The sequence below is a fragment of the Nansenia antarctica genome (assembly GCF_963989245.1).
Source record: "Nansenia antarctica genome assembly, chromosome: 6".
Classification (NCBI taxonomy): Eukaryota; Metazoa; Chordata; class Actinopteri; order Argentiniformes; family Microstomatidae; genus Nansenia; species Nansenia antarctica.
In genome coordinates, this window is record NC_137676.1 from 40347861 (window position 1) to 40419949 (window position 72089).

A 72089-nucleotide genomic window follows, 5' to 3' on the forward strand; every position below is an offset into this window, starting at 1 on the left:
GGGAGGGAGGAAGGAAGGAAGCAATATGCTTTATTGTGCATCCCTTGTCACGTATTGTGTCTCTTCAGTATACAGTAACCAAAATTCATTCTATGAATCCAGTTGCTAGCATGATTTATTTGCCAGGTTGTTCCATAAAACTTGAAAAACAACTCGGCTATTGTGGAACTAAAAGAGCAAATTGGCTGTGACTGTTCAGTGTGGAAATGAGCTGACAACGCAGGCAGATATTATGCTAATCCTCCTTTAGTTGTGAATTGGCTAAAGAATGGCTCCTGTCAAACAGCGAACAAAGCATAGAGTGAGTGTATAGATTTATGGGAGGGAGATTGCAATGGCTCAATTGAATGTTTCTGAAGCCTTTCCCTTGGCAAGGATCATGCCTCAGTTAACCCAGAACTGACAAGTCACATATTTTCCACTGAATAATTTAATGCTCCTCAAGTTTATTGCCACTCTGCACCTCACTATTGCATCATTGTAGTTCATATGTAAGTCTATACATCACCACAACTAAAAGGATAATGTTGTCAGGTTGTTGTTTTTCTCTGTCAAAATCCCTTCACTCCATTTCAAATGTCTTTCTCTAAGCCTTGTTAAAATGAATGAATGAATGAATGAATGAATGGTCTTTATTGTCATTGATATAGTACAGGTACCATACAACGAAATTTGGGAGGTGGGGCTCCCCTGGTGCTAGGAAAAAAATACTAAAAACAAGAAGGGAAAAAGAGCTGGTTTACATAAATAAAGGCTATGTACACTATCCACTATACTATACTACGTATACAAATAAAACACTGTGCTGTACTCTATGCTATGCTATGCTATAAATATCCTAACATTTCCTATCTCTGAACTTTATGTACCCGAGGGTTGTCATAACAAAACAGTAATATAGTGTAAAATGGAATGGAATAAAACAAGAATACTGTACAAATCTCTGTGTGAAACATAATGAACACCGATAGTACACCCCTCCAATAATACAGAATGACATACTGCCATCTGCTGGCAAAGAGGCGTTGTACACTTGTCTGATGTGTCTTGACTTTTATTTTGAAATTAGAGGAAAAAAACCGGAAGTATGTTTTACTTACTGTAACTAAGGAAGGAAGCCTACATTTATGTGGAGGGTAAGTGCCCCATTACCCCCATATAATCAATTATGTATCACAAATAAGTAGACAATTAATCCGTTAGTTAGCTGGTTGCGTGTACATAGCAGCTACCAATGCCATAAGAGCCTTTACAATGCTAGAGGGACTTTTATGCTAGCTAGGCTAATTTTTGCAGCTAAGCACCACAACACTACCCTGAATCTACCAAACGTTTCCATGTTTGGTAAACTGTTTCTAAAGCCAACTGCATGGTATCATACTTTTAAACAGGTTGTCATTTGATGTACTAGCAATAATATTTGGAATGGTCACTCATAACTGTCGAAGGTCACCTAAAGTTAACCTCCAAAATTGGACTAAATATCCAAACAGAAGTTGTCAAGCCTATTTTGTTATGGTGTACTTATGAGCCTCACATGTGACTCGAATGATATTCATAGTATGCGCATATGATACAACATCCAACAGATGTCTGTCTAAATTAGGAATTTGAATAACAAGAGTTAATAGGCAATACGTTAGTTTATCCACTATTAATCTACTACTGTCAGTTGTGTGACATCCAGGTGGGACCAACACACCTGCTCCTCTTTACGATGTGTGCTGTTTTCTATTTTATCATGTCAGATCAAAACCAAACAAAAGATTACAGGATGGATCCCAGTGGGAAACCCTCCACAGCCCAGGTCCTGTTGTTAGCCAGCAGCTCAGCACTGACTGCTCTCTTCTACTCTGTGTACAAAGGGAGGGCGACAACAGTTGCCAGGTTAAAGGTAACATAACATCACAGACTCATCACATCTGTCCCATGGTGTTGATGTACAGTACAGTACAGTATGTATTTAGAGTTTCCATTAACAACAACCGTGTCATTTTCCAATAGTTCATTTCAAATTTCTTTATAGGAAGCCAAAAAAGTGACTATTGATCAGCATCTGAAAAACATCCTGTCAGAAGCTCCAGGAAAATGTGTCCCATATGCTGTGATTGAAGGTGTGGAATGTGTTGGAATTATATATTCCAAGATTCATTTAGCCTAGTCTAATGAATACCATAGCTGAACTGTTCTGTGTATTCCATAAGTATTGGAAAGAGGAAACATGTTCTTTTAGCTCTATGTTGCAACAGTTTGGATTTGAAATCAAAACATACAGGTGAAGCGACATCCAATGAATTTGTAGTTTGTCTGGTTACGTATGCTGCAAATGATAGTCTCTGATACATTCATGCCCACTTCTTTGAGTATGTTCTTGATCTGTGGGAAAGTTGTTTTGTATCTATTCTTAATTATGGTGAGCATTTTTCGGTCATTCACTGTTGAAGTCTTCCATGGCCTACTACCAATCAACCAAAAGAAAACATTGAATTTAAGCTGAGAATCTCTAGAATTACCTCATAGTAATTATTTGATTTCAAATCCAAACTGAGTATGAAGCGAAAAGTAGACAAAACGCTTCCTATTTCCAATACTTATGATGGGTACTGTAGGTTAAACATTTACTACAGTGTGGACATAGCCCAGGGTTAAGTGATGGAAAAGTGAAAAGTGATTGTGAGCGATGAATTTATCATAACATTTATCATAACTGTTATCAATGTTTTTACCATGAAAGGTTTAATTGCTTGACAAAGCATCTATTTTGATCCATAGGTGTTGTGACATCTGTTAAGGAAACACTGAACAGCCAGTTTGTTGACAATTGTAAAGGGGTCATCGAGAGGTTGATTCTGAAGGAGAAGAAGATGGTGTGGAATCGTACAACCCATCTTTGGTAAGTGCTACAATGAAGTCATGCCCTCAGTTCAGGCAGCTGTGAGATATTCAATCTGTGACTTTCATTTTCTCAGTGGCCACTGGAGGTACTACAAATAGGTACCTACAGTTAGGTCCATATATATTTGGACACCGACATAATATGTGTTATTTTAACTGTTTACCAAAACATCTTCAAGTTACAGTTATATAATGAATATGGGCTTAAAGTGCAGACTCTCAGCTTTAGGGTAAGGGTATTCACATCCAAATTGAAGGAAGGGTTTAGGAATTACAGCTCTTTAATATGTAGCTCCCTCTTTTTCAAGGGACCAAAAGTAATTGGACAATTGACTCAAAAGCTGTTTCATGGGCCAGTGTGGGCTCTTCCTTCATTATTTCTTTATCAATTAAGCAGGTAAAAGGTCTGAGTTGATTCCAAGTGTGGCATTTGCATTTGGAAGCTGTTGCTGTATACGCACAACATGCAGTCAACGGAGCTCTCAATGCAAGTGAAAAAGGCCATCCTTAGGCTGCAAAAACAAAAACAAAATCCATCAGAGAGATAGCAGTAACATTAATAGTGGCCAAATTAACTGTTTGGTAAATTCTGAGAAAGAAAGAACGCAATGGTGAGCTCGGCACCACAAAAAGGTCTGGATGTCCATGGAAGACAAGAGTGGTGGATGATCACAGGATCCTTTACATGGTAAAGAAAAACCCCTTCACAACATCCAGCCAAGTGAAGAACAGTCTCCAGGAGGTAGGCATATCATTATCCAAGTGTACCATAAAAGAAAGACTTCACACAAGCAAATACAGAGGGTTCACCACAAGGTGCAAGCCATTCATAAGCCTCAAGAATAGAAAGGCCAGATTAGACTTTGACAAAAAACAAATAAAAAAGGCAGCCCTGTTCTGGAACAGCATTCTTTGGACCTGTACCAGACTGATGGGAAGAAAAAAGTATGGAGAAGGCTTGGAACGGCTCATGATCCGACGCATACCGCATCATCTGTAAAAAAAAACGTGGAGGCCATGTGATGACATGGGCAGGCACTGGGTCACTAGTGTTTATTGATGATGTGACAGAAGACAGAAGAAGACAGATGAATTCTGAAGTGTTTAGGGATATTCTGTCTGCTCAGATTCAGACAAATTCAGCAAAGTTGATTGGATGGTGCTTCAAATACAGCTGGACAATGACCCAAAACATACTGCTTAAGCAACCCAGGAGTTTTTTTAAGGCAAATAAGTGGAATATTCTGCAATGGCCAAAGGCAATCACCTGATCTCAACCCGATCAAGCATGCATTTCACTTGCTGAAAACAAAACTAAAGCCACAAAGACCCACAAAAACAACAACTGAAGACTGCTGCAGTAAAGGCCTGGCAAAGCATCACAAAGGAGGAAACCCAGCATTTGGTGATGTCCATGTGTTCCAGACTTCAGGCAGTCATTGCCTGCAAAGGATTCTCGACAAAGTATTAAAAATGAACATTTTATTTATGATTATGTTAATTTGTCCAATTACTTTTGAGCTCTTGAAAATAGGGGACTGTGTATAAAAATGGTTGCAATTCCTAAACGTTTCATACAATATTTTTGTTCAACCCCTTGAATTAAAGCTGAAAGTCTGCACTTCAATTACGTACATCTCAATTGTTTCATTTCAAATCCATTGTGGTGGCATACAGAGCCAAAATTATGGTGTTATTGTGTCACTGTCCAAATACTTCCGGACCTAACTGTACATTAAATGCCAAAAGTCATGACAAAAAACTATGATTTAACAGTTTTCTAACTCAGCCAGCACTTTTTCCCCAGATATAAAAATTCACAAAAAGTGAAATGAAAAAGCATCAAAAGAATGTGCATGGACATAGGCATCTTCTACACATCTCTCTTTCTATATCTAATATAACATTGGGTGATTTGTTCACGACAGGAATGAAAGTGAAAAGATCATCCACCAGCGCACCAACACTGTGCCGTTCGACCTGGCGTCCCACGATGAGGCTGTGGCAGCGACCATACGGGTTGTACGTCCACTGGACTCGTATGAGCTGGACCTGGAGACCACCTACGAGAAATTCCACCCTACAGTCCAGTCCCTGACCAACGTCATCGGCCATTTCATCAGCGGGGAGCGTCCCAAGGGCATCCACGAAATGGAGGAGATGCTGCGTCTGGGAGAGAACCTCACCGGGGTGGGAGAGCTGGTCCTGGACAATAACCTGGTCAAGCTCCAGCCACCCAAACAGGGCTTCCGTTACTTCCTAAGTCGGCTGGACTACGATGCCCTGCTGGGGAAGCAGGAGAGCAACGTCAGGGTGTGGAGGGTCCTGACCGTGGTGTTCGGAGTGACTGCATGCACCACACTCCTCTTCATCCTGTGGAAGCAGTATGTTTACCAGAAGCAGCGACGGAAGAAGAGGAGTGTCCTGGAGGAGTTCAAGGATCGTCAGCAGAGACGAATGCGTGACTTGAACGTGGACGAAGGTGCTGTGTCACCTACCGCCTGCACCGTGTGTCTGACCCAGGAGCGCTCCTGTGTGTTCCTGGAGTGTGGTCATGTCTGTGCCTGTAGCCAGTGCTACCTAGCCCTACCAGAGCCAAAGAAATGCCCTATCTGCAGGGGGACTATAGAGAGGGTTGTGCCACTCTACAACAGCTAATGGACAACATTGCAAACATGGAATTTGATCATTTTGATCATTTTGTTTAGCTGCCTTATATTAATTCTGTTCACTTTGTTTGTTTGTCTGTGCTATTTAGGGGACGTTTTTCTGTGGTCAAATTTAGAATTGTGTGTTAAGGTACAGTCTGTTCAACCACAGTTGTTTCAGTACTGTAATGCCATACTATAGCTATCTGACGGTTTGTTTGAAAAACCAAACTTGTACATTTGTCTCATTATCTGAATATGTATTTTTTATTATTTCCTTTGAGAAAATAATGTGAATAATTCATGTTTTTTTCCAATGATAATTGTATATCATCAGAGAAATGGAATGTCTTATTTTATCAAAATACATCAAAGACATTTTGAATAAATAAAGAGGTAAAAAGCATACTCGGTCATGTAAAGAGGTTATTCAGAAAGACTTCAAAGATAGAATTCAACAATATCAGTGATTACATTGTTGGGTCGTCATACAGTTGTTCACAGTTGCCAGGAGAGGGCGGTGTCTGCCTTCAGCCAGATGAGGCAGTGTAGTTTTCAGAATTTAGACATATTGCATGATATGAGGAGCATAAAAGCATATGATCACAATTGTACATGATCTTTTTTTTTTTACTAACTACAAATGCTGGGTTCGCAAAGTAGGATACCTGCAGTATAGGTTATGTCCCATAATGAAATTAAGGCATTTTATTTAATACCTAATAATTAAGTATATAAACAGTAACTGCATAGGGTTCACAATTAGTGGATACCCATTGAACCAGGAAATAAATTTGGCAACAAAAAAGCATCGAGTGAGTCAGGGCTGTTGTACAAGGAAAAATCTACCTCCGTGACGTACCTTTTCTGTAAGGGCTCGCAGGGAATAGGGACAGTGTTTTGCATTGCTCTCTGTATTTGCATTTCTCTCTTCTTCACCGTGTTATTTTTTTTATTAATGTACTGTTTTCCATCGCTAAATTCCGTTTATCCGTTAAGAAACATGGACAATATAGAATACTGTTGGCTGGGAAATCATAGGCAATAGGAAGGTATAGCAGTGTATTTGGATCTATTTTGTTTACCAGCTCGGTAATGGTTCACTTATCCTCCTATTATTGCCGACTCATATAACATGTCGGAGGTGTTGCCTTTCAATGAGGAGAACAGATCTCATCATGGAGGGGACGGGGACGAGGGGCAGATCTCCTTCACCTGTCGCCTGCAGGAAACGGACAACTTCATTGGTACTGCTCAGAACAAGAGAGCACCGAAACTCGGGCAGATTGGGAGGAGTAAAAGAGGTGAGAGACTACTGCGTGTAACTATTAGGAAAAAGGGGAACAATATATGTAACACTATAGTGGTTAGTTAATCCTGCAATGTAGAAACATTAGAATAGGTACACTAAAGAGACAGAGACAGAGAGAGTGCGTGTGCGTGTGCGTCTGTGACATATAGAGCTTCATCTTCAAGAAGTTTCCATGAATAGACTTTTTACTAATCTATATACAGAGAATATACATCTTATATGTCTTTATATATTATATATATAATGTTTATATATATATATATATATATATATATATATATATATATATATATTATAGATCACCTGAACATATACTATATAAACTTTTCCTTTAAAAGATTATAGTGATTAGTCTTACTAAATCAGACACAAAAGATTCTGTGTTCCGTGATTATATACATTTTCTATACATAATTTGAACATGTGTATTCTCACTGTTTTGTATTGGTTTTCTTCTCCGCAGTTGTTGTTGAAGATGACAAAATAGATGAAGTGCTGAAAAGCCCAACAGAAAAAGACCCTGCATGAACGTAAACATGGTTGGATGATCCTTGCTAAGAGATGATTGGATGATCCCTGCTAAGAGACGATTGGATAATCACTGCTTAGACAGGCTACCCTCACTCAACAAATAATCATGTTGACATCATAATGGGTTGTACTTACAGAAGTATAATCATTTTAATATGATATTTGTGGCATTATTAAGAATGTTATTATAAACTCTGATATCTCTGTAGTCAATGATTCCCACTAAACGTTAAGGATTTCATTCATTTATCTAATCCAATTGATTGATTATTGATCAGAAATAATCCCTAATGCATAGGCTACTGTATGGAAATACAGATCCCAAAACGTTCTCCTCTTTTTACTGTATTGTGGCTCAGCCTTGGTAATATTCTGTCTTGCAATGTTTACTGTAAATAATTTTGCACACAATTGATGGTTAAAGTTGTATTCATTATTTGTTATCACTTGTTGTACAAATTCCTGTATTCAAAAAATATACATTTTACGGTTTTGCAGTGATGAAAGTTTGAACAAGCTGTTTTTATAAAATGACAAATTGAAGGACTACCTTTTTTTAAATAATGAACTTTTTGGTGTAATTCATGTTGTACTGATGTTGTTGATACAATATGCCTGCTCAATCTAATGTAAAAGTAATAACACTCTAGTACAATACTGTCCTGAGGAATATGATCACATTTGTGCCAAATATTTGCGAGATGCCAGTACAACTATTTACATGTAGGCCCACATTCAATCTATTATGCTGTACCTATGGACAGTTGTGCTTTTGCGTCAATAGCCATTGAAAATGTCATTGAGAAGAAATGCTTACAATATGTAATCCTCAATATGGCTGTCTTAATACGGCTTTAAAAAATCTGCATAAACGTACAATGTTTTTTGCAATACTCTCAGTAATTCCCAATGTGCAATTCTGAATGTCTTATTGGTTTCAGGGCTATTTTGTGAACATCTGCATGGATCAGGGAGATGTGCCTCTTTAACAAACAACTAATTGATATACAGTAGTCAAAATAGTTTGGATCTTTTAATGACGTGTGAAAATATGTCTTCATTTTGTACAATATATGTAATTAAAAAGGGCTTCATTTCAAGCATCAAATGTGAAAATGTGTTGTTTTCCTTTTCTATGACTGGTTTCATGTATGAACATGAAAGATAGTGATTGATTCACATTGTGAGACAGTAACAGGATACCCTTTTAGAGGACCTTGAGTGCAGTAAGAGCTGGAGAGAGTGGGAAATGGGCTATTAGATCTCAGAGGGATCGCACCTTGGTATCCACTGTCAGTCACTGAGCAGTCCACACACACACACACACACACACACACACACACACACACACACACACACACACAGTGTCCACACACTGGGAATCTCAGATGAACTGGTAATAAAGCTAGAGGGACCTCATGGCTTACTGTAATCTTGTTATGACCTTAGAAAGCCACATCATACACTAGCCATATGGACAACTTCCTTTGATTCTCCAAGCTCCTCTAATTATTATACAGTATATGATATACAGAACAGAACTGTTATGTTTTGGCTTTTACAAATCCAGAGAGCTGAGTTATAGATTAACAGTACGTATATGGCAAACAAAGAGACATCTCCTGTGGGGCCAACATGAATGAGCTTGAGAGTGGATTTATAACCAGGCTAACTAAAGACTCCCACATATGAACAGTCTGGTTTGCCACCATGGAAACCTTTATGCGCCCAATGACTTGACTGAGAGTCTTTTACTGAAGACAGATCATCAGATAGATGTCCTATTCATTATTCACCACTTTGGATTATTGAAATGGAATAGACCACAAGGACTATGTGGGCGGAATGTTTAGCCTTGTCAGGTCATATAGCCTGTTCATCACATGAAGGTCTTTTGCTCTATTACCGTAGTGCATGCATTTCTTGTTTTAACTTTATCTCTTTCCTACAGTATACTGTATATGCGTAGGTAGTATCCTCTCACTATAAAATAGCTAATTGGACTGCAACATCAGAGGGTATGCAATCTATGTTTGTTCCTCAGATTTCTAGCATAAACATGGCACAGCACAATATCCCAATTGCTTTATTAGGTTGTGAGGAGGCTTTTTCCCCCTTATTTGTTTTGGTCAAAATGTTTTTAATTCTAATTACTGTGTAGTTATTCAAGTGTTATTCACATTACATAGGGATGGTAGGAACAATCTGGATTACTATAAAAGCATTGTTAAAGCATTGGTCAACACATAATAACAATATCTGTACATCGATGGTCCACTGGTGAGCACTAGTGTGATTCTGTCCGTCAGCTATTAGGCTGTCAGTCAAATGTGACAGGAGGATGCACTTTTGCATTTCCCCCAGAAAACACATTATGTCCCTCTGGTGCAGCTGACAACCGTAAACTGGAAACCATAACACACAAACTGCCACGACTGTTTCCTTGGCAACTGCTCATGAGCCTCCCTCTCCCAACGCAGTTGCTGCAAAGTTGAGACAGGATTTATTTTTATAGTTGCACCATGAGACCTCTGTATCTGGACGCTGTATGAAATAGAGCCACCTACAGACTATCATTATTTGTTTTCGTTGTCTTTGTGGTGGCGGACATTATTTAGCTTGCTATACTGTATAATATATTGGGCTAGATTATGTTAGATCTGAAACCACCAGCATACAGTATTGAAGGAAGGAGCTATTATTAAACACACAGAACAACAAACTGTCAACAGATATGTGGCGTGTGCCCACACGGTTTTGAGAACTGGGTTGATACTGCACGATATGTATGGTGGAGGCGGAATAACCTTTCTTGCTAATCATTTTAAAAATGGCTAGAAAGCTTGATCCCCCTTTTAACTACTGTGTGTGTCTTCAATAAAGACAGCACGACAAACAAAGTATTGATTGAGTCTCTTTCAAATAAAACTGAACCACATGGCACATGCTGTAGGAAACCACGAACAGTACCGTGCCAGACCACAAACTGCCACCTAGCATCCTGGATACCTGACCCTGCATTCAGCCGTGGAGCCAAATTAAATCATTCATGATTAATTGAGAGCTGCTCCGTGTCGCATTTGACACTTGGGTCTTACCCCTCAAATCCACTTTATTCTGGGTTTGCATCTGAGGTATTGCAGTACCGTGGATATTCATGTTGGTCCTACTTTACGGAACTAAAGACCAAAGATGGTTGCTCAACCTGTTGTTGAGTTTTGGCCCTGACACGCAGCTCCCTGTATATAAAGACAGCTCTAGGTAGGCTAGTGCTCAAGTGAGAGGTGGACACCACCCCTAGGACGAGCCCCAGCCATAGCCTGGCCAGCACCCCTGGGTGGGGGGGAAATGAGCCACTGAGAGGTAGTGCAAACTGCTCAGGAATACCTGTTGTCACCAAACAAGAGGAGTCAATGGGTATCCTGCTCCCCCAACCAGTAGTAGAGGAGAGACTGACATCCTATCATGTTCATTTCCTCTCATTTGCAGCACAGTTGAACTGATTGCAACTCTCTTCTCTACAAACAGTCACAAACATCATGACGCAGAACCTGGAGACATCTGATTATCACGTGTGTGTGTGTGTGTGTGTGTGTGTGTGTGTGTGTGTGTGTGCGTGCCTTGCGTGCGTGCGTGCATGTGCGCGTGCATGTGTCCAGACGCATGTGTCCAGACCTGTGACCATCTCACGTCTATTACTGAACTGCAGAAAATTAAACTGAAACAGCTTTCCTGATTTCCTGCCTCCTACCTGGGTTGATGGTCTTCAAGATCCATGCAAGAGCATTATATACTATCTGGTGACACTACCACCTGCTGTCACTCAAATAGGTGGCTTCACCTCTCTGCTCTGTTTGTCACTCTCCTTTGAGCTGAAGTGATAATGAGCCTCAGTGTGGTAGATTGTATTGTGAACAACTGAGGAACTCACAGGCAATGAATGCCAATTCAACAGTTTTAAACCGAGAAAAGAAAGGTCTCCACATTTGGTCATGGTTCCATTTGAATTACAATCAAAGTACATTGTGCTGTCATTTTCTATAGTGCTACCATGGCAACCTCAATTCAGAGCTATCCCAGTAGGTATTCAATTCAAACTCAGATTTGAAACTGCTCCAGTGGGAGGCAGAGGGGGCGATGGACAGTCCAGTGAGATTTTCCCTGCATGTGCTGTCAGTGTCTGGTGGGAGGGAAAAACTCAAACTAAACCCAGAACAATGTCTAACTTCATCACTCCTTCACTATGGTAACCCATAGATGCTAAATGCACATCCACAGAGCATGGCAGAGTGACTTAATTGCTGTTAATTGCAGTGGAAAACAACTTCAGGCTTAGGAACGAAAAATAAGAGTTACCTATTAATGTTAGTATTCATACATTCCATTTCCCTTTTTTATCTATGCATTCCCTTACCTGAGGAGGGAGTGGCTGTCCGATCTCTTTGGGATCTTGTTCAGTATAGCAATAGTTAATGAACATTGTTCTCCTTGGCTACATAAATTACAACAATATACTAGTTTCAAGACTCAGAGTTTCCATGCTCACATATTCCGTGGTAGACCCATAGATCAGTATGTTCTTGGGACCAATGGATCAAGTTCATGTTATTTTCATTGGTCCAGGCACCCTATTTTATTCTTCATTGTCTTTTACAGAAATCCTTCTCACAACCAGGTACTCTACCATCTCTATAACAATAACAATTTTCTCTGAATATAGAAGCAGTAGCTATAGCAACAATTAAAACTCCTCATGAGATCCTAAAAACAGTGGGAGAATAAGTAGGGGGCCTACCTTCGTATTAAATGTAATGAAAACCATAGTGTCATTCAAAGTTTTGCCAGACTGTGTAACTTACTGTGTCTAGGAACTTCAGAGCATAAACTCTAATTTCAGGACAATCCCTGGAGCTATACTGTCACTGTGGCTTGGTGACAGTATAGTGGAATATGGTGGAACATAGTGGTTACACTTGATGACAGCATAGTGTGGGTTCTAGGGTCGCTGAGGTTGAGAATCAATCCTCTCTACTTAGGAGATTTGCTCTTCAAAGCTTCTTGTATCAACAGGTAGCTGTGTTTAATCTATGAAGCATGGGGCAAGATGGACTGTTGCTTTACCAGCCACTACCTAATGAGCTAATCCTCTTTTTTCCATCTCTCTCTCTCTCTCTGTTTCTCTCTCTCATTCTCATCTGTCTTCCTCTGTGTTAAAGATATGTGCTTCATCAGGTCTTGGTGTTGGTAGCATAAACCATTACCACAGCCTTATTATCCTAATTAGCTCTGTGATTTTCAAGGGGGCCATACTGCTCTTAGTCTCTTAGTCTTGCTGCTAATGAGCTAGAGTAGCCTCAGGTCTGGTCTGACTTAGTTGACATAGCTCACGTCATCTCAACGTCACAGGACTCACTTGACTAACAATCACTACTAATGGTGCTGTTAGGATATACTGTATGCCTTTTCATCTCAATGAGAAACTGGACTGTCGGGACAAATATTCTATCCAGTTCTAGATAGACTTCTAGACGACTTGGTCCTACAGTACATGATTTTTAAAGTGCGGTGCAACATCTGCTGGCTGTGAAAAGTATTGCCATTGAGTACAGCCATTTAGTTTAAAGCCTGAAAAACTGGAGAATATGGGATAATCTTGAAAACTGACTCTCCGGAGTGGAAATATTTTTATTACATGCAGTTTCACAGCTGGTCATAGCATTGACATTTGTAAACTGACAGTCAACAATCTTTTCAAAAATACACAGTCACTTTAAAATACAATTGACTTCATAACATGAGAAATACAACTTCTCACAAGTAAAGCCAGCCTCCACAATGACTATAAGCTTACAGTTCACAACTCTAATAATGGCATCTCTCAAGCTCATATCTGAGAGCCAAATGCAGCAGAATATGTTCCAAATGTGGGGGAATTGCTTTTTCCCCACATTGAATTATTACCACAAACACCTTTGTTCATGCAGGAGGATGGATACAAACCAGCCTGAGTGAAATAATAATACCTGAGTAAAACAACAATGTTAAAGAGTGAATAAGAAAGCAATAGGAGAGGAAAAAGGATGAAAGAAGAAAAAAACTATAATTCTACAGTCAAAACATTCAAAACTATTTTCTATTGAAACATCCATGATCAAACCATCTACTGGACATAACCACCTGTGCATGTTTGCTGCAAGGACATGCAATAGAAACATCACATCAAATAGTATTTTGTGGAAAAAAACATGACAGCACTGTCAGAAACATTATACTGTATAATTCCTCTTCAGATGAACTAATCTTTGTTTGTGTTTAACCACCGTTAGGCACTTATGGCTGATAAGTACAAACAGCAATACAAGAACAATCAATTCAACATGCGATCATGAAATGGTTCTGAAGAGCACTACAACAGAATTAAATTAAGAAATCATAAATGTTTGCAATTGTTACATGTCTGCCAGATTCCCTCATTATGTGACATCAATATGATGAAAATAATCTCTCTCTATATATATATATTAGTATTTTTATTTTATTTTATTTTTTACAGATATAGATTTTCAGATCAGTTTGACTTATTTCCCAGCATGCTGATACCTCTAACTCTACTAATTGCCTCGCCATGCGGCTAAAATAATTTTTGTGATTATCCTTCTTATCAGACCCAAATCAGTGGCTCTCAGAAGCTTGTGACATAGTTAGAAGTCATCACACAACAGAATAAAGCCAATTACACAATGCTCACAGGTAAACTGCACCAACAAAGCGACTCCAAACAGCAAAATGACAAAGAACATCAGTGCGTCAGTTAGTTAGCATAGTAGTATTGTTGGGTCCTGTCCTTTGACTGTCCTGTCCATGCGAAGCCATGTCAGACTGTGCTTGGGTTGTAGCAGAGCTTGTTGAGCTGCAGGTTCTCATCCCAGTGTCTGAGGATGATAAAGAGCTGGTTGGCAGCAGCCTTGATGGAGGCTAAGTCCCGGCCCTCAGGGATGCTCTGAGAGCTTAGCCACATGCTAGCCTTTGCTGCCACCAGCTCCCACTCTATGAAGTAGCTGGCTGAGCTGTGCTCCAGCCAGGCCAGGGCTACGGCTGTGGCCCACACCATACTCTCAGTATCCATCAGCCTCCTGTGCTGGAAGCCACCAGGGAGCACTGCCGGGGGGGTTTCCAGGCCCTCAGACTCAGAGCCCCGCCCGCTGTCAGTCTGGGAGTATGGGGAGACTGGGGGCTCCAAGGGGATGGAGGTGGACGGGCTGGCCAGGAAGGAAGGCCTAGCCTCAGTCCGAGGACTGCTGGCCAATTGGGAGGGGCTGTGGCTGCTGACTGACAGGTGGGAGGGGCTGTGGCTGCTGACTGACAGGTCTCCAGGCTGCTGGGCCGTCTCTGCCTCTCTAGGAGAGGACTCAAACGGAAAGGTGGACCTGCGCTGGCTTTCGTCTGTGCTGGTTGTGTCGCCTGCGCTGGTGCTATCTATGCGACGGCCGCCTGCGTGGGACAAGTGGCCCAGGCTGACTCTGTGACTGGTGAAGGGGGACGTCCACTTCAGCTTGTCCATGGGGACACTGATGGTCTCACACAGGGCACTATCCAGAAGAAACGCCCCACATGCCAACTGTAAAGACACCTGTGTGGGGGACAGGAGACAGAAAAAATACAAAGATATTAAAACAACAAAAAACATGATTTCCAAAAACATGCTATAGTTTCACTGCTAAATCAGTCTGACCACAATTATACACAACTATACAGCAATGGGTTGTTGTGACATACAGTGAACAGTCATCTAGAAGGGAACATTTTTGCACCATACAGTTCAAAACAAACTTAGCTTAAAATATTACAGCCGATTATGAGTTCATTACAGCCGTTCTGAGTTCTGAGCAGATACATTTGAATGGATTTTATAACTAGAGGGAGCACAGCAGTTGCCTGCATGTGGAGCGATAGTACCCACCAAAGGAATGTAGTCTTTGTTTTCGCTCTCTCCCACTGCGTCGTTTGTCTTGCTGTGCGAGCGACACATGAAGCCCCGGGCAGCTCGAGTCAGGAGTTTGGTCCTGCTGAGTGTCAGTCTTAAAGGAGAGAGACGCTGGGTACATGAGTCATTTAGCAGACGCTCTTATTAGAATTAGTATTTAATTGTACTGTCTTACCCCCATCTATCCCAGCACACAAAAACGTGTTGTTGTGACAAATCACAACAAGTGCAACCATCTAAACAAATAGGTGAAACAATCATTGCCAACATAAAAATAGGTCTTAGTAACAGCCACATATAGATAAACGGTCTCTGAAAAGGCAGTCTACTGCTACTATCCTGCCATTCCTCAGTCAGCTTACAGCCTTATGGATAAACATGATCAGAACTGAATAAACACCAACTGTCTCCATCACAGTTATTTTATGAAGAGAGAAAAATGTAGAGTTCAAGCCTTTCAGCACACTCAAGGATTGTGACGCATCTCAAAATCGGCTATCAATGGAGACCATACAAATGGAGGCCCTCAAGAGAAAGTGTTTTTTTTACTTCCATTTATCCATTCATCCAAGAGTGAGCAATGCACCATGGATGCCCAGACAAAAGCAACTTGAAGATTATGTATGAGACGAGATATCAAGGAGTCTATCCAGCTATATTATTAACTTCAAGCTGCGCTGACATAAGGGTCATCATATTCGCTGGGTCATGAAACCCACTTCAGGTGACTGAAAGGATGAAAACAAATAAGTATGAAGTACAGTTACAATCCAGTCTCCAGATCATGAAGTAGAGAGAATATTTGTCTCAAGCAAGTATTGAAAGTCTAGAGGTTATTTGATTATGAATTACAATAAATAAGAGAGTATATGAATCATACTACCTGCGATTGTGTGCATTATAATGTGAATTATTACAAAACCCTTTTGATTTGCCCTGGTTTGCTAGCTAGTGACACATAATATTGACACTAGTAGTAGAGTTGCTGTTCAAGCCTCCAGTGTGTCCCTGCCCCTCTCAATCACCCACCTGGCAGAAAAGAGGCTCTCCACCAATTTCTGTGACTGGTCAGAGGTTACAGACGGGCTCCTTTGAGAGGCTGGAAAAAAAAGATAAAGAGAGAGGGAGACAGCAGTGGCACGTAAGGTTTCTATTTAGCTCTCCCCAGAACCAATGAATGCACTCTGCTTGACACCTTAACGCATTACAGAGATAAAAGGCACCCACAGAGAGCTAGCAGCAGCAACAGGACAAGTTTCTAGTAGTCATCCACAAAGCGGACTTCACATAGCTTTTTTCCAACTGTGTGTGTGCGTGCGTGCGTGCATGTGTGTTGTTGAGATTATCAATACAGACGAAAACATTATTTTCCTCTCTTTTCCTCGCGGTTGCTAGGGCTTCAAATATCAATATCATCACCGGCTCATATGGGGGATTTTCCATTCCTTGACAACCAAATGGTCTAATTCGAACTCAAGCATCATACAGAGCATAATGGAGAGGAATTCATGGGATGTTTATGGGATATACTGTATGTTTATGGGTTGGATGCCATCTAAAACTCACGCTCTGTAAAGCTACATCTCTCCCAGCCAGCAGATGAAGGGGTGCTGCATGGAGAGGCACCATCTTCAGCATCTGAAAATACACCAACAAGATTTGTCAATCTTATTTGAAAGGTGTACAGTACCTTTGTCTTGTAGAACATGCAGGCTGCCAACACACATGCACCTCAGTGGAGGATGGTGGAGGTAGAATTGTAATGCATGGGATGCAATGAGGAATGGTGTCAAACACGTGTGTTTTATACTGTAGAGGGGTTTTGGGTGTCAGGCTCGATTTCATGTGTAGAACTATTTGCAGTTGAATGAGCCTGGTGGACATCCTGAAGAAGTCACATGCTCATCATCTGTCAATTCCTTTGCAATTGTAATGTGCCTGAGGAAATCACAGCCTGGCCATTTCTTTGCGATTGTAATTTGTGTCTCACACCTCGTCCTTTATTGGGAGAGGGACTGCAAGATATTCTTGGAGTTTTGTGGGCTGTTTTAAAATTGCTGCACTGGCTACCTGTTAGTCTTAGAATTGATTTTAAGATTATTTTATTGGTTTACAAGGCACTACATGGTCTCGCTCCCGACTACATGTCGGGCATGGTTTTAAAATAGGCTACGCACCCACTAGATCTCTCAGGTCCCCTGGTACTGGTCTCTTGATTGTTCCAGGGGTCCTGACAAAGACCCATGGCGAGGCCGCCTTTAGCTACTATGGCCTTAGACTTTGGAACGGCTGGCTTGCTGAAGGACTTGAGGATGGCAGAGAGTGTACTCGCTGTATCTCTTACCTCTTGTTTTATTGTATTGTGGTTTATTTACTATTGTTCAGCACTTGGAGTTGCATTCCATGCATGATTTATGCTATATAAATAAAGTTTGTTTGATTGATTGATTGATTGATTGATTGATTGATTGGGCACCATTTTCCGTGTTGCCCTTGATGCATGTTAACGTATGGTTAAAACTTACAGTCATATGTTGCTTTGGAACTGTTGCATTGGTTATTTTGTTGATACTCTATTCTCATTTTCTGTTAAAACAGTAAGACATAATCGTGATCAGGATATCACAGAGTTTACCATCAATGTCTAATGTTCACATGCATCGTTAGTGAGACGTAGAGAGAGTCATCAACTACAGCGTAAACTCCTCGCAAGTCGAGTTATCTTAACTTGAGGGCATGGTGAAATGGCATTTTGGGTATTCTTAATGGAATCTAGGATCCAATATGATCGATTGTCTGTCACACAGGGATGAGCAAAGCATTGTCAATCATTATTAACCAATGTCTTTTGGAATCAGATATAACGTAATATTAAGTTGTGTAAGTTGGTCATGTGACCACTTGTATGACTTTGTTCGATCATGTCCATGACTGTTAGAAATAATCATTGGGAATAAATGTCTTACATCTATTCTTCAGTGTTTTATTTTTATATGTTATACCATTCCTGATTCCATTCCATGCATTACAATGAGCCTGTCCTCTGATTTCTACCTCCACCAGCCTCCACTGAAGCAGAATATGGTCTACTGTAGTAATGGTCAAGGAGTAAATAACAACCCTTTTCCACTTACAGTATACTGTATTCTGTACTACTTTTGACCAGAGCTTGACTACAGTATATATGGGGAAGAGAGAGTGATTTGAGTCTAGAACAAGGTCTCACTGGGAGGAAGTACATCCTCAGCCTCCTCTGACATGCAGCAGGACTGGGAGCGCCCCAGGCCGATGGAGTAGCCACGGTTCTTCCTGCTGCCGGAACGGGAGTTGGAGTGAGAGCCTCGTTTCAGACCGTCACCTGGAACATGAAAAAGCTTTTAAACAGAAGCGTGTTGTACAGAGGGCTTCGATCTGAACCCTCTGTGCCAAACAGCAAAAAAGGGCATGTTATTAGAATACAAGCGTAATCTTAACTCCAAACTATAACAAACTCCATGTGAATTATACTATGACAAAGAATGACTCACCTGGATTGATGTACTCAATAGAGGTCTGTAGATATTCATTAGTGTCCAGATCAATAGGAACTAATGCAGTATATTTGCTGAGGATGTTGCAGGCCTTGCTCGTTTGAATAGCATACAACTGGTACCTCCTGCCTGACCCTGTGAAATAAAAACATGATTTCATGATGTCAACTTTGACACATCGTCTCTGATTTTGTCTGTTTATCGTCCAGTCTTTATTACTAAATGCCTTGTGTACCATCTCATTAAAAAACAGAAAAACATTAAAATGACATTGCCTTTCCTAAAAGAAAGTGAGATATCCATGGTTTGGCTCACCATGCTCAATCTCACACTCCTTCTCTGCCATGTGCTCGAAGTCTTGAATGATGGAATGACCAGCCAGGTGGTGGAAGGTTTCGTTCCACAGCTCCTCGTGTACCTTCTCCTCCCGCTCTCGACCCTTCAGGTAGGGCTCGATGTCAAAGACCACTTCCCACTTCACTGGCTTCCCGCACAGCAGCCCAGACACCACGGCTTTACAATCTCCCTTCGTCTTACTGGCTTCATTCAGGTCTGGGGTGTGAGCCTCCTGGGGTGTTTCTAGTTCACACAGCTGGTGGGAGTAGCCTTCTGATATCACAGCAACAGGGTCAAGTTAGAATGTTATAATAAGGGATTTGACTGATTATGAATGCGAGTATAGTTTGATTTGCACTGCTGTTAAGTTATTATTCCATGATTAACTATTACACCCACGCGCCAACACGCATATTCTTAAAAAACATGAAAGACGTTTCACTCATCAGTAACTAGGCCACAGAGGTTTCTCGTTTCCAGATTTCATACCACAAAACGATAAACCATACTCCCTATTTAGCACACCTGCATCTATGCTGCTGAGAGAGGGGCTGTCTGTGGAGGACCTGGAGCCTTCCTCCCCCGCAGTACCCCTGGTGGCAGCCTGCAGGCTTGCACTGGGCTGGGCCTGGGCAGACTCTGACTCAGCCTCCTGGGTGTGAGTCCCCTCCTGCTGAGGACAGGCCTTGTGACAGCTGGCAGGGCGCCCCCTGGAGGACGTGGCACACAGGGTCACCAGCTGTGGCTGAAAAGGATTGAGAGGATGAGATTAAAGGCAAGGCAAGGCAAGGGAAGTTTATTTGTATAGCACATTTCATACAACAGGGGCAATTCAAAGTGCTTTACATACATTATTTAAAAATACAGCAAGAGGAGCATAGTAAGAAAATAAAGTTACAATGAATAAAAGCGAATATAAGAAGTAAATAGATAAAACATTTAATAAGACAATTAGGAGGATTTTGAATTAAATTCTCTGAGAGACTGTGCAGGGATCTCAGGATTGGTGTAATATGTAAAGCTCCTTTAGATAGGCCTGTTAATAGACCATTACAATAATCAAGTCTACTCAAAACAAATGCATGGAAGAGTTTTTCAAGGTCTTGCTTGGACATGAAACCTCTCATTCTTGTTATGTTTTTTTAGGTGATAGTAGGCTGATTTAGTTATTGAGTTTATGTGGCTGTTGAAGTTTAGATCGGAGTCTAGAATTACACCAAGATTTCTGACCAGTTTTTTTGTTTGAAGAGAGAGAGAATCAAGTTTTGCACTTTCGATCTTTTGTCAAGTGCACCGAATACAATTATCTCTGTTTTGTCCTTGTTTAGTTGGAGGAAGTTGTGTGTCATCCAGGCGTTTATTTGCTCAATGCAATTACAGAGATTGTCAATGGGACTATAGTTGTTTGGTGAGAGGGCTATGTAGATTTGAGTGTCATCCGCATAGTTATGGTAGGCAATTTTTGTCTTTTTTGTGTGTCCCAATGGAAGCATGTACAGATTGAATAGAAGGGGGCCAAGGATTTTTCTGGAGTCTGTGTTTACGCAAATGTCATTAAGGACCTTAATAAGGGATGTTTCAGTGCTATGTAGGGGGCGAAAGCCTGATTTAAAGTAATCAAAGAGATAATTTAGGGTCAAGTAATTGAGTTGTTCGTGAGCAACCATTTCAATTATTTTTTCCTGTACAGGGAAGGTTTGATATGGGTCTGTAGTTGTTTAGTACAAATGGGTCTAGGCCGTTATTTTGTAGAGGCTTAATAACTGCAGTTTTTAGGGCTTCAGGGAAGATTCCTGATGAAAGGGAAGTGGTGATTATTTGTATTAGTTCACCTGCCATGCAGCTAAATATGTTTTTTAAAAAGCTTGTTGGCAGGATATCAAGGGCACAGCTGGATGGTTTAAGTCTAGACGTGACATGATTTTATCTAGGGTCTTGTAATCGATGGTGTTAAATTGTGACATGGTTGTTATGTCCGCCCTATTTGGGGTTGTTAATGGGGACATGTTTTTTATGCCTGACACAGAAGAGCTAATGCCTGGTCTAATGGTTTCTATTTTATTGTTAAAAAAGGATGCAAGCTCATTGCATTTACTAGTCGAGTGAAATTCCTGAGCAATGGGCGTTGGGGGATTTGTTAGTCTGTCAACAGTTCTGAAAAGGATGCGGGCATTATTGATGTTATTGTTTATGATCTTAGAGAAAAATGATTGTCTGGCGCTTCTTATTTCTAAGTTATAGTTTTGAAGATTCTCTTTAAAGATGCGCTCTGTTTACGACATTCTCTTTTTGGGGTCTTTACGGATGGGGCAGTTCTCCAGGGAGCTTTTTGCTTACCAGGGATACATTTGGATCTAATGGGTGCAATATCATCAATGGTTTTTGTGATATTTAAGTTTAAATCGTGTAGGAGGTCATTTACTGAGGTTGAAATATACGTTTTGGGGAAGGCTAGGGAAAATGCCTGTGTGAACAGTGCATTGGTGTTTTCATTGATATATCGTTTGGAAATAGTTTTAGACATAGTTTGAATAACCGGGAAGATAGATACGGCAATGAATATGCAACAGTGGTCAGATAGGGCAATGTCAGTTACAATAACATTTAAAATATCTAGGCCTTTGGTGATGATCCAGAGTGTGACCTTGATTATGAGTAGGGAGGTTCACATGTTGTTGAAGTTCAAAAACATCTAACAGAACAGAGAGTTCTTTGGCTTTGTTGTCCTCTGAGTTATCTACATGAATATTGAAATCACCAGCAATGATCAGACCATTAAATTCAGTAGTAATGATGGAGAGAAGCTCTGTATGTTCATTAAAGAAGATAGTAGAGTATTGGGGTGGTCTGTATACAATTATAACAAGAATTCGAGTGGAACATTTAAAAAACGCAAGATACAAGTTGAGCTAAATACCAGCAACAAACGTTAATTGTTGTATTGTTCATATATGCTCACAAAAAACATCAAACATGCTTGGACTCCCTTCTGTTGACAACTGTTAACTTGCACTAATTGCAGTCGTTGCCATCCAGCCACATTGCTTGCTCAAACTAATGACCATTCAAGTGATAGTAGTGTGCAAGCATAGCTATCATACTGTAGCAGAGTAATCATAGACTGAGTATTCACTACACACACACACACACACACACACACACACACACACACACACACACACACACACACACACACACACACACACACACACACACACACACACACACATGCACACCCACAGTGTGATAAGATATTTGATGATGATGATGTTTAAATTCATATGAAGTATCACAATTGAAATCATGCAATTTACGAGTTCCAACACTTGGAGGTTGTGATGTGTGACACACACATGTCTGTCCTGTGTGGTGTGGGTCTGAGTGTGGTAACTATAAAAATTACTTTCTTTAATTCAAACAAGGACTTTGTCCATCAGTTTCCATAATAACGTATCATTGACATGCATTGTGACAACGAGCCCAGAGGACATTTAGTCAATGTTAACGTTATATGGGGGCTCGTCCGGGAATTTAAATGGCTCATTATTTGTTATTTCAGAACACCACATATAATAGGAAAAATGTATGTATTTTATTCCAGTAGCTGCTGGAGGGGGTGTGGGGAGCAGGTTGGGAATTGTTGTCATACATGTTGGTCATGCCCAAAGTTGGGAGTGTATTGAGATGAAGTGTACAAAGGACTAGAGGAGGTGTTCAATGTAGGGGTCCCTCGGAACCCCCTGCTTGCACTGCTGGGTGAAACCAGAGAGACTAGAAGGAAGGACTCTCTCAGAATAACCTCTTGCAGACTTCACTGGTTGAAACCTAACCCACCAACATATGATACTTGTTTGCATAAAGTTGGGGAACTATACGGAATGGAGGAGATTACACACGCTTTACATAAATACATTTATTGTGCCCGGCGGTGAGAATATGAATGGCATGACTGACATTATAGGTGTATAACCCTTTCACAGTGCTGCACTACTGGATGTATTTATTTAAATGTAAATGTTATTTAGGGTTATTTATGTTTTATTTTATTCTGTGTCCCTTATGTGTTGTTGTCATTATTTTCTTATCTAGTTTTGTGGAGGGATTTGTGTCAACGTTAAGATGTAAATGATTGTGCGAAAATGGCAAAGAAACGTTTTTGACCACTTTGCTGGCTGTCGATAAGGGCTAAAACCCCCAATTAACATCTACTCACAATATTAATGAACAGCTTTAGGACATAAATCTATCATCTTTAGCCTGATGTGTCCGACTGTATAATCTAATCAGATCAATGTCAAATTGAAAGTATATCATTCTCACAAGGACAGGTTGATTACGCCAGTGGCAGTCTCTGTGCAATATTCTCCATTGTCATTCATGAAATGATTATGCCGCTCATTACTGACAAGTGCATTTTCCTCTTTTGTATTCTTGATTACACTCCAGCCCAGACGAAGGTCACATGGCTTCTTCTCACCATTATTTCTCTGCAGCCACTGCGATTTGGGCACTGATATTGTTATTTTGTGTGAGAAAAGTCAATGTCAGTTTCCCTGCCTGCATAACTGAAAAGGATTGCAGGTTATCGTGTGTGCGTGTGTGTATGCATAGAAAAATGAATTAGTGGTTGTGACAAAAAATAAATTGAACTGCTATTCTCGGAAGCCATTTGAGAATTGAGATTAATGTGCAGGTGGGTGTGGATCATCTTAAGACATGTGTAATGACTTCTGTAAAAATAAATTCTACTGTGGAATAATTCTACCTGGTAGTCATTCTTCCACTGGGCTCCGTAATCAGGACTGGTCTGACTGATTAGCTCCTGGACTTTAGCCCTCCTCAGTGGATTTTTCCCCACCATGGAGCTTGGGTCACTGGGGGTGTAGACCTTCTTCATGGGGTTGTAATCTACTATCTGGTTGGTGCTGTAGGCACGTCTTCTGTGTGAGCTGTTAGTATCGAATCCTATGGGTTTGTTTGTACACAATTAAAAACATTTGCATGGACAAATAACATGCTCTCATTACGCTGTGTAAATGTTTGACTGTGCTATGTTATCCTTAAATTTGCCATGTGAATACACATAACAGACATTTGAATCAGTGTCAATCGACACACTTCTCAAAACTCTGGGTTCTTACCCATGGCGTCTTGATCTGTGACACCAGGGCTGCTCTCTGACATGGTGTCCTGGTAGGAGTCAAACAGAGGGCTAGAGTGTGTGTCCCTCTGGGTCCCCTGGCTGTCTGGACCAGCCCTCCCAGTGTCATCCTCTTGAGAATGGAAGAACACTGAGCTGGTTGACTCATTGGAACGCATCATACTGTAACGCCGTCTCTTATCCTGTTGAGAGGTGAATAGGGAAATCTTCAAGCCCTGCACCTGCAGACCTTGAGTGCACTCTCATACACATCACTTGAAAGATAGTCATTCATATTTCTCATAGTGATATTCATCTGAACATATTTCCTTTTAACAACTATAGTAAGTATAGCCTTATAAAAACTATCTGCATCTTTGCCTGAACCCAGGAAACCAAGGGATTAGAGTAGAATGGATATAATAAGGCTCATTTATGAACTGAATATGTTAAACAGACTTCATCAAATGAAGATATATTACATAAGGTCAAGGTGTACTTACGGATTTGGGGTTGGGATGGTAGCGTGTGGTGTCACAGACCACGCTGTAGCCAATCAGACGATCACCAGGAAACAGGAAGGTGTTTCCTACTGGAGTGAGCAATACTTCCTTGGTCTCAGGGAACAGCCAATCGATGGCAATGTCACTCAACATGGGGGACATGGTCCTCTTCAGGGACTTGATCATCTGGGAGAATACAGGCAGAGATCCAGTTGAAACAGAAAAATATTGTCTGTTGAATTGATGGCATAGCCTACTCAGTGACAACAATAATACTCTGTCTTTGTGTCACATAGTGTCCTTTTAATGCCTTGGTTTTCTATCTTTTTTAATTGCATAACAAACAATCTTCAAGATTGGAACAAAGGTTGCCTTGAAACAACAGAGCATGCTATAGAGCAGACTGATTTGTAATAATTTGTATTTTGCTTGACAAAACTTAATTGTTAATTGAATTGTGGAGAGAGCTCAACCATTTGTATCCACCCCGTAATGGCTTTCCTATCACATTCATAATAGCAGGTTGTCACAGAGAAGCATAAACATGTCACTGCAGACAACCTTGGGCTGCAGTCTCTCTCCCTCTGCCAAGAACTCTGCAGTTCCTTTGGAAACGGCAGCGAGTCCCACTACCAGCCTCCTGCAAGCACTCTGGCCAATGCCAAAAGTGTAGCATCTGCCAACACAAGAAACACATCACCTGGCACATCAGAAGAATCTCAGAGAGGAGCTGAGATCTGTTAGATACTTCTGCCTAATAACCTTATCTCCCGGAGATATGTATTCCCTCACAAGTAAATCTTTTAGTGACCATATTCAATATATGTTTGTTACTCATTAAAGTACTGATGTTTATAGACTGCTCACAACCTGTCGCAGTCAGTAGACAATTGTGGGCCTGACCTGGTCTGAATGTGTGTGGGGGGGGGGGGGGCAGCCCTGGGTGAGAGTTGGCAATTTGCTGTGGGCCAGCTCTCGTATGAGGGCTACATTCCTATAGCTACTGTGCCATATTTGGTCTGAGTGTGGTTGGGAACTGGACCACATGCACATGCTGGCCAAGGTATGGCCTTTTCATGGCAAAGATAAGGCAGCCAGAGCCAGCCCACTTGTGGCCCGGGGAACAATGTTATATCTGGGCCACATCTGGATGCTGGTAGAAAACAGACACGGGCCAGGTCTGGGCCATCATTACTCTGCTGACAGGGGTTATTTGTATGTGCAAGGTTCTCATTTCTCCAAAATACAAAATAAAAGAGAATCAGAGCACATTGTTGACCATCACCAGTTTTTCAGTTGAGAGGAGTCACATGGGCAGTGCAGGCCAGTACAGTGCACTGACCACGTGTCTCGTGCCATATCCTTAACTCAAAGAAACTGGAGACTAATAGTGCTCAGATTCTCTTTTGGAGATATTGATACTGTTGCACTTATGAAGAACCTACTGTGAGAAGTCTACCATCATCAGTACTTTGGTGAGTAACAGACGTAATAGAAGATAGTCACTAAAGAATTGACCGATAGAAAAGAAGCTAACAATGTTTTGTATTGAATTAGCATGCCATACTGATACTACACCCTGGACCAGAGCTAGGTGTTGAGATGCTCTGGTGCATGGCTCTGTAATACAACACTGCCTCACACAGTATCAGCTATAACAGTAATACAATTTGTCACTGAGGCTAGCAGCGTAAAACCCAAAAGCCAAACAGGAAATTATCTTTCATTCCTGAAGATATGCCTGAAGCTTCTCAGAGTACCCAGGAGAGCCAATCTGATTGAGATGCAGCTCCCCTATCAGTTATCTCATTAGATTTGTCAATTACACTTTCTCAGAGAGGAATTAGATGGCTATCTCAATAACACCATCTGATGCACCAGCAATGGTTGCATATTTGATAAGGGCAAACAGTGGGGATTAAAAAGGAAAGACGACCTTTAGCATGGCTACATGTCTGACGTGGACCTCTGGAGAAGAGATTCATTTGTCTTTGCTTTGCAAATACCGGGCATGCTGATTGGTGATGGTTGGTGTGATAATCATTCAGGATGTGTGGGCCAATTTTGCCAGACTCTGTGTAGGCTACCTACAGTAATGCAATCATCTGGGGGTATTCATCCATTAAAAGAGAGAAGACTACAATTATATTATTCCCAGACTGGCTGTGGTATGAGACTACAGATGCAACCGCCTAAATGAAATGATATCCCCCTATGTCGTGCTATTGTGATATTTCTACTCAATGTCAATTAACAGCTTGTGTTTTAATCGTGCAGGGGCATTTTCAATATCTCCTCTGTTGCTGTGCCATAATCAGGCCTTGATCAGACATTGATTTGTAGAATACTGAATATTATCAATATAAGTAGTCTTACTGTAGACTGATGGGCATATTCACAAGCTTCATTGTAAAAAATAATACTGAACAAAATTGTTTTTCACTTAAACCCTTGCCAATCCTCGCCAACCCTGTAGCTGAGTCCAATGCCACTAACTCGAAAGGGCAGAGCTACTTCCACTGGCACCAATCCATATTCATTAGGGAGTCTATTGCAGTGCCTGCCTGAGGACATGATTCATATGGGGTATCAATTAAGGCTTTTAGAAATGGGTTGGAAGCCTTGGCAAGTGCATACCATTGTCAGTGTTGTTTAGATTAGATTAGATTAAACTTTATAGCACAGAGTACAACGAAATGTATTTTTTTGCTCTAGGCACAGGGTCAGTCATAGTCAGCGGCCCTGGAGCAAATAGGGGTTAAGTGCCTTGCTCGAGGGCACAATGGCAGTGGTAGGCACCTTAGATATGATGCCAGCAACCTTCAAGTCACCAGCTCACATCCAGTTCCCTCCTGAGGCGGGGATGGAACCAGCGACCTTCCGATTGCTGGCTGGCCTCACTAACCTCTAGGCTTCCTGCCGCTCCCGTTGTTACAATACCCATCACAAAATAAACCATATCACACCACTGTGAGGATGTTTAGCTTGCATACAGTAAGAATAGCAAGTCAGACAGGTAGGATAGTGACAGGTAGGTGTCAAGTCAGAGAGGGACAGTAGGAAAGGAAGGATAGGTAGGTTGATGGTATGTTTACCTGGTGAAACGGGCGTGGCTGCGCACAAGGTCTATAACCTTCCCTGTGTTGCTGACAGCCCCGTCAGTAAGTAGGAAGAGCAGCCGCGGATGCCCCTGGTGGATAGGCTGCCTCAGGATCCAGTTGAGCGGAGCTAGGAGGTTGGTGCCACCCATGTCGGCTCTGATCTTCTTGAGGTACTCACAAGCCATGGCTAGAGTTTCCTGAGCCCAAATTTAAAAGAGATATAACACTGGCATGTACCGGTACTGTATATTGCAGAAATGGTTTACTAAACGATATACTATATAGTATAGAACATGTACAACAGCAGAACTTAGTTTGGCTCATGATGAAATTTCACTAATGTAGACTCTAAAATGTGCTGCTGTCATAAAGGTTGTTGTCCTCCGAGAGACATTATCTCTATGGTTATCATTAAGAAGCAGTTGGACACTATTGAATCGCCTACCCCATCATAGATCTGGCTGGAGGTAAATAATGTTTTGAACGTGGAGCCGAAGCCGATGATATTGAAAAGGCAGGCAGGCACAAGGCTTTTCAGAATTACCACCATAGCATCCTGTGAAAAGACACACACAGTACAGTAATAATCTCATGGTCAACATGTGAAAGGGCAAGAAGAGGGAAGGAATATAACAGACAAGACAAGTCCAATCTTGTTATAACCAAACCAGCCAACAGCCAGCCTCTTCAACTGCACCTGTTATTTGACCTTTAACAGGGAATCTTTAAAACATCTTTTAGCTCTGCTATTACCAGTTGTACAGCCCTAACAGTACCTTCGCCTTCGGTGGAAATCACACACAAAAGAGACCATCTCTCTCTACAATATATTGCAGATTCCAGTCTATCATTCTAAAGAGTGGCTCCATAAATATCATTCATTTCTATGATGTTATTTTACTTATTTCCATGTTATGTGATTGTATTACAGTACATTTTGTTTTCCAAAGCTTCATACCCTTTGATGTTCATACTCAATATTTCATTTGAAAAGATCCTAGCAATTTAGCAATTTACAGAAACAGAATATCTCTCATGACATCTAATGCAGTATTATTTCCCCAATCTCATCATCACCCAAGATAGAGTTAAAAAATATTTTTCTCTCAAAAAGAAATGAAGTATTCATCATTCTGCGGCTTTTCTCCATATGTGCGATGGAATTTCATAAGCTGCAGTAATACAGCGGAACATGGGGCAATCTCCTTCCATGGATTATACTGATTATAGAGACAGCACATGTGCCAGACTGTGGAGCGTCAGCGGAGGCACCTTCCCAATCTAAAGCTGGCTGAGTCACTGCAGAGGGAGCCGATGTGCTGCGTCACAAAGGTCAGGGTGAGCAAAGAGACAGAGCCAGACCCCAATCAGTTACAGCTCCAATCAGGACAGAGCCAGTCTGAGCTACCTATGGTTCCTTAGTTCAAGGTGTGACAGCTTATGAGCTAGCTAGCACCTCAAATGCTTAATCAGTAGAATGATTCATAATTGTTATGTTTATTAAAGTGTCTTACATCTTTTCTGGTGTACAACCCATTAATACACATATAGTACAGATAAATGCATCATGGTTATGCCTCATTCCATATTTTCACTCATGTCCGTACTGCTGTAGACTGATTTGCTGTAGACTGATTTGGTGGCGCATTAAATGTAAATGTAGATTTTGGTTGATACAAAGACAGTGATCGTTTGATCTTCCATTGGGAATGGTGATCAATGCCCCCCTCTCTCAGCCCTGAACACCTATTTACAGTTGAATGAGCATACTTGGTGGACGTCTTGAGGATATTGCGCCTATTATCAATTCCTTTCCTATTGTAATGTATATATAGTATAGACCAACAAGCCTCTCCCATCGATGTCTTTGATGTCCTATTGTTGGGATGGTATTTAAGGACGAGGACAGCAAGATTTGATTATCCACAGTTTGTTTAAAACTATTAAATCAGTTAATTTGTTCATACTCTATTCTCATTCTTATTATGTGCATTAATGTTGGGTCCTAGATAAAGGTTCTGTTAAAACAGCACAGTACATACTGTAATCGTGACCAGGTTATCACATAGAATTCACTATTAATGTCTAACGTTCACATGCATAGTTAACAACACGTAGAGCCGAGTCATCAACTTCAGGTATTTGACGAAGCGTAAACTCCTCACAATTGATTCTAACTTAAGAGCATGGTAATAGCATATTGGGTACTCATAATAGAATGTAGGATCCGATATGTTCGAGTGTATGTCACACAGGGATGAGCAAATCATTTTCAATCATTATTAATCATAAAATATATTTTAGAGTCAGATAATAATGTAATGTTAACTTGTGTTATTTGGTCATGTTACCACTTGTGTGTAGAGTCCGCTTCATCATGTCCATAACCGTCTGAAGTTGTACTGGGGAATAAATGTATGTCTTTATTTTTAAACCGTCCAGTCCTTTCTCTATCCTTCAACGTTTTATCCCAACTCTTCATTGCCTTTTTTACTGTCTATATCCTTGAGTCTCGAGTAACAGTTGATTAGTGCAATCCAAAGTAATATCTTAAGCAACAAGCCAAGTGCCTTTTCAACAGAGGCCTCTTGACAGTAGCACTCTACCAACCTTCACACGGTTGATGTTGACTCCACTCATGCTGCCACTACGGTCGATTAGGAAGATGAACTCGCCATGCACCTTCCTCAAGTCTGAGGCCATTGACTTGAGGTCAGGACAGAAGTTGAGCATGACCACAGGGTTGTGGAGGATATCCTTGTGGAGACGTTTGTGAATGACATCCACCTACACACGGTCAGCGGTTAAGAATGGGTAAAGAAGAGGTAGATTGAGCAAGAAGTCAGAATCACATCATCCAGGCTTCGAATGAAAACAATATTCAAACCAGGGGCCCATGTACAACATTACTGAATGTTCAGATAGATATCTGCTGTGTACAACAGGTTTGATAGATTCACCTCACTGAATACACCACATGAAAAACATGGATTAGATAGGTCTACAGTGTCACAGTTAAACGTTTTTCATGTGTAATATAGCGTAGTACCATGATTTCCTTTTTTTAAATTCACATTTGCATTTCATATTTCTAGACATCTAATGGGGAGACAAAACATCAAAAGGAGCCCTGAGTGATTTGAGAGAGGGCACTCAACCCCTGAATGGGCAGGTACAGATTGAAGGCAGAATGCAGAGAACCTTTAGTGGTTTCCATAGAAACCCCTTTTTATCACACATCATTTTAGGGCTAAGTGTTCTCCCTCTCTCCCTCCTGGTGAGGTCCACTGCACACCGAAGGATCTAATTGTGCATGCCACTGTGCCCCTACGAAACGTGGAGAATGACATACAATCTGTACTAACAATTGAATTTCATTGAACATGTATTTATTGAACATTCTTCTTCTTTTTAAATTTATTTTAAATTTAAAAAACTATGCTGTTTAGCTAGTATATCTGGTAACACTTTCCATCACATTGTTCTGTATCTGTGCAGTAATTACTCTTGCCACAACACTGTACAAACATAAATCATAATAACAATCATTATCACATTATATTGTATCAATATCCCACACCACCAACCACGCTAAACCGGCATAAGGTGTGGATATTTACAAAAGGTTTGTGTTGCCACATATGATTGAAAATGACTTGAATGATAATGTAATCTAGTCAGCACCATCTTGCCATTCTACAAAGCCTCTTTAATTAACACGAGTGTCTTAAACATTCCACAGCTGGAGACTTGTCAAGGATGCAGCTGCTCCTCTGTCACTGTGTAACACACAGATGCACTCACTTTCTTCTCATTGCTGGAGTCCTTCTTGGTTGCCTTGATGAAATCACTCCTCCCTTGGAGGTGTTCATCATACTCCTCCTGTGTCATGTCTCCGTCCTCAATGAGCACATGTGGCTGATGAGGCTCTATAGAGACAGATGATAATGGCGGTGAGAATGATTGGATATCACCTTGACAACATATGTTGGCATTACATTATTTTGGTAAAGGAGCCATTGCTAAAAGTGTGCACTGAATTGCCTGAAGACAAAAAAGTATTACTTATGCTAGGGTGAAAGAATATATATTTTCAGACTCAAAATGTGCCCTTGTATTGAGGCCCATCCAGAAATCTTATTTGAGAGCTACGTACAGTAAGTGTCAAAATTACTTCCAAGAAGAAACACAAATGACCTGTGTTGCTCACAAGTGCAATTGAAAATATGTTGTTGTCTCCCGCTCCTTCTGATCTCCAGAACCATCATCTCTCTATAATGAGCTTCATGGTCCAAGCTCAGCTCATTTTATGGTGCATTACTTAAATCAGACTTTGGTTGAAAACTGCCAACCACTTTTCAAAAACATTTAAGTCAATCTCGCCACAAATACTGAGGAAAAACAGATACAAGCCGGCACTCCATCTCTCTATTTCCCTGCCCCTCTGATTGAGTTGAGTGTCCTTGATGAGATTGAAACCACAGCCCGACAGTGGGATGAATTGAATTGCACAGCATTCGCCCCGGGTCTGTTTGTAGGCAAAGCAGCCATCTTATGCCCTATTGGAGAAGCAATCTGGGGACTCATTCCTGCCTCTGGGAGACGTGACCCATGCAGAGGTCAGAGAGAGGGAGAGAGAGAGAGAGAGAATTAAGAGATAGTTAGGGGTGTGGAGAGAGAGAGAGAGAGAGAGAGAGAGAGAGAGAGAGAGAGAGAGAGAGAGAGAGAGAGAGAGAGAGAGAGAGAGAGAGAGAGAGAGAGAGTGAGAGACACTGGCACCTTGGCAACACCAGGAGATACAGTGGGGGCGAACACACCCACACAGGCCAAGCCGTGCTTACGGACTTGTCATACATTAACATGAGGCAGAGGGACTGAGGCTAAAAAGACATGCACACTGAGTGGGTGATGATTCACCTTTTCACTGATTTGATTAACTGTCCACATAATAACAGCCCCTTACTAAATGAGGCCTTTGCAGCACTGGCTGATGATCCGTGAGAGGAGAGGTAAACACTGTTGTCTTCTAGTCTCGATATATGATATTGGATTATGGAGAGGAAGAGCGAGGAGTGAGGAGGGAGAGAGTTCTTGCAGTGCCAAGCATGCACGAGACTATACCCACCACTGGGGTAGATGAGGATTTCCACAGGGCAGTCGTAAGTGTACTTGTCAGCCAGCGTGACGACGATGCTGCTTGCAGAGCGGGCCAGAGGGTCAGCGTCTGCACGGATGGCATGAGAGGGGCTCTCCACTCCTGCACAAAGACACCACTAAAGCATCTAGAATAAGCAGTGCCAACACCTGTGAATACATTGTCCAAATAGTACTCAAGAAAATATTATACAGTATGCCACGAAACGAAGACTGTCTGTTGCAAGTGAGGAGATAAGAAGATAAACGGAGCAGATACAGATACTGTGGAACGATGATGATGTGCAGAGAGGTTGTGTCTCTGACCTGCTAGGAGATAAGGTGCCCTGATCTCCAGCTGGAAGTTAAACTCGTAGTCTATGGAGTTGATGGTCTCCTCCTCCAGCAGCAGGGCCATACACAACTGCGTGGGCATTTGGTCATGTGGACCCGGGACACAGTCCTGCCTGTCCCTCCTGGGCCAGAGCAAACCACCAACCACAAATCAAAGATCATGGTCAATGGCTTATCATTGGTTCATGTGCATTCAGTCTTACCATCTGACTTTCATCACAGTAGATCAACTTGGCTGCTCATGATTGCAAATATTCCTGAACTTTCGATCTGAATACAGTACTTGATGGCACACAGTAATCAGCTTAACTACCAGGTTGACCTGCCTTTTAAGACCAGAATGGTAGTTCAGTGGTGGCACATTGATTGGAATGACACACTGCCAAAACACTCTTACACTCTGGGGAAGTTTGGCGAGAGGCCTTGCTCCTCGTTGATGGTCCTCTGTACCCTTGGGGTGCAGACTGGCGGTGATGTGACCCTGATGCCCCCGTTGGGCAGGGTGGGCAGCTCAGAGGAGGTGCTGACCAGCACATTGACCGTCTCCAAGGGAGGGATGAGCCCGAGGTTCACCACCAACACTGTCCTCTCCAAGTCCTCATCCAATAGAATGTGTCCTGCAACATCACAGCAGGGCAACCAGGGCATTTTTGTACAAAGAGAATTTGTTCTCAATGACTTACCTGGCTAAATCAAGGTTAAATAAATAAACACCAGACCTACTGATTTGAAGCAACTGTGTAAACTGTGATTACCATAGCAATACCATTCATCATGCACCCAAATTGTGGAATGCACTGCCAGTTTACATTAGGGATGCAACCTGAAATTATTGCAAGTCAAGACTAAAAACTCTTTTTAATATTGCATTTAAATGACTGCAGTATTTTCTAAATGTATTTTCTTTATGTTAGTTGATTAATCTATATATTTGTATATTGTATATATTTATATGTATTTACTTGTTCTTTTATCTTTGTTCTATGCCCCTTGGATTGTTTGGTTTATTCTTGTTATATTATGTAGTTTATATTATTGCTATTGTATGTTTTATTTTGTTTATATTGATTACTATTGTTCTATTATTGTTTTTATGCTGTGTGGATATGTTAAAGCACTTTGAGCTGCAACGTTTGCAGGAAAAGTGCTGTACAAATAAAGGTTGTTATTATTATTATTATTATCATTATTGAATAGGATTCTAGATCTGGATAATTGGATCCAGAACCACCCACCACTTGATAACAACAATTCCTGTTGCCTTATTATGTTATAGGTTATATGAGACACCTCCTTACCACTGCCACTCTGTAGAGCCCCATTAGCTCCACTGCAGCAGTCAAAATAACAGTCATCGATTTTGGCCTTGTCCTTTATTTGCACTGTTATTATTTGGCTGGATATCATAGCTTCAAATCCAACAACGGTAGTGTATTCTTCCAGTGGGTAAATGAATATACCTGTATGATAGAAAGAGAGAGATAACAGTAGCCAACGGCAGACAAGCAAGCAAAACAAACACCATTTTTTTTATCACATCTCCCCTGGACAGCGGTTCAAAAGATTACTGAGATAGTGACTATAGAAGCTCTGGTGGCTTAGGGACTGGAAAAGAAAATGAATGATTTGAGTCTTACACAGTTCAGCGGTGCTCCTGCAAACATGACCTTTGTTCAATACTTTGCGTATCATGAATTGGAAAATGAGACCTGAGTAGAACTCACCCTCAATAGGATGGTCCTCAAAATTGTTGTAGGTCATAGAGGCTGTCATGGCCAGGGTGTAACCCCTCACACAGGAAGTGATGTCAGAGACACTGAGTGGCAGCGCATTCCGTCTCCCCTTGTTGATCAGGCCGGGCATGGTGCTGGTTTTATTCTTGTTCTTCTTTATCCCCAATCATAGACAGGGCAGAGAACAAACTGTTCAGGGACTTTAAACGTAGAAAATAGATCACCACCAACAACAACAACAGCCTTATATGTTCCAAGCCTCTGATATCACCTCCCTTACATTGTTATCCAGCAATAACATCAAAGACAAAGGAAGAGGCCTCATCACTGCCTTTGAAGCATTAACACTGCAGCTGTCCAGCTGTCTATTCAATGCATCAACATCTTATAGCCATAGCAAGACCACAGGAATATTCAAACAATTTATCATATTGTTAAGCGATTGAAGATGAAAACCTACAATATTAAACATTAAATTACAACATACTATCTCCAATACACATAGAATAAGGCAAAAGCAATATCACAAATCTGTGCAGAGTCATATTTACAACACACCTTTCCTACATACTGTATTGAACTGTACATTTTGTTCATCCACTTTAAACAAACAGTGCCATCAAAGGCGAGAGATAAAATCCACTGATGTAATATTGCATGGGTCATTGTGTGAGCTTGGTTAATAGGGTTTGGTAATGGTTTATGGTCTGCATTTTCATGTAAATGTCATCTCATACGACAGGCTTTATTGTGTGGTGTCCTGAAAGTCTCTCTATGTCACAAGAGCAATTGCCTCTAATGCTGGCTTTATGAGATGTCTTGTGACGGAAGCAATTTCCATAGAGACAGACCTTCTTGCCTGCGGATCCAGTGATGTATCTCCGAAAAGGTATAAAGTATACCCAGAGTCTGTGTGAGTGAGATTTAAAGACCCAGGCAGAAAAATAAGTCTTCTGTGCAACCGTAAGCTCTTAATTATGTGCATAATCGAAGATCGCTGCTCTCCCCAGACAAGATAGAAAGAACACACTGAACATAACAACTGCTAACAATATGCTGCTACACTTTAGAAGATCCTTAATTAATTGTCAAATGTGAGCAGCCTTTTATTAATCAAAGAGAGGTTGGGCTGCTGCATTGTCATTTATGAAAAGAAAAAGGTCAGACAGATGCACCCACGGTGTTCATGCTCTGCTCTGCAGCCGACAGTGTCAACAGTGCCACCAAGTGTCCTCATGCGAGGTACTAACTGGTTATAAGAAACATAGACACAGACGCAGCTCCACCATATTACACATGTCTGATCTCTGAAAGCACAATGAAGCATGGGCTACTATTACTGTATGAGAGTGTTCGATCAAGATCCAAAAGAAGAACAGAATAAAAACTGCATATGAATTGGACTCAAAGCTATTTGGGCATTTTGACAGAGATGGGTTATGATATCAGATATCCTCTGCAATTGACAGTTATATAGAAGACAGTTTTTAGCCACTATGTTCAATCCACTTAACATGCCATTAAAGATTGATGCACAAAATCATATCATAAAATGTTCCCAACTAAGTTGACTTCATGCACAGAACTGTCTTTTCAATCATTCCAAATCCACAAATTGATGTTGTCACAAATGTACTGCATAAACGTAACTGTTTCCTCTTTTAATAGGAGTTTCTGCCCCAGTACTCCGACAGGTGATAATGACTGTACAAAGTGATCCAGGGAGCCCCTCTCTTTGTTGGTTCAGTTGTATGAATCATCATCACCTCTTCAGGCTAATAATACAAACCCTAATCCATCCAAACATCCAAACATCTACTATCTGCTCAGTTGCTACCATTCATACAGTCACTAACAGGGAAACAAAAATAGAAACAACCACCTGTTGAGATAATTGAATGGTTTGTATTTATGGATTTCACTGCAAAAATAATATTAGAATAATGTGAAATGTGAAATGACGAATACCATCATCATGTTGAATATGATATTTTGTGCAAAATGACAACAACCACATCAACAATTAAATATGTATATCATAGAGAGGATATAGAGAATGGCAGCAGCACCATTCTGATATCAACAAGCAAGTCTTACCTTTCATGGGTGTTCAACTGGAAGTGAGATGATGATTTCTGTCTTTTGGATACACACTTTTCATAAAAGATGATCCTTGTTTACCTCTATTTGTCTTTATCTCTTTTCTGCTGCCTGTCTATGGCGTAGAGGAAATGCCAGTGGCCACAGGTGGCAGAAACTATTAATCAAATGATTCTGGCTTCCACAGAGGGGCAAAAGAAAATGAGAAAGGACAGTGGGCAGCTTTTTAGTCAGCACAGCAACATGTGGTTATAAAAAGTATTTCTCAGTCTCTCCGCTCGCTGTGGCTGGAGTTGGAGGGCTTCACTGACGGAGAGACAGTCCTGTGCAACAGATTAGCATCCCCCCCTTTCTCCCCTCCTCCCCTCAGCATCAGCACCACCCACTCTCCGCTTCCCTGCAATCGATGACGAGAGACACCATTCATGTATCCTTTTTTATAGCTAGGGATCAGTCTAAATGAAATGCAACACCAGGCGTGGGGGGTGGGGGGGCGGTGGTTGGGGTTTGAGGAGGGGGGGGGGGCATAAAGCACATCTTCCCTCCATCAGACAACCTTCCCCCTCAGCTTGGCTCTGTCTTTTTCTCTCTTACTCTCTCCACCCCTCCCCCCTCTATTTCTCTCCCCCTCTCTCTCTCTCTCTCTCTCTCTCTCTCTCTCTCTCTCTCTCTCTCTCTCTCTCTCGTCTCTCTTTCTCTGGTTGATTGGAAAGCCCTCAATGTTTTGATTCGAATGTTTGACTGTCTGTGTGTTTTGTGACCACTGTTAGTCTGATCCATCTGTTTTTTTTTCCTGAGGAGGTAACCATGACAATATAGAGCTGGCATCTTCAAAGACATTTGGTTGGCGTGAAAGTGTGGGTGGGGGGTATTGGTTGGCTGAGCCTCAGCATCCACCTTACATATAAATGAACATGCTGCCAATAATGCTGTGCTGTCTCTCTCACATAGGGACTATAGACAGATGTTGCTTGACAGTGTGTGTGTGTGTGTGTGTGTGTGTGTGTGTGTGTGTGTGTGTGTGTGTGTGTGTGTGTGTGTGTGAGTGAGAGAGAGAGAGAGAGAGAGAGAGAGAGAGAGAGAGAGAGAGAGAGAGAGAGACAGACAGACAGACAGACAGACAGACAGACAGACAGACAGACAGACAGACAGACAGAGCAAGAGAGAAGGGGTTGGGGCGCTACTGTTTGTTATTAATAAAGTATGTGTTGACACATTAATGTGCTATGAAGTGGAGGTCTATAAACTAACAGCCATCTCTCTTATCACCTTCATCCAGAATTTGCTGTCAATGTCAATCTAGAAACCATAGTTTGAAAACATGTGTTGTAATTTATCTCATTATCTTGGCTGAAATCTATGAATGAGCTATTGATCAACAAGTGACAAGAGTTGTGAATTGTCATAAACTGTGTAAACCCTCCCACTCACCAAATTGATCAAAAATGATGCCGAATAATCTGGAATATGTCGTTAAAAATATAAAATAGCCAATTCTGCTACAACATGATGAGTTGTTCGATAAAAGGTTAGGGTCGGAACTCAATGTGCGCTTCCGAGTTTCTATCGGTGAGTTGATTTATGGCTGCGTTCGTAAAATCGCTCTGAGAGTGGCAGAGCGCACACTGGGTTCAACGTTACAAAGAGACCAAGTAATTTGATTGGACAAGAGGCATTCCATGCGTGCTTATCAGATTTCCAGAGCGAATTTACGAACGCAGCCGATGAGCATTATCTGTCCAGTGTCCAGTGGCCGGTGTGCATCAGCGGCTGCATCAAAACTTCTGAAACATTAGTCCCGTTAGACAAGAGTAACATACACTCCCAACAATACATTATGGCTACTGACTCTTGGGCGTTGGCAGTTGATGACCAGGAGGCTACGACTGAATCTGTAAGTTTAATTTAGTAGGTTGTTTTTGTAACTTTTAGCTTGCCTTGTTCCTCTCTGGTCGATTGACATGCATGGTGGCGAAAACCATCACACTTCATCTGCTAGCTTGCTAGTTAGCTAGCCACCTTGCTAAGCTACTATTGCTGCACTCAAACCGTTCCCATCATGGGCTGATGATCATGTGACTGATCCGATGTCCAACAACAGGTCTTTGCTGTTATACATGTCTACTGTTGGCTATTAGCTGTATTGACGCATGTCATGCCAAAACTGCATTTGCATTTTAGATACTGTTCCATTAGTAGATGTGGCACCTCAGTAACACGTGTATGGAGCTATTTTAGTGCCAGCAGAATTGAATTGTATTGACAGATTGAATTGAATATGAGCACAAATTGAATTGTATTTCACAGATCTGAATTGTATTTGACAGATTGAATTGAATCTGAGCACAAACTGAATTGTATTCGACAGATTGATTTGTATTCAATTCAGTTTTCATTATTTTCATTCAGTTTTCAAATTCAGTTTCTCTAATACAATTCAGTTCTCTAAATACAATTCAGTTTTACTCAAAATACAATTCAGTTTTTCTCTAAATACAATTCAGTTTTACTCAAAATACAATTCAGTTTTTCTCAAAATACGAGTTCAGTTTTAGAGGCACTCATCCGGGGACTCTGGAATAGGTAGAATAATAGAGCACCGATTCTAATCCCTCCCATCCGAATTCATAAGAGCAACGCATCCGGGTACTTTGCTCTCCCGTCATGTCCACGCCCCTTTTTGGGTGATAGAAGTGTAGAAGTTTGACTGGCGGTCAATGGAAATGTCTGGTCTTTGCTACTTTAATCCGATAAAATAAGAAAACCGTAGTGCTTTTTAGATATTAGGAGCCCAAATCCGATGGCCAGTTAGGCAAACTATTATATAGTGTCGTTGCCGATCAATGATCGGCGTCATTATATAGAGAAAATTGATGAAATAGGGGTTGATTCATCAGAGCAGTCATATGTCATCTCCCTGTCATCAGGGATGTGTAGTTCTTCATTTGATTTGCCGTGTAAATCCCCAGATGAGAGTGTTACATTCGTTTTCTTAAGATAGGATAATGAATAAATCTGTTCAATGGGCATTTGCCAAAGTAGGGTTAGGGTGATTACTGTTAATCAGTATTTAGCCTGTATGGTGTATATGAAGATGTTATAGCTAGCTAGCTAGGATTTATCATGAAAATAATGAACAGCAAGCTAGATCCAAAACTAGGGCCGGTGGAGGAGGGCAAGTGTCACATTGGACAGATGCGATCAGAGCGATTTTACGAACGCAGCCATAAATCAACTCTCCGATAGAAACTCGGAAGCGGACATTGAGTTCCGACCCTAACCTTTTATCGAACAACTCATGCCCAATGCGTGAGACTTGAGATCCCTGATCTTAACGACAGCAAAAGTGATGGATGGCAGAAATACATTACCTGGAGATTCAATAAGGTACTTTTATATGACAGGATATGGGTTAGGGTTATATGACACCTGTAGCGAGATCATTTATTGAATAGAACAATCAAACTTGGCGACGTACAAAAATAATCCATAACCAGAAAAATAACAAACAATGCGTAGCCTATAGAATATGCGTATAATGCGGTCAACAAAAATACATCGCTCCCCTCTCTCTCCACTACCGCCATGCAAGATGCGCAGGTGCTTAAATTACCTTGCAATATCACCCCCCATAACCATATGACTTCTCAATACGGTGATCAAGGCAATAAACAAACAATCAAAGTAAACTCACAATAAACCCATTAGCCTGTTATACTAAATACCCCCCTACAACACCTCAGGCAGACTGAAAGGACACACATTGCCTATTTCATTACTTTTCTCCATATAACGACGTCGGATGGGAGGGATGGGAGTTAGAATCGGTGCTCTATTATTCTACCTAGCCCAGAGTCCCCGGATGAGTGCCTCTAAAACTGAACTCGTATTTTGAGAAAAACTGAATTGTATTTTGAGAACTGAATTGTATTTTGAGTAAAACTGAATTGTATTTAGAGAACTGAATTGTATTTTGAGAAAAAACGAATTGTATTTAGAGAAACTGAATTTGAAAACTGAATGAAAATAATGAAAACTGAATTGAATACAATTCAATCTGTCGAATACAATTCAGTTTGTGCTCAGATTCAATTCAATCTGTCAAATACAATTCAGATCTGTGAAATACAATTCAATTTGTGCTCATATTCAATTCAATCTGTCCAAAACAATTCAATTTCTGCTGGCACTAAAATAGCTCCATACACGTGGTTGCAAAAGATTGATCAGTGAATAAGAACTGCCCACTCTCTGGGAACGATTACATATCTGTCAATACTTCTAATTCAAACAAAACATGTTTATTTCTTTGTTCAGTTTGGCTCCTTGGGGATAAGAGATAGAGGTGATGCTGCATCAAGGAAGGAAACAAATGGTAAAACCAGGGATTTTGTTATGAAGAACTAATAACAGTTAACATGGGTTTAAAAACTACTCCACTGCATTAATATGCCACTGTCATTGATGTGTTAGGTGACAGTTTTGTTGTTTTAGTTCCTCCAGGCACTGCAAAAGTAGGACAAGTGGAAAATGGTAACAAGGCAGACGACGAAGATAAAGGTGTGAATTCTCTGGGTTTATACAGTATCTAGTATATAGCTGCCTAGACAGGTTTGTCACGGTTTTCATCTTGTCTTACAGAGGATCGAGCAGCCCAGTCGTTGTTGAACAAGCTGATACGCAGCAATCTGGTGAACACCACCAACCAAGTAGAGGTTCTTCAGAGAGATCCTAACTCCCCTCTTTACTCGGTCAAGACATTTGAAGAGTTGAGACTGTAAGTCCTCCCATGGTATCAATTCAATTTAGACTTGTATGTTTGTTGTTGTTGTTGTTGTTGTTAATATTGTTGTTGTCGTTGTTGTTGTTGTTGTTGTTGTTGTTGTTGGTGGTGGTGTGTGTGTGAGATAGGAAACCTCAGCTGCTTCAGGGAGTGTATGCCATGGGCTTCAACAGACCCTCTAAAATCCAGGAGAATGCCTTGCCCATGATGCTGGCAGAGCCGTGAGTACCTCATTTATTTATAATTTTTTATTGTTAGTGTTTAGCCTCAATGTGATATTGATCAACAAAGTAATTCATCCGTACAAATGTCTCTTTGGGGACAATAAAGGTATTGATTTATTTATTGATACTGTTTATAAGCCCTAGAGCAATAGTTGAATAATCAAACCTTTGTTTAGCCTAATATTAATCTCAAATTAGTTCTACTCACGTATACCATCACTGGCTTGTTTGCTTTCACACTAAATTCAGTAAAATGATCTACTTTTGTCACATGCCGACCCGATAGTCCCCAATTATTCTCTCTTCAGCGTGTATGTTCCCTCTGGTTCCAGACCTCAGAACCTGATTGCGCAATCACAGTCCGGCACAGGTAAAACCGCTGCCTTCGTGCTGGCCATGCTCAGCCATGTTGACCCAGCTAAGAAATGGACTCAGGTAAGTGAACATCTCCACTCATATGGGGCTTAGCTTTAGCCGTTAGACCTCTGCATAGGTCACCCACAGGTCCAGACTTTGTTATACAGAGGATTTATGATGGGGGGATGTTGTTGTTGTTGTTGTTGTTGTTGTTGTTGTTGATTAGCTGCAGAGTATACGGTAAAGAGAAACATTAGGTACAGTAGCTTCTGGTTAAGTGAGCCAAACTGAAATACATATTTTGTTTCCCCCCCTTAGTGTCTTTGCATTTCCCCAACATACGAGCTAGCTTTGCAGACTGGTAAAGTCATTGAACAGATGGGGAAATTCTATCCTGAGGTCAAATTAGCATACGCCATTCGCGGCCATAAATGTAAGTGTCAAAGCTTTTTATTCCTTCACATTAAATGTTGATTTATAATTTTTCTGGCATATGCTTTCCAATGTTGCTGTAAGAAACTGCTTCAAAATCTGGGTAATGATTGTAATTAGTGCAGGTGCTCTTTAACCCAGAAAACATGACAATGACACAAATATGACAATTTTCACAACATGCTGTATTGTAGAATTTAAATGCTTGAAAGCTGCCTGTTATGTGGCTCCGTGTCCTACTCTACGCAGTGGAGCGGGGGACCAAGATTCAGGAGCAGATCATCATCGGAACACCTGGCACAGTCATGGACTGGTGCGTCAAGCTGAAGTTCATTGACCCCAAGAAGATCAAAATCTTTGTCTTGGATGAGGCAGATGTCATGATCGCCACACAGGGCCATCAGGACCACAGCATTCGGATCCAAAGGTGAGCTCCCCTTGAAATAAACATAATAAAAACTAAACTTTGTCATTACTCTTACCCAACTAGTAGGTTACATGAATCACATTCACTCTGATGACAGACACCTGCAGTTGGATTGTTCTTTTTACACTATAGGAGGGTGTTTACAGCTTTCTCTGTTGCTACCCAAACCCAGACAGTTAGCTATCTCTAGCTTTGTTTGTCCTCCTGTGTCCAAGTATGTCTATTACTCCATCCATGCAGAATGTTGCCAAAAGAATGTCAGATGCTGCTGTTCTCGGCCACATTCGAGGACTCAGTTTGGAAGTTTGCTGAGAGGGTTGTGCCAGACCCCAACATCATCAAGCTGAAGCGTGAGGAGGAGACCCTGGACACCATCAAGCAGTACTACATGCTATGCAACAATAAGGAGGAGAAGTTCTCAGCACTCTGTAATATATACGGAGTCATCACTATTGCACAGGCTATGATCTTCTGCCGTGTGAGTCCTCATCCTATCCTAAGTTACATGTATCTCTTGAAATTATTATGTTTATTTGATAGGTATAATGCACAATTAGGTTGAGTCTCATCTGTGTGGACTTTTTGATTGACTGTCAAAGACTTTTGCCTCCTCTTCAGACTCGAAAGACTGCTGGTTGGCTGTCAGCAGCACTGTCCAAAGAGGGCCACCAGGTGGCACTCCTGAGTGGGGAGATGACAGTGGAGCAGAGAGCTGCTGTCATCGAACGCTTCAGGGAGGGCAAGGAGAAAGTTCTGGTGACTACTAATGTATGCGCCAGAGGTAATTACAAAATGCTAACATTTGAAAGTCATATTAATGTAACCATTTCAGTTAGGAAGATTATTGTTTTGTGTTCACTTACTTAAACTTTGAAGAGTTTTCATGTTTTGTTTTATTTTTGCATTTATTTTATTTATAATGCAGGCATTGATGTGGAACAAGTGTCCATGGTGATCAACTTTGACCTTCCTGTGGACAAAGACGGGAACCCTGACAATGAGACATACCTTCACCGGATTGGTCGCACGGGACGTTTTGGCAAGAGGGGGCTTGCAGTCAATATGGTTGACAGCAAACACAGCATGAACATTCTCAACAGAATCGAAAAACATTTCAGTATGTTTGTTTCTTTGTCTAGATTGAGCACTCAAGATTTGACATATTGATGCATCCAAAAGACAGGGTTCACACTAACTGTTTACACTTTTCCCCCTCCATAGACAAGAAAATAGAGAAGCTTGACGCTGAGGATCTTGAGCAATTCGAGAAAAATCACAATTGAAGTGGCTCCAAACATGACACACTCATCATTTCATTATTTATGAGGATTATATGTTTGCTGTGTTGATTAATATCATATTTGATGAGAGGTTGTTTCTCACTCACAGTGAAAGTATGTTCAGTCACATTCAATAAGCTTGACACTGACAAGAAGGTTTGAGTCAAAATAGGAAAATCTTTCCAATCAACCATCTTATTCAGTTAACTGACAGAAGACACTTTTACCAAGTAAAAATAAGATTGTAAGAAATGTACCTAAATTGTTAGGAATAAGATATATTTGAGAAAAGCTTTATTGACCAAAATACTATATTGTTTTGTTGTACCACAGTGAATATGCAATATTTTGGACCGTGCTTGAACTAAACTAGTCGAAGGGAGTTATTGGCTATGAAACAAATAAATAGTAGCTCCTGAAACTATTCACTTACATTCTGCACTTTTTTGTTTGCTAATGGTACTTGTTATATTAAAGATTGACTACTATCTCTGCCTCTTGTATAGTTTTCTTTACCCTTTGTTGGTTTCAATAAAAAGAAATAACAGAGACAACAGGTTTAGTTATTATTTACCACAAAAAAGCGAAAAGAGAATGTAGACCTATTTGATACCAACCTATAGTACAGTACAGTACGGTATGTGGGAAATGCTTACAGAACAGTAATATTCAAGTAAAAAGCTTACAGTGATATTGGTGATCAAATGTCAACTAAACCCTGAGATACTGTGGTAGTACAGTTAAAAGGATTAATTAGGCAAAACACACATTCCCACTGTTGATTGAGTCAGATTTGTCTTGAACAATGAAAACATTGTTATTTTCTAGATTGCAAAAAAGAATAAATGTTTAATATACATGTTTTTTCAGCAAAATAGAATTTAGAATAAAATGTTTAATGTCAGACTGATTATGTCATCCATCTGAGTTTAAGTAGAATCCATTGAGCTGTCCTCTTGAGAGACGCACAGTAATGACCTGTTCAAGATATCACATTGGGCCAAAGTCAGGTTCAGGTCTTTGAAGGTCCTGCGGGGGACATCCATAGTTTCAATGATACCATGCTCATACAGTGTCCCAAATCTGGCCTCTGCAGTGGCTCTCACCGTCAGTAAGGTGTCTGTAGGTAGGAAGTCTTGCTGAAACCTCCTCCCACATGGGACTCGGATGGCAAGAAGCAAACCTGGCTGACCGCCAGGGGGGAACACAGAAGGGTTCTCTGTCTCTCTGATCGTCACACCTGGGTCTAGAGGTTTGGGGCAGACCGTGCAGTGGACCTCAGACACATTATCCATCTCAGGATTGCTACGGAACGCTGGCTGGAGACTCACGGAGGAGAGACAGTGTTCATGCCGAGCCTGAACAATGAGGTTGTCAGACAGACTGAGCTTGGAAGTCTTCTCCTCCATGCCTCTCGAGGAGTCATCCTTTGATGGCTTCTTCTCAATGGAGGGGAGGGGCTTGTACTTATTCAATGACAGTGAAGGTACTGCAGGAACAGACTGCAGGAGATCTGTGACTTGGTCTGCACTCAGCTGGCTGTTCTGTCTGAGGCGAGTGTGGGAGCGGAGACAGCGGTCTGACCTGTCATAACCCATCATCCTGGGAGGCATAGGGGTCACCGGTCTATTTTGGGAGGCATCCATATGCAGGTCGTGGGTGGGTTTACTACGGTTACGCCGTTTAGAGGATTTTGGCCTGGTCAAATGCATGCTTCTCCACTGAACTCTAATCTCGTAGGTCTTTAGCCGTTGTCAAGGCAGAGTCCAGATTATTCCTCTCAATCTAAAGATGGGGTATAAACATTTAGAGAAATAGAAATGGGTTTACCTGTGACATTATTTCAGACCTGGTCAGTGAGTCACACTTACTTCTTTAAATCAAATCAAACCTTATAATTCATCAAAAAGACCCAACTGTTTAGAAATTATTCTGGAATTCTGGATTCTGGATTCAGAAAAGCAGAAAAGCAAAATTCAGAAAAGCAAAAAGCATCTAATATAGTCAAGTTGCCACTAATGGCCAGCAATGATGCCCAAGATGTCCATGCTGACGTTACTTTACAGCTGTTGACAGAGTTGTTGGCTAAAGCCAAGGAATGTAATACGATGACATTATTATGAGTATCTTATTACATCCTTGGCTAGTCTAGAGCCATGCTAGCTAGTACAGTAGTTACCCCTCCGAGCCTCACTTGTTGTTGATTCGTGGTTAAAACAGCCAGCTAAACTGAACATTTTTGCCAATAAAAATACCAATCTTGCAAAATAAGAACTCTAACAAACTGAAACATCCCGCATACCTTGCTTGCATTTAGAGGAAAAACAGCAAATTATCAATTTTCCATTTCAGTTTCAATATTCAAGCGGAATGTATCTCAGCGTCTGTGAAGTGACGTAACCAACGCAGCTGCGTTCCCTTGACAACCAGGCTCGCGCGCCAAAAGGTGGAGACAGGGAGAGCGCGCCGCCTGCTGCAAGGTGCACGGAGGAGCCTGCAGCATCCATTACATTTCGAGCTGTTTATTTATTTATTTTATTTGTAGAGGGACAATGCATATTAATGAACATTACAAATGACATAATCAGTCTGACATTAAACATTTTATTCTAAATTCTATTTTGCTGAAAAAATATGTATATTAAACATTTATTCTTTTTTGCAATCTAGAATAGAAAATAACAATGTTTTCATTGTTCAAGACAAATCTGACTCAATCAACAGTGGGAATGTGTGTTTTGCCTAATTAATCCTTTAACTGTACTACAGGGTTTAGTTGACATTTGATCACCAATATCACTGTAAGCTTTTTACTTGAATATTACTGTTCTGTAAGCATTTCCCACATACCGTACTGTACTGTACTATAGGTTGGTATCAAATAGGTCTACATTCTCTTTTCGCTTTTTTTGTGGTAAATAATAACTAAACCTGTTGTCTCTGTTATTTCTTTTTATTGAAACCAACAAAGGGTAAAGAAAACTATACAAAAGGCAGAGATAGTAGTCAATCTTTATTATAACAAGTACCATTAGCAAAGAACTATAAAACAAAAAAGTGCAGAATGTAAGTGAATAGTTTCAGGAGCTACTATTTATTTGTTTCATAGCCAATAACTCCCTTCGACTAGTTTAGTTCAAGCACGGTCCAAAATATTGCATATTCACTGTGGTACAACAAAACAATATAGTATTTTGGTCAATAAAGCTTTTCTCAAATATATCTTATTCCTAACAATTTAGGTACATTTCTTACAATCTTATTTTTTATTCTTGGTAAAAGTGTCTTCTGTCAGTTAACAGAATAAGATGGTTGATTGGAAAGATTTTCCTATTTTGACTCAAACCTTCTTGTCAGTGTCAAGCTTATTGAATGTGACTGAACATACTTTCACTGTGAGTGAGAAACAACCTCTCATCAAATATGATATTAGCAAAGCACTAGCAGCGAAAACAAAAACAAAATTATAGAGCAACAGCTCTATCTTCACAGTATTCACACAATACAATTGGATTATCATTAAACATATCCAACTATCAAGAATGTATTTAGTGTTTTGTGATCCTGAAATTCTTTGGTTAATCACTTGAGGATTGTTAGTCTAGCGACTAGATAATGGTCAATTGCCTTATTGTTACTTAACATAAGACAATTCTCCAGTGTGGTTGACCATTTAAGTTACCCAATGTCGTCTTACATATCTTTCCATTCTTATCATTCTATATGATAAAGGGTTTTAAATCAACACAGCAAACATATAATCCTCATAAATAATGAAATGATGATGAGTGTTTAATGTTTGGAGCCACTTCAGTTGTGATTTTTCTCGAATTGCTCAAGATCCTCAGCATCAAGCTTCTCTATTTTCTTGTCTATGGAGGGGGAAAAGTGTAAACAGTTAGTGTGAACCCTCTCTTTTGGATGCATCAATATGTCAAATCTTGAGTGCTCAATCTAGACAAAGAAACAAACATACTGAAATGTTTTTCGATTCTGTTGAGAATGTTCATGCTGTGTTTGCTGAAATGTAGGAGAATTTCCTATTCGGTGTCAATGAATCACTCTGGTAATGTGGATGATTAAATCCAACTGTGGAATGACAAAAGACAAGGAATACAATAGGTTGAATGCAAGAAACACATTTAGTTAATTAGATAGATGCAGAGATAGATTCAGGTGTGGTCTTTCTTGAGGCCTTCTTGAAGGGCTTACACAGGCCCTTGCAGACGGCCGCTAGAGACAAGAGAGAGAGAGAGAGATAATGTGAGAGAGAGAGAGAGAGAGAAAACGTGAGAGAGAGAAAACGTGAGAGAGAGAGAGAGAGAGAGAGAGAGAGAGAGAGAAAGAGATAACGTGAGAGCGAAAGACAGAGAGAGAGAGAGAGAGAGAGAGAGAGAGAGAGAGAGAGAGAGAGACAAAGAGACAGACAGAGAGAGAGACAGAGAGACACAGAGAGAGAGACATTAACTTGTCACAGAATTCTTGGTTTTTCAAGGATTACATTTAGTCTCCTAGTGTATTGATGCTTGTAGTAATGTTGAGGATTAGCTGGTTCATGCAGTATCAACCCTACAGAAGAAGGGTCTTCCTGTCAGCAGACTTACAGAAGCAGCCTCCAGCCTTGGGCTCCTCTTCTTCCTCTGGGGCCGGGCTGTCCTCCGTCTGACTCTTCTTGGAGCTCTGTGAAAGAAACAAGCGTTACAAAACAAAGTAACACGTTTACATGATAAGCCTATCTTTAATCAATGGAATTGGTAAGACACCATGGGCCCTATTATGCACTTCTTAACTTGCCGTCTTAAGTCTTAATTAAGACGCACCGCCAGGTTAAGACCTACCGCCACCCTTATTATGCGCTTCATACGCGCTACTGCTATTATGCCGGTGTCGATAGGCGCCCACACATAAGACGTAATACTCCCGTGCATATATTACTCATTGTGGGAGTGTTCATATGTTAATGAAGTGCACTAGGCGCCCCTGCTATTATGCGATCTGACTTTGCTCCTAGCGCTAAGAAGTGGTTTGAAAAGTTCTTAAGTTTAGACTTCATGCACGTTTTGAAACACGAGCGCGCCTCCGCGGTTTGCGCATGCATGTGGGCACACATGAACACGCACGTGGCTCCACGGCAAGACGTCAATTACGGTCACAGTATAAATGCTTTATTTCAGAAGGGAGAGGCAGAGAAGCGCGCTGACCTCCTTCTTAGGACTTCCATAATAGCATAGCGCTAATGACTCAACGCAGCCGGTTCTTAAAGGGAATGGCACCTGGCACGCTGATTGGGTTGATTGAGAAGACGCCCAAAACACACCCATGACTAATTTCTTTGCTTAGCGCCGGGTTTTAGGCGCCCACTACCGCACGCATAATAGCAAAGTGGCCTTGACCACGCCTCCACGTCTTACGTTTAGATCTACCGCCTCGTCTTATTGCTTAAGACTTATGAAGTGCATAATAGGGCCCCATAACTCCTAAAACACTGTGTATGAGAGGAGAGATTGTGTATTTAGATGACAGATAACGTTGAACGGCCAATCTTTCATCTCATTAGTAACATAGACTAGGTCGATGCCAAAAAATAGCATCTTACGGCAAGAAAGTGAAAGAGAACACTAATACGTGTAAGTCCTCTGTGTGTCCAAAGTCCTATGTGTGTGTGTGTGTGTGTGTGTGTGTGTGTGTGTGTGTGTGTGTCTAAGTGACATCAATTAGGGCTGAAGGTCTTATCTCTTTAAAATATGACTGATGAGACCTGGGACCTCATTTATAAAGCTTGCGTACGCACACTAAGGTGCGTAAGCAAATTTCCCCGCAATTCTGGGATTCATAAAAACTGTGCGCACCTCTAGGCTACGCACACTGTGATCCATGCGTACGCATAGAAACTCGAGAAATGTCAACTGCGACTCCGCTGGCAGAAGGATGAAACAGGAGAAACGCTTTGAAATGGATACCATTTCCACCAACATAAATCGAAATATTACCTCACATATTATGTGAGTGCACACAAAGAATATATGTGCACACTGCACATATTGTATATTATTCTCCCTTGTCCTGTACCCATCACAATGTAACCTACATATATCTTTGTTCGTATATAGATCATGCAAATATATTAACTTTTTATATTCATATTCATTGCACATAGCGCGAGGCTGGACAAGTTGAGCACCGTTCCTGATTCACTGTTCCCGAGTGCTCAGTGGGTACACAGTAAATTTGAAAGTGTTAAATCAAATCAAATCAAATCAAATCAAATTTTATTTGTATAGCGCATTTCTTACAAGATGTAACTCAATGCGCTTCACACAATGAAAATGTTCAGTCAATCAGTCAATCAATCAATCAATACTGACAGAGCCGCGAGCAGGCAAAAGTAAAAAAAACCTGTATACTATGTAGCCAGGAAAAATTCCCTTGCAGCCCTCTACCAATAGAGCGACTACTAGCCAGTTTGCTTACCAGTACCCAGCGGTCCAGGGGAGGCCAGGACCACCGGCACAAAGCAAGCAAGCAAGGGCAAAAACCTGTACACCATGTATCCAGGAAAAATTCCTTGCATATTATCGGCGTACACACTGTCCATAAATTTTGTGTTGTATTTGCATCGTTCTGCATCCAGTATGGTCACAGGTCCTGCCAAAGGAGAAACTTAAGCACAGTTATGATGCAACAACACAATAGAGACAGTAAAGATGACAGCAATACAACCTGATGGTGGTCCTGGTACACCCTTGTACCGGTTCCAGTACTGCTCTAGGTGCTATTTGGAGCTGACAGTGCCTCATCAGCACCCGGGTCCATTTTCCTGTCAATACAAATCTCAAAAACACGAGTATGGTGTAATGGCCTAGTGATCCTAGTTCTATAATGTCCAATGTCTCCCTTAGTATCAAAAGGCGACATTGAATAAGTAGGTTTTGAGGTCACGCTTAAAAATGTCCTGAGTTTTAGACAACCTCAGGCCCTCAGGTAGGGTGTTCCACAATCTAGGAGCATATATGCTAAAAGCTGTTACATTTAACACTGACAGCGAGTACATATGGTCCCACCCTACACAGTGTAAAAAGTACACTGATCAAAGTGTTACATTTCTAGTGTTGATTTAACACCAAATAGTGCAAAAAAAAATACACTGCACTACACTGGCCGGTGTTGATCACATTTAACACTAAGGGGTAATCAACACTTTAGAGTGTTATATTGACACTCACTAGTGCTGATCTGAGGTGACTCTTACTAGAGTAAAATGGGTTTTAACTCTGTCCAGTGTTAATGTAATTACTCACTAGTGCTGATCTGGGGCGACTCTTATTAGTGTAAAAATGGGTTTTTAACTCTGTCCAGTGTTAATGTAATTACTCACTAGTGCTGATCTGGGGTGACTCTTATTAGTGTAAACATGTGTTTTAACTCTGTCCAGTGTAGTAAATTACAATGTAATTACTATCTCCCTTGTAAATGGATGAAATTGGCACTTGGAATTCACAATACATTCAAGAAAAATGTTTAAAACATTAACATATGTTCTTAAAATGTTTATTTAAGAACAAACAATTCAAACATAACATTTGACCTATACAAATCGCACCGACCAATTTAAAAGTAAATAAAATAACAATTTTGGTTTCTATGGACAGACAAAAAATAAAATAAAAGAAAGAATTTGTCCATAGTAGACCTACAGCTTTTAGCCAGGGCTGAAACACAGGATGTCTACCTTTTACTTGAACAAGACACATGCAGGAGACTGTTTAACCTTTATACTGTTATCAACTGACAGTAGGGGACAATGTAGTCAAAAGAATGCCTTGCTCCATATGACATGAGCAGATCAAAAGGTTTGTGGTACATGATGTCACTCACATGAAATACCTTGCATGGTGGACTTTGCTTCAAAACAACTTTAAATGCATGCATATGATCATCAAAACATATGGTTTCAAGAGCTGACCCAACCAAAAAAACAGTCTCCTCTTTCACAACAATATACTTAATTTTGTAAAATACTGGCATTTCACTGACAAATTCACCACATATGACCAAATCAAGACGATATTCTGTACCATGGTACTTCACCCATTTAACTGACAAAACATGTGTGTGCACATTCAGAGACATTCAACTTGACAGCAATCGGGTCATTGACCCTTGACATCTTTCCTGGACCTATAGTTAATCTATCCTGGCTGAATGTTTCCCAATTATATGCCATGTAATTTTGGTGTTTGTTGGCTAAGGTCATAGTGACATTCTTAAAACTCTTCAGTTGCTTTTTAAAGAAATAGTGTTTAGCCTCATAGTGCATACACCATGAGTGAAGAATGGGCCCAATATTCCGTATACAACGAGGATAATGTATCATGAAGTGGTGTTTCTGTAAGAGATTTCTATCAGGAAACAAATACTTGAAAAGCCTATGATGTTCAGCTATTAAGTGTTTAAGATAGATAGTCATACCCTCTGTTAGAACAGGAGAAAAATTGGACAGTCTCCTGCATGTGTCTTGTTCAAATGCTTCCTAAAGCCTGAAAAGGTACCAAATACACGACAACTATTCTGCTTGACCACATTTTAGTCTAAGAGTTCTACCAGGGCACATTCCATGTACCAACTTGAGATGCCTCACAAGCAAGTTGGTACTTCCATGAGTAGCATGGCAAATAAAACATATAACAGGCATCAGTGCAGTTTACCTCTAAGGCATTAGTGCAGGAGTTTGGCTCTAAGCTCAGCAACCCTTGGAGTTTCCTTCACCTTCCCTATGTCTATGTTGTACACAGTTGTCTGGATAAAGGTGTACATGCTGCGCAGAGATGTATTGTAAGCAGTACAAAAAACGAAGTGGGTCTTGAACAGCTCATCAAAGGCACCAAGAGCACTTGTTGACTTGCACGGTAAGGCTCGCTTGTCCAGGATGATGAAGTACGCATGGATGATGCTCCTCCTGGTCCCCACTGCTAGAAGATAATGGTTGTTGGCTCTGGTCAATCGCATCAAGGTGCTGCTGGATACTGGTTCCTGCCTGAAGATGACAAACATGAAGACCATCATTAGTTCATAATAACGGCAGCAGCACGACCTATCTATCTATCTATAAGAATGGCAACACAAACCTTTTGGAATTTTACAAGATGCTGCTCAGCTTGGGATGCAGACATCTTTCCTGGTCTTTTGCGGCCTTGTGATGCAGGAGGAATCAAATGGAGCAGGAGAAGGATAGAGGAAAGGTCACCGTCCCATCCTAAACAAAGAAGATATCCTGAGTAAAATGGTTCATTCCCATCATCAGTGACATTAACATTAACATTTCAGAGTCATTTTAAATAATAATATAAATGATAATTTTTTATCATCTAACCATCAGCATTTGTGTCAGCTCCCTCATCAACTGTAGATTCAGCCATCTCGTTCAGCTCCTGAAGTTCAGCTCCCTGACTGGCAAGGGTCTTGCTTAGCGTGATGATCTTTTGCTTGAATGTAGTTGGCCACCTCTCCAAAAACTTGGCTGATGTCTCCTCTCCAAACAGCAGCACAAAATCCTGTTCAATCTGAAAAAAATCAGGTGGTGAAGTAAGCAGTACAGGCTCTACTCGCCTTCTGCTGTTCTGCAACAGTATTGCCATGCTACGAACGGACAGAGATGGACACATGACACGTATAGAAGCAGCTGCACCGCATAAAAATAAGACAAGACAACAAACAAAACATTCGTTTTGAGTTTCAAGTCAATTTCTTTCTCACAAAATATTTTACTTTTTCTCAAACACCGTTTTGGAGGCCAATCACCAGGATACACATGAATCGAACAATTACTATTACTACTATTACAACTACTATTATTTTGTTTACATTTACTGGCCAACCTGAATTGGCATCTAGAGATTAAACGCAATGTATACAATTTAAAAAAGTCTTACCAAGCCCTTCACATCCAGAAAGCGTGGAAATTCGGTTAGGATGGTGGAGCATTTAATCGGGTCGTGGGTCATCTTCTTCCTGTACTCAAAGGTCGATTTCATCTTCTGTTTGACCGTTTCTTCATCAGAAGAATGCTTCATAAGAGAAATGGCCTCTCTGCACTGGTCTTCACTCAGGGTAACCGAAGTGGATGGACTGGACTCCCTTTCAGCAGTTGGCCCTCCAGAGTATGGTTGAGTGGGTCGTTTCTCAGATGAAGCCGATTTCCTCTGAATGGTTTTGATTCTATTTGCGAGGTATCCATCTCCACTCTTGGGGTCGAAATAATGTTCCTTAAGAAGATGAACGTGGTTACTAATCTTAAAGAAAAAGTTAACCAAGTCTCATTTGCTCAGATACCATACCAGACAAATTAAACACAGATGCTCTTTATCAGTTGTAATATATACTTACATATCCATTTTCGGTGTAGGGATCCTTCAAGTATGGGAACAAGGAGACGATGCCTCGTGCAAACGTTTCCCTCACACTGCGCGGTGGTGCTGTCCTGAAATGAATATACACAAGCAGCATTCCTACTCTGTCAGCTAAATATCAGGAGTGATTTTAGAAGCTGTATCATGCCAATCGAGTTTGATACAAGAGAAATCTTCTCCCAATAGCAGTGGATGGCCAGCAGTAGCCTAACCAATTATTTGACTGAGATACTGATACAGAAATCATTCTTAACAAACAGCAGAGCAAGTACTGCTCTACAATTTTCATTATGAATCTTTCCTTTAAACTTACCCATGAGTCTCTGTCATCTCTGAAACAAGAATGTTGATCATCCTTCGTCTTGTGCTGTCAGTGAGGCTTTTAGATTTGGAGTATTCCTTGATGACAACCTCTCCACCAGGTTTCTTATTGAGTATGCTCTCTATCAGCTGTAAGAAAACAGCAGTGTTGAAGGGTTAGTTTACTATTTTGAACGTTAGACCCCATTTGCGGTCCCTCTATGAACCTGAAACAAAGAGAGCTTTTCTGCAGGGCTACAATAGAAGTCAATGGTAGCAGTAGCAGCCATGTCAGGAAACTCACCGAGTGGTCACTGGTGTCCGTTGATGTTCTGACCAAAAAAGTATGCTTCTTATCAGGTTTTATGTATCATTTAGCATTCAGTCGCAGTACAGCCATATGCTTCCACTGAAAATAGTTCCATGCTAAATGATACATAAAACCTGATAAGAAGCATACTTTGCGGAGATCTTTTTTGTCAGGACATCAACGGACACCAGTGACCACTCTGAGTTTTGTGACTTTGAAAACGAGAGTTTAATTTTGAGTTTGGTAGTGGCTGCTACTGGTACCATTGTCTTCTATTGTAGCCCTGCAGAAAAGCTGTTGCTAGCTCAATAATGGAGCGATCAGTGAAATTATGGTCTCTATGTTTCAGGTTCATGGTAGAGGAACCGCAAATAGGGTCTAATGTTCAAAATAGTGAACTAACCCTTTAAAATCCATTTTCTGGCACATGAATTGCAGAATGAATTACAAACATACGTTTTTTGCTTCGACATCTTTTACCTTTTCTTGAAGGGCTTCCATCCTCGCTCAAAATGATTGTATCATCCGACTCAAGGCCTGAGGCATTCATCTCAGAACCGGCAGAGGAAGGACTCATCAGGGGAGATGCTAAAATACACAATACACACAAATGTTATATTGAAAGTAATGCCACAAGTGACCAAGACTTGAAAACATAGATGGTTCCCACCCTATAGTTCCAACCACTATATCCTGATTTTACAGTTCATACATTTATGCAGTTTGAACTTCACACACTACACTGAACCGGCATCACCCTGGACGTGATGCTGCAGAAGCTAGACAGGGAGAGGAAGGTGGGCATCGCTGCCTTCATACGCACGGTAAGACTGAGTCGTCCCCTGGTGGTTCAGACTGAGGTAAAGACTGACTCCAGACTTAACCCCTATCAGACTGATAAAGACTGACTCTAACCCCTACCAGACTGAGGTAAAGACTGACTCCAGACTTAACCCCTATCAGACTGATAAAGACTGACTCTAACCCCTACCAGACTGAGGTAAAGACTGACTCCAGACTAACCTCTATCAGACTGACTCTAACCCCTACCAGACTGAGGTAAAGACTGACTCCAGACTAACCCCTATCAGACTGGTAAAGACTGACTCCAGACTAACCCCTACCAGACTGAGGTAAAGACTGACTCCAGACTAACCCCTATCAGACTGACTCTAACCCCTACCAGACTGAGGTAAAGACTGACTCCAGACTCACCTCTATCAGTATCAGACCAGCACATGCCTTCATTGCCCAGTGTGAGCTTGAACACACCAAGATCTGGCTCTTTCACCACCTCCTCAAACACATCCCCATCAACTTCAGTTCCAGATCCATCATACAGCTTTGCATCTGATAAACTGGTAACTGGGATTCCAAATTTCAGGAAAGCTGTGACAAACATTAAAGCCAACTCCCCACACGTGCACGTTGTTAACGTATTTTACTGGAATCGAGAGACATTACAAAAAAGACAACACAATCACCCCTCTACACTCTGTTAAGAACGTTAACTTTACCTCTACTGACATTGTCTAGTTAGACGTTAGCTAACTTGCCTTAATTATCTTAATGTGAACACTCGCACATGGTCGGTGACGTCAGCCTTTTGGAAACCAGTATTTTAAGATATAAGATCAGCTGGAGTGTATGGTGAACAACAATATAAAGTTATTCTAAAATGCGGCTTCTATTGAAATGCCAAAGTATCCGTTTAATTAATAGATGATTAGGAGACACTTACCGCAGTTGTTCGAAGTCACTCGAAAATGGCATTCAGTGAATTGGCGCTGTGAAAATTCTGCTCGGCTTGAAGAAACCACGTGGAACTGATTGAAAAATGATGGGCGGGGCTTTCCAGAGTACGTCTAACACCGTGTCAATTAACTCTTTGAATTATCACCAACACTGGAGGGAATATTACTCTAGCTGTTGTTGTAATATCTCGGAAAGAGTCAATGTATTTTTACACTGCATATTTAACACTGGGGAATTTACTGTGTAGTGTTAAGCATGCACAGTTACCTGAGATGCAGCCAAATATTATGTTTGGGTTGGTTTTTACCAGATTTTGGGGGGGGTTTTGTGGCTCTTGGGGATATTTTGGAAGGGTGTCCACTTCTAGGCCGAGTTGCTGTCATGTTAAATGCTCCCCATTTGTAAATGATTTGCCTCACAGTGGATTTGCCTCACAGATATGGAGTTCATATCTTATATAGCTTTCCGCAGACTGATGTGCTCGTTCTAACCTCTTCCTGATGTCCTCTCGGCATGGTGTGTTTGGCCTGTATGGATAACACAAAACTGACCAGGTTTCTTATCTCTATAAGAGTCCCACCCAAACTCTTTCCTAAAGATCTCTCCTTCAACTGGTTCATTTGGTACCCAATTATTTACCCACCAGATTCTACTTACCTACTTGATTTAACACTAGAACAGCCGTGCCTTTTTACCTGCTTAAAGAACCGCCTCTTTAAAATGCTATCCTGCTATTTACACACAACGACCACTAGTTGGCTGCTTGTAAATTAGCCTGCTTCCTACACAGAAAAACTGCAAAATAGCTAGCTTATCCTGAAGTGATATTGAAGTGATATTGAAAGTGATATTGAAAATGTAAGGATACTGGGTGGTAGAACTCACATATCTAGGGAAAGTCATGAAAGGAGGGTCCTGAAATATGATGGAGTGCAAAGATATAAACATTTATTTTACTCACAAGCTGATTAAGTGTTAACCAATGCAACCTGGGTATCACTTATTTTTGCACCTGCACTTATTTCTTTATAATTTAGTTTTTTTACTACTGTCACGACCCAACAGCAATGTGCGTACATTGATAGTCGTTCCCACACAGGGCCGAGGCCGGACACAGGTGTATAGCCAGGGGTGCACATAACTTTTTGGGGCCAGTGCTCAGAGGAGCACCTAGGGATGCTGCTTGGTGCTCCCCGAGCTCGCGAGTCACGACCCGTCCCACAGGATGGATAAAAAAGGGATACATGGATAACTTATATTAGCAAAACGACATTTATTAATAAATAAAGATGAACGAACAAATGATTGTGTGCAAAACAAAATAAACAAATGCAAAATCAAATGACTGCTCTTTAAGCATGAAAGTCTGTCAGACTCCTTTAAACACAATGAAATCAACTGACATCTCTTTAAGCACTAACTGCATGTCTGTTCTTTAAACACACTGAAATAAACGGACATCTCTTTAAGCACTGCTCTGTTCTGTAAACACTGACCTCAACTTTTCAACAAAAAGTTACAGCCTAAGCATTTATTTATGCTACAAGCTTAATCATCATCATCACTGCTCTCTTGACTGCTGTTATCACTGTCTCAATTTCAACCATGGTAGAGGATATTGTAGGCTATCACTTTAAATTATTATTAAGGTCATTATTTTGATTGTGCAACAAAGTATATATATTTTTTCTAATAGAATTCCCAACCATATTCCCTGGGTCAGGGGTCGAGGTGCGATAATGAAGCTGTAAAACAAACGTCTGAACGTTTGAAAGCTTCAGAGAAAAGAAACGTGTCCCTTGGTGTTGTTTTTCCTTTTAGCGACGAGTCGTTCGGGACTGAATTTTCACGTGGCGGTGTGATAACCGTGCGATACGCGATACGCGGAATGAAAGTACGAGTTACGATACTTTCCGAATGTTTTCGTGAGGGGAGTCGCTGTGGTCGTCGTAGGTCGACTGTTGTGATGGATTACTCGTCGGGCCTTCGGCTGAGGGAACGGCAAATAGTTACTTAGTGGGGCTTGCAGTGATGCAGCAGTCAGCAATCAGCAGTTGGATTTTGAGGAAGTAAATTCCTCTCCCAGCGGTTCCAGCTGTTGGTGCGCAAGAGCGCCTTTATGCGGCTGATCTACCGCGCAGCATGCATTTTGGCGACGCATGCGCACTGGCGCACCAGTTATGTGCACCCCTGTGTATAGCTTAGCTCAGGGTTAGCTGACAGCACCCAGGTAGATGTTAAGGGGAAATGGCTTACCTGGCTCCGATGTATCGTGGCGTGGTCCGCGGGGATACTGAACAGCCCGCACGTTCGTTCAGTCGGGTGTTCCTTCCCATTCAGTATTGACATATAACATAACAAACAAAACCGGACACGACACAACACGACCTCGGGGGTAATCCACTATTCCACACAGTAATAGTCTTGATAATAATTGTCCAAGGGGTTCTCTTCTAGGTAAGGTGTCTCAATCAGTATTTCTCTTCTCCGGTAACTCCACTCTCAACTCTCTCGACTCTCAGGTAACAAATGAGCACCTGTCATATACCTTTCGAGAGACCCGCCAACAGGCAAGCCACTCCCCCATGTACCCTGGGTAGCCAATCAACACCCCCTGAGCTTACCATGACAACTAGGAACAGTTGGATCGTGACTGTAATGATGCGTTTTTGTGTGACTACATGCCAAACTTGTGTGCCTATCGAATATTGCAATACTCATTGTTTAACCTTAAACATACTTTAAGTGTGCCCACTCTCAGTAGTAAACAACATTCTTAGGAGCAGGCATATACCATATCAAGTAACAGTGAGACCAGTTTAACTCTAAGGACATAGGAGCCTTACCCCAGTGGTCAGCAGAGCAGAACAGCATGAACACAGGATAGCCATGTATGGGAACTAATGTCAGTATTGTAAGTTACGAGGTAAAAGCTATTTCCCTCTCTGAGAACTGTATATAAGCTGTAACAAACATCAGTACTTTGCTTGGCATCTCTTTATGCCACAGCCAGGCTCGGCACCAGCCGTAGCCAAGCTCGACATCTCCTATGTCGTAGCCATGCTTGAAGCTTGGACTTAACAGAGCATGCTGCCTTGGAAACATCTGTACAAGAGAATGCAACCCAGATCTGCCTAATACAATGATTACAATTCAACCTTCTCTCTGAGTCATCAATATATCATTTCCGGCCACCTGACCAAGAAAGATCTCCATATATCAGTGACATTCCTCCCCCCATAAACAAAAACACATGTACACAATTAACTTTTTCTTCATTTTGTGTTTGTTTTCTCTTTTTTCTTGTTTTCTTATTTTCTTTACACACACACACACACACACACACACACACACACACACACACACACACACACACACACACACACACACACACACACACACACACACATATTATCTACTTCTAAAATAACACATAAGCTTTTATTCTAGTACTCTAGATTCTAAGCTTGCCATAAATCAGTATGTTTGTCTGTTCTTAAGTGAGGTAACGTTTACGCTAGCCTGGAACTAAGAACACAGAAAATGAGGAGTTCACAAATAATTAGAAAATCTGATCTAACTCCTGTAGGAAAATCCATTAATCTAACATATACTGTAATTTCAACCTCTAGAGAGAGCATCAGCGATGACATTGTCCTTGCCCGCTATGTTTAACCACCAGGTTGTACGGTTGTAACACTAGTCCCCAACGAAACACTCTGGCGTTAGCACTACGGAACTTGGCCAAGAATGCCAAGGGGTTATGGTCGGAGTACACAACCACTGACTGCTCATTTCCAGCTATATAGACCTCAAAATGTCTAACTGCCAAGACCAAAGCCAGAGCCTCTTTCTCAATAGTAGAATACACCCTTTGATGTTGATTGAGTTTCTTTGAGAAGTACGCCACCAGTCTCTCATAACCGTCATCTCCAGCCTGTAGAAGGACCGCTCCTTCTCCTGCATCACAGGCATCAACCGCGAGAGCAAATGGCCTCTCAAAGTCTGGCGCTTTGAGAACAGGGGCACTAGACAATATGGTCTTAACCTGAGACAATGCTTCCTGGCACCCATCTGTCCAGATCCATTTAATATCCTTCCTCAATAAGTTTGTTAGAGGAGCTGTGACTGCCGCAAAGTTAGGTACAAACCGGCGATAAAAGCCACACATCCCCAAAATCCTCCTCAACTGAGTGCGAGTGTGCGGTGCTGGAAAATCAACAATGGCCTGCACTTTAGCTGATCGAGGCTGCACTACACCACATCCCACTTGATGACCAAGGTATGTCACTGTTCCTTTCCCAAACTCACATTTGGACAGGTTAACAACAAGCCCCGCGTCAGACAACCGTTCAAACAAGGCCTTGACATGTCCTACATGTTCTTCCCACGTATCACTGAACACTACCACATCATCTAGATATGTGACTGTATTTCCCAAGCCGTGGGTAATAGTGTTCATCAGCCGTTGGAAGGTTGCTGGAGCATTCTTCATGCCAAAGGGCAATACTTTGAAGCGATAAAGCCCATTCGGTGTAACAAACGCCGACACTTCACTTGCTCTCTCTGTTAAGGGGACCTGAAAATAACCTTTCAGGAGGTACATTTTAGTCACAAACCTCTTCTGTCCAACCTGATCAATACAATCCTCTAACCAAGGAAGAGAGAAAGCATCTCCTTTCGTGACACAGTTAACACGTCGATAATCAATACAGAACCTATCTGCTCTGCCTTCCTGAGGGACCAAGACCACTGGGGAGCTCCATGCACTGTCTGAAGGCTCAATAACTCCGATATGGGTCATATAGTCTACCTCCTCTTGTACTACCAACTTCTTCGATGGGGGAAGCCTATATGGATGCTGCTTCACAGGGTCAGCGTTCCCTGTTTCCACATCATGTACAGCCTTAGTTGTTCTACCAGGAGTATCTCGTTTCAGTGATGGGAAAGAGTCAATGAGGTGTACTATATCCCCCCGTTGTGAGACAGTAAGGTACCCTAACTTCTCTTCCAACTCTGCACGAGCCTGGGTATTATACAGCCTAACATTAACAATGTCAGGGGGTGAGTCCCCAGCACTGGGCTCCTCTCCAATATCTGGTAGGTCACGTTGTACACAAGCTACCACCGTCTTAGGTATTTCTCCCTCATATGCTTTCATGGCATTTATGTGACATAAGCGGGTCTTAGACCGCCTCTCTGGGGTACTGACTACATAATTGAGGTTTCCAACCTTCCTCAAGACTCTGTAAGGCCCAGCAAACATAGGCTCCAACGGTCCGTGGGGTCCTGCACCTAAAACCAAGACTAAATCGCCTGGATCAAATAGGCGACACACTGCCTTCTGGTCATACTTGGCCTTCATTCGAGCTTTAGCCCCTGTTAAATTCTTCGAGGCAACCTCACACGCCAAGTGCAACCGGGCCTTCATCAATGACACATACTCTAGCACGTCACCAGGGGGTGCTGGTCTAACTATTTTCTCCTTCAAGAGCTGTAATGGCCCTCGAACCTCATGACCAAAGACTAATTCGAAAGGGCTAAAACCCAAGGACTCAGTAGGAGCATCCCTGATTGCAAACAGCAAAAACGGGATAGCCTCATCCCACTCTTTAGGCTGACCCTCAACAAAAGCACGAATCATGTTTTTCAATGTCCCATGAAACCTTTCTATGGCTCCCTGTGATTGAGGATGATACGGTGAGGAATGCTTTACTGCTACATTCAACCCAGACAAAACTTGATGATACAGTTTGGCTGTGAAGTTGGAACCGCGATCAGACTGAATAGAGCGTGGTAAACCTACAGAGGAAAAGAACTTCAACAAATGTTCAATTATAACCTTCGTTCTTATGCTACGAAGTGGAATGGCTTCCGGATACCGGGTGGCGATGTCTAAGATAGTCAATAAGTATTTATTTCCTTTCTTTGTTTTGGGTAAGGGGCCTACGCAATCTATCATGATTTCTGAGAACGGCTCTTGCACCACAGGTAAAGGTTGTAACGGAGAAACTGGCGGTTTACGGCCCTGTTTCCCCACCACCTGACAAGTGTGACAAGACCGACAAAACCCCTTTACGTCATTGCGTAGCCCTGGCCAATAGAATTGCCTGCTAATCTTAGCTAAGGTCTTTTTGAAACCCAAATGACCACCGTACACTGACCCATGTGCCAAACGGAGCACTTCTCCACGGTAACACTGAGGTAGCACTATCTGCTCATAACTAGACCAGTCCTCACTAGCTGGCCTACTGGCTGGTCTCCATTTTCTAAAGAGAATACCCCCTCTTACAAAGTATCCCATTGCCACTTCCTTACTCTCTCTAGCGGAGGTTGCCACTTTCACTGCATATCCCAAGGTAGGGTCCTGTTTCTGTTCTCTAACTAGATCAAGTTGATTCAGGACAGGAGCTCCAGACGCTTCAGAATGGCTAACAGCCTCACTCACGTCTAACTCTCCACCATTATCAACCCCACTCTCATCAAAGACAACCCCCTCTGTCTCTTCCGCTAGCTGTAAAGCCTGGGGTGGCACTACATCAGCAGCGGGGATGTCAGTAATAGACTCCCTCCTTTCCTCTACACTCCCAGTGGTCACCAACTGAGGGAAAATGGTATCACTAAGATCCACCATTGGCTCCTCTATGAACCCTTTCCTCCATTGCTTCTCTATGAACCCTTTCCTTTTCGTCGTTCTGCCGCTCAGTCTCTATAATCTGTCTTTGCTCAGACCACATGTCCTCCAAGTGCAAAACCTGAGTCAACAGTGCTACAATTGCCGGTTTACGGATATCTTTCGCTAGTTGTATATCCTCCACTCTAGCTAGTTCAATTAACTGCTCCTTGGTTAACCTCCTAAACTGATCACGCGTCAAACCCCCTACACCTTGTGATATATCAATCTGTGTATCTGCCATACTGATATAATACACAATGATACAATAACACAGAACACGCTTGCACCTACAGCGCAATACACAAGACTACTGTCTAATATCAACAACAACAACAAAGCTGAACCACTGAAACACAGTAATTAGCTACTGACGTTGTTCTTTGCATTCCTACCCTGTCTATTAGCTGCCGCTTTATCCTAACCGATAGATTCAAATGAATGATACCCGAAACTGTTGGTTTGCGTTAGCTACTTGACACAAACAGCTAACCTGTTTTTAATGACATACACCCCTCTACAGTGGCGGACTCAGGCTGTTTGAAGGGCAGGGGCGAGAAGAAAAAAAGGGCACCTACTGCACGACATGGGACCCCATCAGCGAGGAAAAAGCTATGATGCGTCATGTATGGATTAAGATTAACATTATGTAGTCTAGGCAATCCAGATTAAAAGTATACACCTCTATGATAAAAACACATAGGGAACAATACACCTTTAAAATGTTTATTTCACAAACACCTCCAAAGATTTTTTTTTTTGTTATTTTCATGCTATATGTTAACCTGTTTATATCCATTCTCTTTTTTGGGGGGGGGTTTCTGCTCACAAGGGCTTTCATAATGCTCTTGCTATCAAATGAAAGCTAACACCTGTGGGGTGGCAGAATCAAAGTGTCAAAATCAAAATATATCTACTGTGTCAGAGTAAATAGAGCTAGAACATTGTGAAACATCTCAAATTCACTCTCTGCCTAAAAAAACGACAGCTTTTAGAGTGAATATCGGCGTGGAAACCTGAGCTGGTAGCCCAAATCATCTAGGAATCAGTACTCCATGGTCTGATGAGTACTTACGCCAAATTAGATGCTAGTAATGTGAGCCAGTGCAACTTTGTACCTGTTTTAGTACAGGTATGTTTAGGCGGACAACCAAATTGTGCCATTTGGAGACATTTTGGCACCATCAGTGCCATTTGACCTTTCTCATCTTATTTTCTTTTGTAAAACTAATTATATTTCACTGACACATCACTATAGGTATAAATTCCATCCAAATTCAACAGTTCTCACTTGTTTTGAAAATTAACCCATTCACCTCTGTACATTTACCCACTCAAAGAAAAATATATAGAAAATGAAGTTTGACTCAGAGCTCAAACTGAGAGCATACAGAATTACAATAATAGCAAACTTTGAAATATTAGAACATTTAAAATGCAATCAAGCACACAATAAAACCAAACCTTGAAAATTGTCAAAACAAATCAGAACTAGAAAACCATATACAATGTCTGCCACTCAGTCATTTGCACCTGCATTTCAACTAATGCTTCACAAACAAAACAATGAACCGAGGCTCTCCCATCCCCCTAGCCTCCCACCATAATAAACAGCCCATCCCCCCAGCCTAGGCTCAAGTTACCTACCTATGGACAGGACTATCTTCAACAGATCAATAAATAAAGAAATATATGATAAAGACCATCTGCAATGAATGAATGAATGAATGAATGAATGAATGAATGAATGAATGAATGAATGGTCTTTATTGTCATTGCTACAGTACAGGTACCAAACAACGAAATTTAGGAGGGGTGGCTCCCCTGGTGTTAGGAAAGAAAAAGAAAAACACTTTTTAAAAAAAAACACAAGAAGGGAAGGAGCTGGTTTACATAAATAAAGGCTATGTACACTATTCACTATACTATACTGTACAGATAGACGACTAGGGTTGTCATATTGCACATAGTGTTATTGCACATTTATTTAAAGTGTCGCAGTTTGCAGGCTTGAAATGTACATATTTGTGCCTCAGCACTACACCTGCTTTTTTCAGTCCAGCAGCTGCCATCAATCTGTCCAGACTGTCCAGGGCCCAGAACCTAGGTCTTTGCTGTGTTCAGGGCCTGGACGGCCCTGTGGTAGAAGCTGTTCTTCAGTCTGTTTGTCCTTGCGGCCATGGTCCTGAACCGCCTTTTCGAGGGCAGCCGGGTAAAGTGTTCGTACCCAGGGTGGGTTGGGTCCCTGGAGATCTTGGAGGCCTTTCTGAGACAGTGTGTGTTGTACAGCTCTTCCAGAGAGGGGAGGGGGGCGCCGGTGATCTTCTGGGCTGTTCTCACGACTCTCTGTAGCGCATTTCTCTCCGCGGTTGTGCAGCTGGAGAACCAGTTGCAGATGCCGTAGGTGAGGATGCTCTCCACTGCGCCGCGGTAGAAGGTCACCAGTATCTCCTGCTTGCTGTGTTCCTTCCTGAGGACTCTCAGGATGTATAGCCGCTGTTGTGCCTTCTTGATGGTGGCTTTTGTGTTGTCCTTCCAGGTCAGGTCATCCTGCATGTGCACCCCCAGGAATCGGAGGGTTGATGTTCTATCTGTTACAAACTACACAAAAGAAACAAGACAATTCTATGAAAAAATATGATTTTAAGACCCAACATTAGATTACATGACTGTTACTGTAACTGGAAATAAAATATATTGTCATGAGTGTCTCATTTTGAAAATCACTCTGCATGTCCAAACAAAGGTGCATATTGGTTGGGCGCTTGCTGCAGGAGAAGCATGGACAGATGCCATTGCTGCAACGGAAGGGAGATGGTGGGTAGTGGAGTCATAGCAGAATTCTTCTTTGGGCCATGTGTTTATATATGTCTATGACTTCATTACGATCAATTGGGATATCCCTCTCAATTGAAAGCAGCATGAGATCAGAGAGCCTTTTTTCCCCACATCGGTTTCTGAGCTGGGTTTTGATCAGCTTCAGTTTTGAGAATGATCGCTCTACTGAAGCAGTTGTCACTGGGATAGTAGCATAAGTTTTGAGGAGCATAGTTAGATTTGGGAAAACTGATTCCACATTATTGTCTTTAAGGCACTTAAGCGCAGCTGTGACATTGTTGGAGGGGAGAGCATATGAAGAGTGGAATACCTTCAGTTCGCTGACAACATTCTCTTCTTCTGCATCATAAAACTGGCACACATCTCTGACAGATAGAGCAGCTCTGTCATTTGTCATGCCCTTCCAGTGACTTGAGATGGTAAGGCAGAGAAGACCTGTTAGGATTGACCTAGTAGGCGTGTCATCCATCCCCTTGAATCTACGGTGTAGCTCATGCGAGAGTATGTCAAGAAAGGTAAAGAACACCTTGCCCCGGTAGTGTTCCTCCAAGTCTTGGGCTTGGTACTCCTCCGTAACAGATTCAGAGCTATACCTGTACCTTTGAGGTACCTTGCTCCGTCTGGTTTGTCCAGGTATTTCTTCTGGCACCTCAATGCCTGCTGCCTCTGATTGCCCCTTTGCATTTGAAAAAAGCACCTTGAACTCTTCATCCTTCCTCATTGCTGTCACTCTTTGTATGACCCCCTCCACAATGGTGTATGATAATGACAAGTCGAGGTCTTTTCTCTGAAGCGAAGCAGATGCGATGGCAGTCTCATTGAAGACGGGTGTGGCAATCTCCATGCATAGAATACATTCAAAATCTATGCTACGCAAGAGCATCCGGGCATCACCTGCTGCAGAGTCTGGTGGATCACTATCAGCCATGTTCTGAAGCAGCTTCACCACAGCAGTAAGGACCTTCTTCAGGGATCTCAGAGCATCTTCTCTACATGCCCACCGTGTGTCAGACAGCCTTTTCAACTCACAGACTCTTTGGTCAGGGTACATGGTCTGTTGCATTTTCACGAACGCAGCGTGGCGTTTTGGAGATCTGGCTATGAAGGTGTACAGACTTTCAACTAAGTTGAAAAACCGAACAAAATGCTGGCTTGATTTGGCACTCTCCACCAAGACCAGGTTGAGACAGTGGGCATGGCAGTGCACGTATAAAGATTTCTTATTGTGGCTCTGAATTCGTGACTGCAGACCGTAGTAGCTTCCGCTCATATTTGCGGCTCCATCGTAGCCTTGGCCCCTGATGTCTTCCACTTTTAATCTATTCTCCTCAAGGACTGTCATCACAACATTTTCCAATTATTTTGCTGTTGTTCCGCTCACGTCACAAACTTGTAAAAATCTCTCCTTGATTTCCATCTGATGGACAAAGCGAACAACAAAGGACACTTGTTCGACATGAGAAGCATCAGTTGTCTCATCCAAGAGAATGGAGAATATTTTGGACTCATCCATTTCTTTGAGAATTACTCTTCTGACATAGGTGGCAAGGGCATTGATTATGTCATTCTGTGTCTTATAGGACAACAGTGATGTCTGTGGGTTTTTCTGTTGAGACTGGATGTGGTTGATGTTATCAAGGTGCATTTTGATGGTGGAGTCATATTTTGCAAGTAGCTGTACAAGTTCAAGGAAATTTCCTTTGTTCAAAGATGTACTACTTTCATCATGACCCCTGAACGCCCCATCTTGCCGTGCAAGATACAATGTGATGTCTACCAGTCTTGTCATTATCTCCCTGTTTCATTGTTGTTCCTGTTCTCTTTTGGCTTGGCCTTCTATGTCTGCCCTCCTGAAAGCCTCTTCCAGTGGTCTCTGTTTGAAGTTGCTCCATCATGCTTACCATATGTGCTTCTGTTTGTTTATGCTCCTTAATTTTGTCTGTGCCTTTTTTCCAATTGTTAACTCCCCCTGTACTCCAAGCTACTTTATTCTCATACTTTTCCTCTTTCAAGAAAAGTCGGCAACCAAAACAAAACATAGAATCACTTTCCATAGAATATTCTAGCCAGGGATTATCTTGATACCACTCCCTGTGGAATGAACGCCCCTCTGTTTTTGGATAACTTGCAACTGGTTGACTTGGTCCAATAGAGCAACAAAACTCTGTGATGACTGCCTACTGCCAAGTCATATAATTACAGCAAACATGTCGGCAGTTTAGCATTTCTGTTCTCTGAAAGACAACAAGAGGCACTATATGACATTATAGTCTTCTGTTTTCATTTTCGCAACTTCTAAATAAAAGCGCGAGCTAAACGTTGAAAATCAATGACACATCGCTAGTCAACCCACAGCTTGTTTTGTGAGCCTGCTAACAATGTAAAGTAGTGTTAGTTAACTAGGTAGCAGTGGGGATTACAAAGGGTGTCCTTTTTCCAGGTTAGAGCAGACTGCATTAAAAGCCCTCTCTGACATCATCTGAACATTTGAGAGGGGGTGTGTCTAAAACTGAAATGGATGGAATAGTATGTTTTCAACAATGGGATTGGGAATGAGTATTTTAAAGGTTATTGTTTCATCATTGGCAACAATTAATTTTGTCAGTGCAGAACAGTGCAGATCGAGAAACATCTAAATGTTAGCTAGATATTAGCCCATCGGCCCCATGCAAAAACGCAGAAAATATTTGCTGATGGCCATATAATGTGTTTTGAATGTAAGCAGGGTTTAACTGTCGGGTTTAACTGTCGTCACTTTGGGAAAGCCTGCCCTAGTAAGCTGCATCACATTGTATCCACTAACAGAGCACTCATTAAGACACGTTATTTAATTTTCTTGCTATGTTTTCCCATTGGAAGGGCAGCCAATAGGGCACGTCCTCTCAATTTCTCCACTCAAAAGGGCACTTTAGCGTGACGTTTTCAACTATGGGGGCACATGGTCAAGTTTAGACCATGTGAAGGGCAGCCAATAGGGCACGTCCTCTCAATTTCTGCACTCAAAAGGGCACTTTAGCGCGACGTTTTCAACTATGGGGGCACATGGTCAAGTTTAGACCATGTGAAGGGCAGCCAATAGGGCACGTCCTCTCAATTTCTCCACTCAAAAGGGCACTTTAGCGTGCCGTTTTCAACTATGGGGGCACATGGTCAAGTTTAGACCATTGGAAGGGCAGCCAATAGGGCACGTCCTCTCAATTTCTCCACTCAAAAGGGCACTTTAGCACGAATTTCTCCACTCAAAAGGGCACTTTAGCGCGAGGTTTTCATCCGTGGGCGCACCAGGGGGGGCGGTCGCCCCCTGCCCCCCCCCCCCTGAGTCCGCCTGTGCCCCTCTATCTAATTCCTGGCGGTGAATATCATTTACCAAGCCAAATGTGACTCCTGTGCTTTCACTTCACAAACCACACACTTCCGTAGCTAACCCTAACTAATAGGACTAGCATTGGTGTTTAGCTAGCCTATTGCTCCCTAGCCTAAAGCTAATGCGGTTAACTCAGTTATCAAACAAACACATTCACAAATCATTCAATCGTTCAAATCCCGGAGGAGCGCCCCAATTATGTCACGACCCAACAGCAATGTGCGTACATTGATAGTCAATGGGCTCGTTCCCACCAGGGTTTCCGTTAGAAAAATTTGCCGCCGGACACCGTGTCCGGGAAGATTTCGATTTACCGGACAAACGTGATATATTCCGGTCATCATATTAAAATATAATATAGCTGTTTGTCGCGGTGATTACTGTTGTGTAGCGGCCTATATATGCCATTTAATGTCTATTTCTCATCCGATACGATTAGATGCGAGCTATATAAAATATAATAATATAATATGATTCGCATGCGCGCTATGCCATTATGTCCAGCGCTGAACGGGCGCCTCACTGGGAACTGAACAGACAGCATCGATCAATGAACGGACTCCACATTACGTTAACTGAAGTTTGTTAAATTGTTTGGGATTAATGTGAGTTTTCTATTTTCTCTTTCCAGTTTTACCCTTTTTTTATCAATAAAACAACGTCATTTCTATAACCAGGGGGGTGTTCCATCAACGTCGCTAAAGGAAGATCTAGGCTTATTTCGTTAAGTCTCGCGAGACTCTTAAAAAGATCCAGGCATATGTTGATAGATCTCGCGAGACTTGTCAAAATAAGCCTAGATTTTCCTTTGGCGACGTTGATGGAATACCCCCTAGGTCTCGCTGGTTGGGAAGGCATTTCGTTTAGCTGCCTGTCAAATCATACTTAATCGGACTCGGGAGTATGACAATGAGGAGAACATAACTGTTTATTGAGAAACAATTGATAGGCAGGCTGGGATACGTATATAAAGAAATACCACGATGTATAACATTTTATTGAACAGTGCAAGCATGTAGGCTTCTGGCGTGACACGGCTAGCCTAATTTCCGTTCATATGCCTTTTATCAGATAAAATAAAATAGAATAAAACTCTTTGAAAATAAATAGGCTTTAAATTAACTTGCAATGCGTATAGGCTAATTTCCGTTCGATGTTACAGCCGGCCTATGCCTTTTCTCAGATAGATAGGGGATAGCCCTGTAAGCTCATACGGGTCTGTATGTCGTCCTGAAGACCGGCTGTTAGATCATATCGCTGAAGTTTGTCTCCATCTTAGTGTAAATGTTGTCCGTTTCGTTTGTTATCCTTGTTATTGTGCGATAAAGTTAAGGCGCTCCGCGCCACCATTTTCAGCTGAGCACCGAACACACACACACTCATGCGCGCGCAGCGCTGCCCGGGAGAGAGGGACCCGCCCCCTTTAGTTAGCCTATAGGCTAACTAGGGGGGGCGGGTCCTTCTCTCTCGGGCGGTGTTGTGTGTGTGTGGGTGTGTGTGTGTTTGGTGCTCAGCTGAAAATGGTGGCCCGAAGCCAATTTGAATACAAAATGTGAACTTTAGCGAATTGTATTCAAATTGTGCTTAGAGGGAATTATTTTCACCGGACATTATGTCCGACGAGTTTTCAATTTGTCGGA

At 41.5% G+C, this 72089-nt stretch overlaps 4 protein-coding genes across 4 annotated transcripts; 2 read left to right on the forward strand and 2 right to left on the reverse strand.

Moving 5' to 3' along the window:
• The first annotated feature begins 1115 nt into the window (after positions 1-1115).
• mul1 (mitochondrial E3 ubiquitin protein ligase 1) lies at positions 1116-5785 on the forward strand. Its single transcript, XM_080533640.1, has 5 exons — positions 1116-1136; positions 1749-1894; positions 2027-2114; positions 2773-2893; positions 4824-5785. Exons 2-5 carry the CDS (start codon positions 1775-1777, stop codon positions 5551-5553), a joined length of 1059 nt encoding a protein of 352 aa, XP_080389766.1. The 5' UTR covers positions 1116-1136; positions 1749-1774; the 3' UTR covers positions 5554-5785.
• An 8475-nt stretch (positions 5786-14260) lies between these two features.
• Positions 14261-35330, reverse strand: vwa5b1 (von Willebrand factor A domain containing 5B1; the record flags this gene model as incomplete). The annotated part of the gene is made up of 21 exons (XM_080534469.1): positions 14261-15016; positions 15347-15464; positions 16400-16469; positions 16937-17008; positions 18597-18728; positions 18898-19035; positions 19216-19509; positions 19762-19981; positions 24002-24201; positions 24378-24579; positions 24880-25065; positions 25441-25555; positions 27975-28177; positions 28426-28536; positions 30591-30767; positions 31785-31909; positions 33106-33237; positions 33441-33589; positions 33865-34084; positions 34766-34927; positions 35192-35330. The coding sequence occupies 21 exons, from the start codon at positions 35328-35330 to the stop codon at positions 14261-14263; spliced, it is 3921 nt and encodes a 1306-aa protein (XP_080390595.1).
• A 3807-nt stretch (positions 35331-39137) lies between these two features.
• Positions 39138-44806, forward strand: LOC308160529 (ATP-dependent RNA helicase DDX19A-like; the record flags this gene model as incomplete). Its single annotated transcript, XM_080534470.1, has 12 exons — positions 39138-39194; positions 41618-41675; positions 41804-41860; positions 41942-42077; positions 42212-42304; positions 42640-42742; positions 42983-43097; positions 43346-43523; positions 43764-44001; positions 44142-44304; positions 44449-44640; positions 44745-44806. 12 exons carry the CDS (start codon positions 39138-39140, stop codon positions 44804-44806), a joined length of 1452 nt encoding a protein of 483 aa, XP_080390596.1.
• Positions 44807-45732: 926 nt separating this feature from the next.
• On the reverse strand, positions 45733-46515 carry LOC308160530 (UBX domain-containing protein 10-like; the record flags this gene model as incomplete). The annotated part of the gene is made up of 1 exon (XM_080534471.1): positions 45733-46515. One exon carries the CDS (start codon positions 46513-46515, stop codon positions 45733-45735), a length of 783 nt encoding a protein of 260 aa, XP_080390597.1.
• Positions 46516-72089: the final 25574 nt, after the last annotated feature.

Coding starts and splice junctions, on each gene's coding strand:
- mul1 (XM_080533640.1), top strand. CDS start 1,775: ATGGATCCCAGTGGGAAACCCTCCACAGCCCAGGTCCTGTTGTTAGCC. Junction 1,895..2,026: donor CAACAGTTGCCAGGTTAAAG/GTAACATAACAT, acceptor ATTTCTTTATAG/GAAGCCAAAAAAGTGACTAT. Junction 2,894..4,823: donor AATCGTACAACCCATCTTTG/GTAAGTGCTACA, acceptor TGTTCACGACAG/GAATGAAAGTGAAAAGATCA.